The 72089-nt window shown below is 32.1% G+C and overlaps 1 protein-coding gene and 1 non-coding gene across 2 annotated transcripts; both read left to right on the top strand.

Annotated features, from left to right (window-relative positions):
- Nucleotides 1-24752: 24752 nt before the first annotated feature.
- LOC113870094 lies at nucleotides 24753-47466 on the top strand. The gene is made up of 15 exons (XM_027506693.1): nucleotides 24753-24843; nucleotides 25252-25654; nucleotides 25811-25988; nucleotides 26073-26212; nucleotides 27075-27813; nucleotides 27894-27994; nucleotides 28894-29032; nucleotides 29124-29192; nucleotides 29323-29368; nucleotides 36144-36547; nucleotides 37726-37805; nucleotides 45028-45163; nucleotides 46130-46328; nucleotides 47119-47201; nucleotides 47341-47466. Exons 1-15 carry the CDS (start codon nucleotides 24753-24755, stop codon nucleotides 47464-47466), a joined length of 2934 nt encoding a protein of 977 aa, XP_027362494.1.
- Nucleotides 47467-62667: 15201 nt separating this feature from the next.
- Nucleotides 62668-62774, top strand: LOC113870577. The gene has a single exon (XR_003505598.1). It is a non-coding gene; the product is annotated as a small nucleolar RNA R71 (small nucleolar RNA).
- The last annotated feature ends 9315 nt before the right edge of the window (nucleotides 62775-72089 follow it).

The raw sequence follows: 72089 nt of genomic DNA, 5'->3' as shown, positions 1-72089 counted from the left end.
GCCAACATAGGTAATCTAATGGCAATGTAGGTATAGGCAAAATGAACATCGTAAGTTTTTCTTAAGAGAGTTAGAGAAAAAGACTCTAAATTATTCTTTGTAAGTTTTTCTTTTTTTCTGAATAAAATTCTCTTTTTTCAGTCTTTTGTTTTCTTCTTTTGGCTGGTCCGTGTAAATTACTAATTTTTTCTTCTTCTTTATTTTCTTTACTTTCTCCATGTCATTCTTCAATTTTAATTTTATGCTTGCTATTCGCATTTGTATATCATTCTGCTTTTACATTTACCAGTCTGCTTGAATTCCTGTTTTCCTTTTATTTATTTTGAGTACCTTCCGTTGGGAATTCTAATATCAGAGCCTTATATTATATATATTATCAATATTCAGTGGAAACATGAGGAAGGGATTGTGCCAAATGACAAAACGAGTGTGAATGGTAGTCAAAGTTAAAAAAGTTAGTGAGGTTTGAATTTGATTGTTGACCTTAAGTTTGATTGCCTACGATGTGCTTAAACAATGAGGTATTAGAAAAATTATAATTTCGCTTAAATATATTTTTTATTTTTATATTTAATATTTTTTTTGTTTTAGTTCTTTTAAATAATTTTTTATTTTAATCTTTAATACTGATATAGTTAAATAAAAAAATTGACACACAGTAATATCTGATCATATCAATATTAATAACTAAAAGTAAAAATTTTAAACTGAAAATGTGAAAACAAAATCATTTCTAAGCCTTATAATTTTATATGGTTATTTTTTACTCTTTGTCATGATCTAAGTGGCTGGTTATGTCGTCCTTAAATGGAAACTGTGCCGTAGCAATGATTGCAAAGTTAGGCCTAAAACGAAAAGAGGAAAAATAAGAAAAAAAATGGTTATGGTTGTGAAAATGATACGGCGTGTTGAAAAGCAACACGCCTCAAGCTATAAAGAAAAGGGATAAATTTAAACAAGCGTGAATGAGTGTCTTAAGCAATGTTAATTAAGTCTAAACAATGGTTTGTTTAGCTATTAGAGCCATTAAGCCCCTATATTGTTCTCTGAAAGGTAAGTAAATTCTTTACTAAGTTTCTCTCTCGAAGGAAATAATTATTAATTAATTTAACTTTATTTCATGTAAGTTGTTTACGGATTTCGACATGATAACCGTTCCATTTTATCAATTTCGTAAAAGGAACACCTTTTTGTGGGAAGCTCCAGAACTTGGTTAAGTTTTTAATGATTTTTCTTTTTACATTTAAACTTTTATATGCGAATGTACAGTATCTAATTCAACATTTCTGAAAGTATGTTTAGAAAAAAAAAATTCGGAGAAAAAAAAAAGAAGACTTATTTTTTAATTTTAAAATAAAAAATTATATATTATAAATTAAATTTTTGTTAATATATTAATTTATATATTTTATTTTAAATATATTTATTTAAAATATAAATTTATGTCCTTCTTTTCTTTCTCTTCCAAAATTCTTCTTACTAAATAATTTTAAAATATGTTTGGAAGGAAATGTTTGAAAGAGAAGGAAGAAGATAACTTATTTCTTAATTTTAAATTAAAAAATTAAATATTATTTATGATAATAAATACATTATTAATATATTAAATTTTTGTTAATAAATTAATTTATATTTTTTATTTTTAAAAAATAATAATTTAAAATATATTTATTTAAAATATAAATTTATAGCCTCCCTCTAAAATTTCTCTTTCTAAACAACTGCTAAGATTATTATTTTTTTTTTTAAGAAAGTATTAGCGTCACTTTATAGCTAGCATTTGAGATTAATTTTGTATGGCCTAAGAGGAGGGTGGTTTAAACTATAGAAGTGTTATGCAAAAATATCATATTTTAAAAGTAATTTATAACTGCTCTTAAAAAGCATTTTTGAAAGTTATTTTATTTTAGAATAATTACTATTAAAAATGTTCTCAAGAGAGCTTCAAAGAAAATTAAATTAAATTTTATATTTTAAATAAATATATTTTAAATTAATATATTTTTTAAAATAAAAAAAATATATTAACATAAGCTTAGTATATTATTCATAAATTTATTATTATAAATGATATATAATTTTTAATATAAAATTAAAAAATATACCCTTATTAAGAAAAAAAAGGTATACCCTTCGTTCCTTTTTCTTTAAAAAAAAAAAAAACTCTTCCATACATATTCTAAAGGTTTGTCACTTCTTTTAAATCAGCAACAATTTTATTTTAGTTTTCTTAATTTATTTATTGTAATAAATTTTATTTAATATTTATCACATATTAATATTATTATTATTATTATTATATCTTTGTGAATATCATAGTAATTATATAATATTATATACATTATGTAGAAAATCATATAATTAATATTTTAAAAAAAATATTAGTAGAATTTTCTCTTTATTCAACTTTCTAAAATTATCATATACATATTTAGATATTGAATTATTACTATAAACAATAAAAAGTAACTTTTAGAAATATCTAAACAAAATTTTCCTGTAACTATTATCTTCTTAAAATTTTCAAACAACAATACAAATACAAATGAAAGATAACATAAGCAATGTATTTGGAGAAGTAATATTAATTATAAATGAACTCTATAAAATGATAAAATACAATTGTTAGGGGTTGTTGAAAAATAACTAAAATACTAGTCAAAATATTAGGATTGTAATTACAAATTTAGATACATAGTTAAAGGATAGATATGCTAATATAAAGTCTACAATGTTGAGACATTGTTCCAAGATGAGATTAATAGGTGACATGATATCTATCAAATCACTTCTTGGAATGAATAGTTAACCAAACCCTTGGAATCATATGCAAAGATTTTGCAACCCTCACCACATTATTGGTCTTATTGATTCCTCTGACACGCCTAAGGCTGGAAGTGATAAATAGAAAGGGAATTGGAGAAGATCATGTCAAACGGTCACATGTGATAATTGTTACTTTTATATATGAACCTATATTCACACAAATGAGACATTGATGAAGATTTTGACTCTTGAGAAGAAGAGAGAATGCAACAAAAGTAGCCTTACCTGTATGTTCGACATCAATCCAGTAACATAACAGGTCACGCAGCTAACCTTGAGGCATACCTTTATGACGATGAAATGGTTAAGTTGGTAAAAGAACCTAGAATTAGAAATTGTTGCAAGGTAGAGTAGCTTCACATTCACATATAAATTGGCTAAGTTCATCTTCAACTAGTTCAACCAAAAGCAAATGTCAAAGACCAATAGGTGATTGAATAAATGCCTTAGAAGAAACATGGATAAGACAACTTTATTATTAGAACTACCAAGACAAACAAATTTATGCTCATTATCAAAGTTGGCTAATCTTACTATTTGACCAACATTTCGACCAATGTCAAAGGTACATCCAAGTTGTTGAATAAATCGTTTCTTCTAGAAGTACCAGCTAGAGCATTTTGACCAAATACAAATGTTAAAGACCAGCAAATGGTTGAATAAACCATTTCTTATAGAGCTAATGGTTACTCTTAGAACAAACTAACAACAATTTCCATATCACTCACATCCTAAAAGTGGTTTTATTGGGTTTTAGTGACAATTTCCTAGTATAGAAAATAGGTCATCAAAATAACCCACGTTTTAGGATGCGTTAGCATTTTCAACCATTACCTTTGTACTTATTTTCTCATTTTATAATTTATAAATATGACTTCAAATTCTTGTTAAGGAGATTCTTTTAATTGGAGAAAATTATTAGGCAGAATAGAGGAAAAGAACTTTAGAAGCATCCAAAAAAAAAAATAGAAACTTAAGAAAATACTATAAAGACAAAGTAAGGAAAGGTACAAAGACAAAGATATGTTAGACAACACTTACGAACACAATTGCTCGTACACTCCCTAGCAGACACCATCCAAGATCCTTAACAAGATTGTTTTCAGTAGCATTATGAGAAACATAAAATATGTGTGGTTCTATACTTGTGATTTCAGTTTATGTCTCTTGTACTTTTACTTTTGAATTTATTTAATACAACTTGAATCTTCTCCCACATCTTCTTTTACATTTATATGGTTATTATTTCTTCCCTATGACCATTAAACTCATCTAGAACTTCACGAATTATAATTAATCAAATTAATTTCAAATAGGTAATTTTGACCCTAAAACTGTATTAGATAAATAGATAATTTCAAGTATAAAAATCTACTGAAATAATAATATATTTACAAGTTTAATAAAAAAAATATACATTTATATCAAAATAAATTAATCTAAGCCTTGAAATTTTCCCTTAAACCTCTCTCTATCTCTCTAAGAGTGTGGGAAAAAAAAATGAGAAAAACTCCCTTTAATTTTAAGTTTCTGACTATTTATAAGTTTCTTACGCTTTTGACATGATCACTTTTTGTACCCAGAGTGTTAACACACAACCTATCCTTCATGATAGCTTCTGAAATTGTCACTTTTTGTGATGAGGTGCTTATGCTCAGGCCTTCAGTAACTATTGCACTCTAAAGTGATTACTTTTACTGGTGAAAGTGATAACGCATTAGGGGTGTGCAAAAAATCCAGACTTAATAATCTAATCCCTAACTAACATAAATTGGATTTAAAAACCTATTTTTTTTAAAAAAAAATAAGACATCCAATCCATTTTTTTTAGATTAAGATAAATTTTAGATTTCATATAATAAAGCCGATTTTCATGCTCAACGATTAATTCCTACAAGTGCCCTATGCAAGCTTTACTGCACCTAAATACTCCAACTCCTTTACTCAAGCCTTACTATGCCCAAATATATGCTTTTCATTTTTAGCGGTTTGCTCTAGCGCAGGATACAAGTCTTATTGCGCTCAAATATATGCTTTTCATTTTGTTAAATTTTACTACTTGCGGTCACTATCGTATTATATATATATATATATATATATATATAATATTTTTATTAAATATATTTGAAAAATTATGCTTTTAGTTATTTTAAGATAAATAAATTTTATATCTTATAATAATATTTTAATATATTAATTTGGAATAATATTTTATAATGTTAATTTATATTAAATAAAATAAAAGAATAAATATTATATATATATATATATATTTATAAATTTTGCTATGCTAAAAAAATATATTATAAAAACCATTTTAAACTGGATTTAAATTTTAAAACTAGTTTTAATCTAAATTTTAAAAAAGTAATATAGATTGGTTTAAAATTCAATCTACATAATTAGATTTAAAATGGATTTAGATTGGATTTATACAAATCTAATCCATGCTCACCCTTATCACGTGTAACCTCTTCTCTGTATCTCAAGCTTTGGATGACTCGCTTTTGATACCAAGAGTGATTACATGCAGGGTCTTTCTCAATATTGTTCTCTTGAAAGCTCACTCTTAGCACCAAGAGTGATTATGTGCACCATATACCCTCTATAAAGCTCTTAGAATTATCACTTTCTATTTTCAAAATGATTATGCATAGGATACGCCTCCTCAATGCCTCTACAATGCTTAATTTTGGTAGTGAAAGTGATTACGCTCAGCATACTTCACTCTCCAAGTCTCTAGAATGTTCACTTTCTCCCTTAAAAGTGATTAGCTCAGCCCATTTGACCTCTTAAAGCTTCTAACTCATATGCTTCTTAAAATTTCTTGCAAAACTAATTCAACAACAAAATTTGTATAAAAACTCTATTAAATAAAAAAATGATTTATTAGAAACAAAATTGAAATTCATGCACGAATATCAAAACACACCAAAGGGGTTATTCAATCGACTATCAAAACAACAATGAAATTTTTTTTTACCAAACAATATATTTTTAGTTTGCAGAATTCCTTCATTCCATATCATTCCTTCCAATTATCTTTTCAACAAATTCATTCATGCATTATTTCACTATAAAAGTCACACAAACAAATCTTTTAATGCAACATCTTACTAATCTGAGCTAATAATTACAAAGCTTCATGTGAGACATAAATGAATAATATTACCACTACTTATAGTATAGTGTTTCGCTCTCATTCCCAAGTGTTTCAGTTGGTGTTTATTCTAAAAAATCATCAACTTCACCTCACACTACCATATGTTTGCTTATATTCTTAATCTCCTTTACTTATGTACAGTCAACACATATCTAGAAGACTTTTACAAGTTATAATGGGACTGATGTTAAGGTAAGGATTACACAAATAGGAAACAAATTAGATAATTCTAAAGAAAAAAGAGACATTTGAGTGGATGAGCTTAAGACTAGTATGAAAATGCATTTACTTTCACTCACGCAAGGTAAATCCAATACATTCTTTTTCATTCCTTTCATTATTTTTCTTTTGTACACACAATTTTTATTTTCAAAGAATTTTATTATTCATTTTTCTTTTGAACCATAGCTTTGCTATTTATTTGATTCTTTTAAACCTATAGCTCATATAAATTTGCTACTTCTACCCCAAACTTAGAACTTTGTTTGTTCTCAAGCAATTGAAATCTAGACACCACCCCAAATTTAGATTTGAACTCATCATTTATGAAACTTAACTTGCCTCTATTCCCTTGGATGGGTGTAATGATTTTTCAACAAGGCTTGTAATGAAGGAATTTAAGAAAGGGAAATTAAGCTTAAAGGGTCAACTAGGACATTAAAGTGTAATGGGAAGCTTATTTAGGCTAGCTAGGTGTTCAAAGGTTCAAATTTCTTGTGCTCCTCCGAAAAATTTTTAATGCATGGCTCCACACATAAACATAGAATAAGCAAAATATGTATCTCAAAGGCTGAAGTAGAAGTCCCTAAAAGCAGTAAAGTTTTACAATGAGAACAAGATTAAAATTAAACTAATTCAAAAGCTAAAGTAAAATCCTAAGAAATATAAATTGTCTAAAGTAAATATAGGCTCCAAAAATTACAAAGAACAGAAACAAAATTAAAAGTCTTAAACTACTAATCATCAGCCTTTGAAATGTCATCATTATCATCTTTTGATTCTTCATCCTCCTCTTCTTCTTGATTAGCTACACTAGAATTCATCATATTAAATGAAGGAAGCTCTTGAAAGGCGACGAATCTAAGACACTGCGCTTAGATCACCGACATGTGGCTAATCTGCTCTAGAGTCATCCCTCTGTGTTTTCTAATGTTGTTCAGCATATTCTCTAAGAGTTGGACTCTCGATTTGTGGCTCTTATGCAAGGCATCTTATTTATCAGCAAGACTTTGCAACTGATCCTTGAGTTTCGGTGGAGGAAGCTTCCTAAACTATGCATGAACAACCGGGTCAACAGAAATATTATGTAGCAAAAATAAGTCATTAATCATAGTTGTTGTAATGGATGGTTTGACCCAAATATGTTAAGGATACTCTCCAAAATGCACTCTAGCATCTTGACAAAGTAGAGCAATCAGAGAAGAAAAAGTTAATAAGTCCCTTTTTCCTTTTTCTAGGTATACTTCAACATCATTCCTTCTATAAAAACTAAGAATCTTTATTTTAACTTTACCAATTCTCTCATTTTCTCTCACTCTTCCATCTTCTTCTCTCCTTCTCATTTCATTCTTCCTCTCTATTATCTCTCTTCCTATCATACCTCCTTTCTTCATCATCCTCCTATTTCTTCTTTTTTCTCTTGAAAAACTATTAGAATCTCCATAGGCATGTGGAGGACGATCACGTGGCCTTCTTGCATTATTTGCCAACATCTCTTGAATATTCTTTATTGTTTCATTTTGCCTCTCAAACATTTTTTTAATTCTTTGTGCAAGTCCTTCAATTTGTGAGGGAGGAGTGCTCTCCCTACTTGACCCTCCTTCAGAAGATATTATGCAAAACAATAAAAATTAATGCAATAAAAGATTTTTTCCACTCGTTAAGTGTTTTTACTCAAAATTAGTTTGTGTGTAAGGATTTCTCTCTTGCCTTTTTTTCCCTTCAAGTGTTCTAAAGAGTTCTTAAGAAAGTCAACTTCCAATTCACACAATTAACCACGATCGAAAGATGATCAATCAACAAGATATAAGTGAAGCCAACAAAAAAGAAAACTCTAAAACAAAATTAAAGAAGCCAACAAGACAAAAGAAAAAAGGCTAAACAATAAATAAGCACACTAAAAAACAGAAATCAAATAAGATAAGATTGGAAAAATTAGAGAAGATTATATAATGTTAAATAAAAGTCAACTTGTTCATAATTTTATTTTATTTTTGTATTGAATCAATCATAAACCAAGCAAAAGCAAGCTAAAAATTGCAAGTAATGGGTGTTAATGACTCACTTTTGTGTGCTACAAATTTTTTGTTTTTTTGCAGTTTCTTTCATATTCTTCTTTCTTTTTATTTTTCCTTAAATAACAAGACAATAAAAAATATTTCTAAGCAGTGACATGTGAACAGTATCTGTGAACAGTCCCCCCTGTGAATAGTGCTTTTCAATCCAATTTTAATCAAAGCTATGATACCAATTGATGACAACCACGATCCGTGTTATCGAATTAAACGATCTTGAATTGGATTACACACAATAAAAACATAATTATTAGGATAAAAATCAGAATTGAGATAAGAAGAAAAATTATAAAAGTGAAAATAGAATAAAGATAGAAGATGGTGCTACAATCATAAGATTGATAAGTTAAAGGAACGATTTCCACAAGAGTCTTAACCTCTTGATAAAATCAAGAAAAATTGGCTCACTCAAGAACATAGAGTCACACACTCTCACAAGAGTGTTGAATCTCACATTTTATTCAAAACTAATTAAAAGTGTGTTTAGGAGCTTATATATGTCCAACACTCATAAATCAACGCAAACACAAACCTAATGGGCTTCTTGTGTTAATAAGCTCAAATCTAAATAAACTGAATAAAACAACAAATTTTTTTATCCTAAATAAAAGCTCAAAGTAAGTAATGACTAATATTAAAATAACTAAATTAAATTAAATATAGTAATTAAACTCTAATGGAACCCGTTGGAGTTCAAGTTCTCTAAGTATATACAATTGATTGACTATCTTGGGTTCTCCTAACTCTGAATTAGGTTTACTTTCAAATAGGACAACAACCATCTTCTCTAGGTTTCTCTTTATCCTCTTTGCCTTTACCCTTGTCATTAATTCTTGAAGTCCTTCTAATGTCTTCAACACTTTATTTGTAATTGGCCTTCTTTAATTCTCATCACCTCTTGCTGGTACTTGGGTACCTTGCTATCCCTTTGGTAAATACTTTAACTAATCACGTTTTGACCCACGCTTGTACCTTAGCATCTTCAACCACGCTCATTGTGAAATTAATTCATAATCATAATGTAAATCATAAACAAGTCATAACCATCATTTTAGTCCATTTCGTATAAATAAATACTTCCCTTATTCCATAGAACAATTCATTATTATGGACATAGCTATTTTTAGATTTTGAAAATTTCATGCATCAACTTGTAAAATTCATAACTTATTCACTACAAGTCCAAAATCATGAAATCAATAAAGTTATCTTTCTTTAAATGTTTATTTTCACATAAAAATGAAACACTCATATAGTGTAACACATCACACAATTTTGCTCTTTTGTTCATGAAGTCTCATTCTTAGAACCCAATTTATTGAAAAATTCATAACTAATTTATTTTAACTCCAAAATTTATAAAACCAACAAGGTTATAATATACTAAGTGTCTATACAGAAATACTAATACAAAATAGACACTCACAAATTTTAATTCGAGTCATAGTTTCTATCTACAGATTACAGAGTCATGTTTCAATATCATATTATTAGGAAAATCATAACTTATTCATTTTAAATTCAAAAGTTATGAAATCAGTGAGATTATTCTCTTTTGTATATCAATTTTTAACAAAAAGAATATATGTACAAACATGAGTCTTACAAAATACTCTACAAAGAGTAAACTTTCCTTGCAGGTCATGGTGAATCACTTTCACAAATCAATTTATTAGAAAACTCATATCTAACTTGTCTTAGATTCAAAAATTATGAGACTAGTGGAAACATTTTATTCTTTATGGTTATTTTTATATATAAAAATAATACAAATGCAGTTTAAATACTTACATGAGTCATTTTGTCACTACATATCACAAAACTTTCTTTTTCAACAATAGTTTATTATAAAATCATAATTAATTTATTTAAATCCAAATTTAATAAAACCTAATGCAAATTTACTCTGAATATAGTTTTTTATCTAAATAAAATATCTCTATAATTTATTTTAAAATAATTCTTGATATTTTTAGAGATTGAAGTTTAGCCCCTAAACTTTTTTTATTTTTAAAAAGGTTCTTTTCCCCAAACTTGATAGATTTCAGTTTGTATAGCATGTTTCCTCCATTTTTATAAGTCATTTTCATGTGTAAACATAGTCAAAATAGTCCTTTTGGTTCTGCCACTCTTATAAAGAAAGTCTTTAAAAATTTTAAGTTAATTTTAGTCTATTTCTCCTTAATTTTATGTTCCTTTCACCGTTCAGGTTATTCAAAGTTGTCCAAAGTTCTAAAGATTTATCTCATGGTGATTTTCTAGTTTTGGTTTTGGTTTATTTTCTATTAATGTTTTTTTTCCCAAAATACTTAAAACAGCATATGAATTCAAAATAATTCAATCAACTCCAGAATAATAAAAATACATTTTCTTACTTTTTAGAATAATTTTGATGATTTTAGAAAATTTTAAAAACAAAGACATCCTAAAAACAATTCTATATATCTCAAAATTGTAAAATTTCCTAAAAAATTTTCAAAGAAATCTCTTTTTGTATCTAACCAAAGATAAAATCATAATTCATGTTATTACTATAATTATGTCATACAAGTATCAAAGCGAGATTTATAACTCAGTTCATACATTTTAAAAAAAAATATTTATACAGAGCATCACTTATAAGACAAAAAAACACCCAAAATTTGTAGAAAATTTCAAGAAATTATTCAAATAATTCCAAAGCATGGAATAATGTATATTCATCATAATACTATGAATATAACATATAATAAGTAAATTCATTAATAAAATTATCATAAAATATCCATTTATAGTTAATTAGGATGTTTCTACATAAATTTCTATTTTTGTTGTTTTTAATTATTATTTTAGTTTTTCTTTTTTCAATCAACTTTATTTTCGTGCAACCACTAGAGACAAAAAAAAAATTATCAAATAAAATGGTTAAGATTCCTCTGGACTCAAAATTTATTAGCATAACATTCCCTTAATTTATGAAATAAAATTTTCCCCTTATTTTGTTTAGTCTCCTTTTGTTGAAGTATACCTTGAGTGATTCATCCTCCTTTCTCCTTACAATATTTAGTAATTTTTGGAGCTCTCTTTGCTCCTTTAAATCAACTTTCCAACATGTTAATGTTTCTAAAAGATTGAAGTTTTCTACTTAATTATTTTGGTGGAGTAGTTTTGTGTTTGTCTGTTTTTTCTTGAATTTTTCATGGTTCTGGTCATGGAATATGACATGTTTGATGGTGTGGGGTTTGGATATTAAGTGTTGGTTACTATCAAGTGGTTTAGGAAGGTTTCACTTTTCTAAAATTAGAATTTGGTTAAGTGTTTGCCTCTTAGTTCCTAAAATTCACGTGAATTTAGCTTGGTTTTTGCATGGAGTTCTCGAAAAAAAATAAAATCTTGGCTTATTTGGTGCTGAACCTTACGATTAAATAGAAGGGCCATAGACAAGCAATTTTCACGCTGAAAGCTAGTCCCCACGAGGCCTCCATCCATGTAAAGTTTCCCACAAAAGTCATGCACACTTTTGAAAATTTTGCTACTATGATGTCACTTAATCATCTTATTGTACTTGCTTGGTTTGCTCCCAATTTTCTAGTTATCTGAGTCTGATTTCTTCCCTTTTTATTTGCATCTATCATCGGTTAAATTTGGAGTGGTTTAGTTGTGATTTAGTTGGGCTAATTGGCCAAAAATAGTTGTAAAATCCTCAAATTTTTATTTAAAGATAAATAAATATTTATAGCCAAAAGGAAAAATAGAAGAATTTTATTGTATTTTATAAATTTAAGAATTTAATAAAGACAAAACTTACATTTCTCTTATTTAATTTTATAAAATTCAAAAGTATTTAAAACTTGCAAAGAAATAGTTTCGGGTTTTAAAGTGATGAATTAAATTTAAATTTATACTTAATAAATTATTTTTTTCACATTACATATATATAGGTCTAAAATACCATTAATAACACTTCAAAACTATTAATTACAACAAAATTTATCAAATTATTGTAAATTCTAAAATTTGACATTTAAAATATTATAGAACTGGGTCAACATAAAATGTAAATATAATAAAATTTTACAATTCTTCAAATTATTCTAGATTCTACAAAGTAGTATTTTCCTTCCAATATCACTAAACTATGATCCTATGATGGACCAATATTCCTCATATCCTCTTCAATTTCATCTCTTGAAATAATTAGTAAGGGTAAATGTTTCTCACCGCACTAAATCTCTTATTAGATAGAATAATTTAAATGAAACTGAAAATATTATGTGATACATTTTAATATATACTCATTACTAATTATACACACATCACACCAAGAATTATCATAGCGAAGTACATATAATAAGTCAATCATATTTCTACACTGATCTATATGTCATAATATATGTATTATATCACATCAATTAATATTATAATACATGTGTCCTAATCGCACCAATCGATGTATTATAACACATATATCATAACAATACCAATCAATATATTACAACATATATATTATAATTACACAATTTCTATACTACTTCATATTTATCACACTTTCATATTCATTGCCTCGGTGACTATCTGTACTTATTCTCAAGATTTCTCATATCATCCTCATTTCATTCCCACATACTTTTTATAGATCAGCATGTCATATTATCTCCTTTGTACATAATATTCTTTCTACTTCTAAGATTAGTCAAACACTTCCATCGCTAATATGAATTCATCAATTTCAACATACATTGACTATTAAACAACATTCACATTTATCATATCATACCAATCTAATATAGAAAATCATCAATCAATATTACACCACACAATCAATACAAAGTGCCGAAGGTTGGACACCTTCAAACTCAACCACTACAAGAAAATTTAATTTTGCGGCAGTTTTTGACCTCATCAAAATGGATTGCGACTTTTCTGAAAAATTGTCACAGATAAGTTCGCCACAAACATTATGAGACGGTTTTGATTAACCCCCATAACTTGTTGCATATTGTGATGGTTTTTTTCCAGCAATTTTTAGCCTCTCATAATTGTGGCGATTGCTATTTATTTGTGGGGGGTTTTCACTTAGGCAATTTAGTGGCAATTTATTTGTGGCGGTTTTTAACCTCCTCTATTTTATATGCCTATTTTTAATTTTGCAGCAAATTAATGTTCTTATAATTTTAATAACAAATTTGTTTAAAAAGTATACAACATATTTAATGTTGTATCTAAATTATATTGAACTTGTATACGGAAATAACTTTACAAATATACTCGTAATATAAACCAAATTCTATTGATAAGATGGTAAATAGTTTAAACACCCATAGTGATTACAATACCATTGAAAGGTCCAAATCCATAAAAACCTAGAGTAGTACATGAGAAGATGAGATAAAAAAAAACACTAAATATTTATCATGGTTATTCAAGTTGCTACCATGAGATGACCCTCTAGCATTTAATGATGAATCGGGTTCACTTCCAACAACATTTGGCTGAAATATTAAAAATAAAATAATATTAGTAATGTAGAAATAAATATAACTATATTATTGCATCTATCATATCAATGACCAAAATTAAACCATGTACAATGAATAAAGGTGAAACGTATTCTAAAATCCAAAAGCACTATTAGATCATAATCAAAAGCTAAAGATTGAAAGGAATAATCTATTAAAAGAAAAAGCATAAAAATTTGATTTCATTTATTAATCCTAAAAATTTACAATGGATGCAATAGCCTTCAATTCTTTTTGGCCCAATGTATCATAATGCTAATCTCGTAAGAACATGAAAAGGAGATCACAAAGTTAAAGAAACACTTGTTTCATACCAGTGGCTTGTTGCTTGTGGAGCCTAAATGCATCATTTAACCATGAATTTCATTGGATTTATAGAGTGTGATGCCTTATGGACAACATCTTCATTTCTAGAAGACTCTAATATATGTTTCTCACCATGAAGATCCCATGTTACATAATCTAAAAATTTACTCAAACTAATTAAGTATTCAATTGTGTTTTGTGGCTTATCAATCCAAGACTTATCCATTGTTCAATATTAACTCAATGCACAACTTGAGATAAAGAACAAATATAATGGCTGCAAAATAAGACAAATTTTACATAAACATGCTGACACAAGTATTAAAAATTATTCTAAACTTTTTACTTTAACTAAAATTACATTCACAGAACCACAACATTGACAAAGAGACTAAGCTCCATATAAGGCAAGTTATAACATATGCAATAAAGTAAACAAGAATAGGGAGTTTTGATGAGAGAACATTATCAGTAACTTTTAAAAAAATTAAAGCAAAAAATAGATGAAATATAACTGACCTTAAAGTAATTAAGAATATTTACAACTTTGTGTAGTGATGCAACCTTAAGATCCAATACTTTGAAGGAGCTTAGATTTTTATCCTGCAATTTAACTTCAATAAGTCACAAACATAATCAACATTTAATTTAAAATATATTTAAATTTAAATGTTCAAGTGCTACAAATAATAAATATAATCAACATTTAATTTAAATTTATTTTATGTTCTTATTGAACTTTGAGACTTCAAAGCAAAGAATCATTCTCTCTTGTGAATAATCTTTTGTCCTTTTAACTCAAAATACATAATAAATGAATTCTACAATATTAATTTGAAGCATCTAATCCATCTAACTAATGCTTAAGTTTCAATAGGACAAAACAGATCATGCATTTTATAGTTACCATCAAACACCTTCTTAGCAAACTAATCCCTTGATTTTCCAACTCCTATTTGAGTTGAATCAACTGGTTTTTATGTTCTAAAACTTTAAGAGCTCTATCACAATAATTGCAAAAGACAATAAAACTTGAGGAGTGACGTTGCCTTTCTTCACGTCTTAAACACATACTGCAAATGTTAAAGTTTTGCTCAAAATTTTTCTCATACAATTAGAGTGCAATCAAAATAGAGTAAAACTAACAAGCAAAACTAATCTTTATCTTTCTCTTTAAAAGAAGGTGGACCAAAGTTATTAAAACATAATGGAACAAGACCGTGGAGTGGACCAAACTCCATAGACTGCTCTCCCAAATGGAACACATATGGAACAAGTTGAAAAATTAATTTGAGGATTAGAGGTGAAAAACTCGCATATATTTGAAGAGAAGAAAAGTAAATACCGAGAGAGGGAGACGTAGAAGATTCTTTGATTGACAATGCCAAAAGCCCCACAACCACAACGTCAATGCCAAAGCCAAATTCTTTACCTATTATGCATGACCCAGAGAGCAAAATGCATGCTTCTAACTATTATGTATGTCAATGAAGCACGTAGGGAATTGTAAATATAATGGAAGCCATGACCATGAATCAGGTGCTTCCGAAGAATGAAGGAAAAACAAGGGCATGAAATCGGGCCTTTAGGGTTCACGAAATAAAAGTTAGAGGGAAGAAGATGAATTTTTAGACTTCATAAAATTTTAAGGGAAAAAATTGTCATAATTTAATAATTTTAGGCAACCTAAAAAATCCCTGCAATTTACCTTGTAATAAAATCGTCTATCCTAAAGTTTGGCACCTTCTAATACATATATCATGCATAATAATATTTCAATATTAATCATACATATATAATGGTGGTAAGATCTTAAAACTCTTTAGAAACTTAGTTACTCATAGTCTTTACTATAAAATTTTGTCTAGAAAGTTTCTAAAATAAGTTATACTACATAAAGAAGAAGACTTAGAGTTTGGGATCAACTCTCTTTACTTTGAAATAGATTCTTTAAACTGAGTTTTCTAGAGATCCAAAGGAGAGGTACAACGGTCTCAATGTAACACTTATTTATTTCAATGTATTTCAAATAAAATACTTTTTGCAATTTAAAGGAGATAATAAAAATTTCATTTCAAATGACTTATACTGTTCCAATAAGGTATTTCAAAATATGAGATGGATTACAAATTTAAATTAAAATAAATGTTACAGGACTCATTCAACAAGTTACAATTTTCAAAATAAATTCTAAGTCCTATAGCAATATCATTCATCCCATTCATTGAGCTTAGTGCTGATCGTCTTGATCACCTGAAAAATGAAATATAAGGGTGAGTTCTTTACACTGTCACAAACACAACATGAAGACTCATCTTACACCTTCAAACATTTCCTAATAGATTTAAATCATACATTTGAGCAAGTATTAATAGATTCATTTCAGCAACGTACACATCATGTTCACATGTCAATTGTTCACACCAATTCATACACGGGTGCATTTACTGCACCTCAAATCAATCCACAGACATACGTGCACTCACTACACGTTAGCCACGTTCACTGTGGTACTGTGACCACAATTTTCTTCATGCTCTCAACATTAGGGACTTACTCAGTTTTGCACCATAGATGGTCACCGTTTAGCCCCTGCCTCATGGATACAATATGTGCGATCACGGGCCTCTTAGCAAAGGTATTGGTCAGAGACCGAGTCAGGAGAGGAGTGTGTGGCATGCACCCACCCTCATTGTTAGTGTCACTACCACCCTCTTTTTTCCAAGATATTTCTATCGCTCTCATCTTCTATGCCTCAATGTATCACTGTAACTATTCATAGTTTCTAACCATTTCAAACATAAACACAATCACAATCAACATACTATTCTCATACATTTACCCATATTCTCAATCATGGCAAGTATACACACACTTAGTCACTTTCATCGCACACATTACTCAATATCAATCACACTAAGTTTCAAACAAAATTTCTATCACAATCCCACTACAATCAAATCATTTTCTTCAGAAAACACATCTTCCTACATTTTATATCAATCATATTTCAATACATAACAATATAAAAGAATTTAAGCACAAAGAGATAGAGTAGAGTCCCTCTTTATCTCGAAATGAAGACCCACTACGAAATTAATAGTTGAACATTTCCCCTACATGGATATTTGTCCTAAATACATGCCATGAGAAACTAAGAAGAACGAAGAGAGGGTGAAAACAAAAACTCTAACTCATAAAACTTACCTCCAAAGGTCCAAAATGTGATCCCAACCTTCAATCTAGTGCACAAATGACATTGGAGGCAATTTAATCGATGAAATAGGGTGAGAGGTCGAGAGAATCGAAGGAGAAATGATGAGAAAATGTGAGAAATGTGTTTTCTGAATCCTAAACTCCTCAAATACCCTACACATTGCGCTATTCTTGTTACAGTGAGACATCTCTCACTGCAGCAAGGCATCTTTTGCTACAGCGAAAATATCAGACAAATTTGCACCTTATTTTTTGCATAATCTCGCTACAGCGAGACTAAGTAAGAAAACTATCCCTCTCTGTTGCCTTTTTGCTACAACAAAACTCCTCTCACTACAGTGAGAATGTAACAGATGCCTCCTCATCACCTGCACCTTTCTCACTATAGTGAGAGACACACAAGTTTGCTCAAGACCTTCTCACTACAGCAAGAATATCCCTACAGTTCAACCTCAACCCATATTTCCAATCAATCCAGCCTAACTACAATTCATCATTCCATTTGAAGTCACCACACATAGATACTTATTCACACTATTGATCATAAATCAAAATGCACATCCAAATAATAATACACATGTTTACAATCAAAATATTACTACAAAATTTGGAGTCTTACAATCGACAAGGGATATCGTCCAAAAGATGAAGTTTTCCTGGAATCTGAATGGTACAAACGTTTGACCTTGGATTTGGAAAAGATTTAGGGTTCAAAAGAGTTTCTCCTAAGAAGAAAAGGTGAGAGAATAGAAAGAAACGAAGAGAGAAGGCTATTTGACGAGAATAATAAAAGTTTCAGTGCAGAGGTCCCTTAAATATCCATCCAGATCCGCACATTCTCACTTGAGCGAGTTCTACTCTCGTTTGGGCAAGGACACCCTTTCCTGGGCAAGAGACATTCTCGCCTGAGCAAGTAGCATCTCACTTAGGCAAGAGGCATTCTTGCTTGAGCGAGAATAGGTCCAAAGACCTCCTTATTTTTCCTACAACTTCTCACCTAAGCGAGATGCTTCTCGCCTGAGTGAGACCCCCTTCTCATTTGGATGAGAGAACAGTTGGGGTAACTTTATCCTATCTCACTTGAGCGAGAATGCTTCAGAATGTCTTCTTTTAGAAAAGGTTATCTTATTTGAGCGAGAACCCTGCACCAAAAATTCCTTATTTTCCCATACAAAGGCAACAAAATTGAGGGTGTTACAATAGTCATTGACTTAAATCTTCTTTTCTAGTGTTTTGGTAGACCCATCTTTTTTTCTCATTTCTTTTTCTTTTTTTCAGCTTGTTCTATACTATAATTGGATGCATTTAGCTTCTTTTTGAAGCACTAGGAACTGTGCCATATATTTCCAATTGAAAGGATTGGAAGCTTTGAAAATTTTGTCCAACTTAGCCATTTTATGTCAATTTGAAGTTCTTTTTGGAAGATTTTTGTTGAATTTTATACTTAGTTTTTGAGTTTGTTTCTTTAATTTTCACAACACTTTTTGGTCCAATGAATTGTCATAAAAATTTCAAAATTTTCTCAGATCATAATCTTCTCAAAATGGGCCAACATCTTATGCCTATCTTAGGGCTATTTTGGTCATTTTGGTCAATTTTGCAACTTGTATTTAAAGTTTCATTTTGTTTCCTCTCAAATAAATATATTTATATGTAATATCTTTATTTATTTAATACAATAAGAAAATAATTTCAGAGTTAAGGAGGAAAAAATTAAATTAAATTTGTTCGCAAGCCGAATACAACATGTGAAAATTATAAAACATTTCATTTACTTAACTTATAAAAATTTAAATTACAAAGTAACGAGAATTAAAATCAAATTAAAAAGGGAACATGAAATAACATTAATATACATTGTTCATATAAATTTAGAAGACGGTGACATTAGCAAAATATACATCAAAATACATTAGGACTCATCTATATTATTTACAAATACAAAATATAAAAAGTCTTAATGAGCAGTCTATCCACCAAAGGGACGAAAGACAATGCTAGTCATCATCCTTAAACCATCTCTCAATCTCTGCTATCTCTTTCGAGGATAAGTCTTTTGTCTTCCTTGAGGTCACCTTCATCAGCTATCAGTTCAGGGTTGGTGATTCTCTCTGTAGTGCAATGGCATGGTTGCCCATGCTGATTGTGATCCAGAAAAGTATACACATAGTGCCATGGATTTGGTGGCCTAGTCAAACCTCTATATATAACTACACATACAGTATGGTGAATTCTACCACTATATAGGTAATCAAAGGGTACATCATATTCTATAGTCATCTTTAAAGCAAATATGATACCAGAACCATTATTACTACATACAATAAAACTACAATGGTATAACTGTTGTCATTCCCTAGCTACTGAATCTACTTTATTGATAATAAGTAACTTGGATAGGCTAACAAGTTTTTGTGGGTCCGTCATCTATATTCCCTGAAAGGTTATGTAAGGATGAGCCTTTATTCCCATTACCAGGCTTATATTCACAATTAGGTCAAACAACACAAGCAAAGATGATACAATATTCAATCATGCCACACAATTCATATTCCTATACATGCAACTATCATTACTTATTCAGCTTATTGCATTTTCTCTCTATTAATACTTGGCGTTCTCGTTCCACACTTTCACTACCCTAGGATCTCTTTAGGTCTTCTTTAGCATAGTTTATTGTTGGATAGCCATAGCTACACAGATACAATGTGTGCTGACCCAACCCCTTTTAGCAAAAGCGTGGTCCGGAGTTTAGTTTAGGAAATAAGTGTGAAGCATGTGGTACTCTTATTCTTAGTTATTATGCATAATTCAAGAAGAGCAACCACTACCCTTATTTCCTTGAGATTTCTCAAATCACCTCCATCTTCCATACTCCAGTGTATCTCTGAACTATCAACACCTGTCCTTGTCATTTTCCTTTCTCATTCCATTTCTCTTTTCATATTTTTTTTTATCTCATTTCCATGTTTTTCATTATGACTCTACTCCTCTCATTAGTCAATAATGCATGAACTTAATATTTTTTTTACTAACATATTATTCATCTCTCTATTTTGTTCAAGTTCATTATTATATCATATATCAATTAATTATTGCCAAAGGTTGGTTACCATCGAACTCAATCCACAACATACATATATATATGCTCAAAATAAAGATCATACATATCATCAAACATAACAAACATTTTTCAATCCAACGTACATCCACAATCATACATCACACCACAACATTTTCATGAGCATAAATATATCATGTTTTTAGTAATAAGGTAGAGCTCTCTTTACCTTGAAATAAAAGTTTAGGAAGGGTTTGTGAGAGATCTTACTTAAAAGGCTGAGTTCTTCCTAAATATTACAAAAAATCCTTTTTAGAGGTGAGAAACAAGAAAATAACTAAGGAAATGGAGAATCAAGCTTCAAGAACTTATCAAAAAGCAATAAGAGTGAACTCCCAAGCTTGGATCGAAGAATGATTGGGATTTGTCAAGGATTTTCTGAGAAAAAGAGAAATTTTAAGTTTTCTTAACTTGAATACTCTTAAATACCCTTCAACTTGCAACATTCTCACTATAACGAGCTGTCTCTCACTACAGCGAGCCCTTATCTCGCAGCAGTAACAAATTCAGACATTTTTTTTCCTTGTTGTCTGTCATTTTAGCTACAACAAGAGTCAATTTTTGCTACAGCGAGCATGCAGTTGGGTCATCCTTATCCACTTCTGGCTACAACGAGACTCCTTTACTACAACGAGAGGGCTTTAGAGAGTTTGATTTTGAATGACTTTTCTCGCTACAACAAGACACATCTCACTATAGCGAAAAATGCTGCAACTCATTCACCTAAAACTCTCCTAATTTTAAGCAACATGCATTAACAGTTATCATATAATACAAAATTAATACATAACAAAAATAAGGGTGTTATATTGTATATCTTAATTTAGATAGTTAAAAATCATTTTAGGTAATTTACAAAAGTAATCTCTACTTAAAATTAGATCATAACGTTTACATTTCCCAATTCTTCTTTAATTTGGCATATTTTTGGATCAATTTCTAACTTTTTTCCTCTAATATTTAATTCTAATTTGATTAGTTTAATATGATTTTTAATTAATTATAAATAATAAATTTTTGAAATATTATAATATGCTACATTTAGATAATTTATTTGCATTTCTAATTCTGCTATATTTTCATTTAGTCCTTATCCATCATTAAAAAAAAAAAAAATTCGATATTTGTCTTTGATATCTTGATTTGAAACCAATATTTTTTCTGCTTCATCCTTCATATATTTTTCATCTTAATCCAAATCTCTAGATTTTATTTCTCTATTTTTGGTAAACTTATTAGTCTTTCTTTCACCATACTTGAACATGCTTTTTGTCTGATTTCTTATATTCTGATACGTTATTCAATTTTTAGAATTATTATATGTATACAAAGTTTTAAAACACATTATCTTATCTCTATTATTTTTTTAAATAATTGCATTCCACCACTATCATTTCTTATCTTTTGGTTTAAGATCTCTAAATTCAACTTAAATTTTCCTTGACAATTTTCCTATCTTTTGTAACTATTCTGTACCAGATTTATATTTTAACGCATATATGAAACTTCAAATATAAGTAAATAACAAATCTTATATCATATGCCTACAAAAATTTAAATTATATAAATATATTTATATATATAACCATCATTAATCAACGGTTTATTAGAGGTGACATTTTACTAAATTTTTGGGAAGTCATATAAAAGTAAATAGATATAAAAAATAAAAAATCATTTAAAAATAAATAAAACTAAGAAAATATTCAAGTGGAATTGTAAAATATCAATTTGATTATATTTAATTTTATATTATAAACAAACCAAATTTAATTATATCACATGTTTGATTCGGATAACTTAAAAAAATCCAAATTAAACTGAACAAGTTGATCTAATGGATTAGCATAACTAATGTCAAGAATACTTTTATAATAAAATTTATTTTATTTTGTTTTCTTAAGGAATTTTTAAAAGATAAATTAGTATTACGTTTGAATCTCTTTTGATGTAAATTAGTTTTTAGATAGTTTTTCTCTCACTGCCGCTCTTGACATGTTTATAAGTTAATTAGAAATACTTATTATAAAATATAAATTTAAAAAATAAAAAATAATTTAGATGACCTTTAAAAATCATTAACTAAACTCTATTTTACCTTTAAAGATATTTTAAAATCAATAATAAGACAACGTTAATTATTGATGATACTAAACTACAAATAAGTTATCTAAAAGGATAAGTTCCACTATAAATTATGTCACAGATGAAAACATTTTGTTTTCTAGCTCTTGCTCATAATTCATAATAGTAATCTAAAATAATTAATTTTCTATTAAATATAAATCGAAACTATAACTCCAGGACCAGGAGCTATGCCTCACCATTGTCCATTATATTTAGGTCCATTATCTCTTGAATGCAAAAGGGTCCGATCTAATAGTGTATATTTATTCAATGTTCATATAGGTCATTAGATCACTTATTAACAATGAATGGTGTTCTAAAAATAAAACCCATCATAAATTTATAAAAAGTAATATTTCATCTAATTAAAATATGACCATTTAATAAAATAAAATAAAATATTTATTTTCAAGTTATCTGAACCATATTCTAACTCTAACAAGTGTCTTTAAGGAAGTTAATTTGTAAAATATATAACTTACAATAATGTCAAAATTTAAATATAATTTGTCATTGAATTGAGGCTAGGTTAACCGATTTAGTAACCTAAGTTAATTGAATCGAGTTTAAATTAATTTAGATCAAATTATAAATTTGCAATTTTGAATATTCTCTTGTTATTTAACTTCAATATGGAATAATCAAATAAATGAGATATTGGTAAGGAATTGACTCAACTTTTTTTTTTAAAAAAAAGTAGTAATTTAATAGCTTATGAAAACAAGGTAAGGAAAAGGATATTACATATTTCAAGAAAAATATAGTACAATAAGAATAGTTCTCAGTTAAGAAAGCGAGGATTATATTTTGTTTTATAAAGGTAAATGGGTAGATTATAGATTAAATTGACAGAAAATTATATTTTAAAGAAATTGGTTAAGCAACAAAGAATAAAATTTGTTATATAGTTAATTAATGCTTGCAAGATTTAAAATTTAAAATTTTAAGTATATATGCACTAAAGATATCTCTATTCTCTAAACCTTTGCTAAGCGACTAATCACTTATATAATTTCACTATAACATTTTAAATCTTTTGAAATAATCATTAATAACCCTAAACCCTAAATCGATATTAATCGATACTAAAATTACATTTGAAAAACGATTAGATACGTACAATAGTCTAAAGTTATTTTTGAAGAATAATTATATATTTTTAACAAATTAAACTTTTAAGCTAAACTCACCCTTACTTGAATCTCTTTTCCTGTTTATTAGTGTTTTGTTCATTTGAATATAGACAATTTAGATAATACATTCAAATTTAAACACGACAAAAGGATTAAAAAGAAAGAAATTTTGAATTTTAGATATTTATAATAAAAATTACAGAACAAAATTTAAAATTTAAAATTGTGATCTTTAAGAATTATTTTGGAACTAATTTTTATAATTATTTTTAAGTGTATCTACTTTACATAATAATTTAGATAATACGGAACCACTCTTTGACATTTTTTTTGTTGTAATCTCTTTTTTATTGTAACGTTGAGAAATTATCAAAATGAATAAAATATTTCTTAAAAATTAATGCTAATTTGAGTATAATGCAAAATAGGTTGGAGTGAAGAATTTTATATTGTATCGTCGATGCTTACTTCATGTAAACAGTAACTACTTATATCCCAGAAGTATGATACTAGCACAGTGATAGAAAAAATGGAAAGGAGAGTGAGAAATGGGAATAATAGTTAGTGAATTTGTAAAAAAGATTTGGTATAAATGACATTATTTATTTTTCTTTTTCAATTCTTTTTGGGCCAGCCTTATATTATTTGCACGTTTTTTCCCCCACTGCTACATACATAGGGTGAACTGAAAAAGAAAAAGAGAAAAAATAAACAAATAAATCGTAAAATTTCAAGGAAGACTAGAGTGAAATTTGCAAGAATAGTTATGAAAGTAATTTAAATATTTAGTACACAAGTATAGTTTCCTGGGAGGACCTTCAAGTTAAAGCAAAGATTAGAAGATGGAAACAAGTGTTACTACAAATTTTAAGAGACTTTATATTAACACCAATTTCCAAAATTTAGGAGTAAGAGAATGGCTTAGGTGGACAACACTAAACGAATTGAAACCAAACAAAGATAGCGAGGATGTCGCTGTGACATTGTCATGCTATATTTGAAGGTGGCAAAGAGTTCGCTTTTAGTTACAGAGGGAGCAAGATGGGTCCTCTAACACCCACACCAACAATGGATATCATCTATGATCTCATTGAAGAGGCCAAGCTCCGTTTTCTTTGGTGGGCACTTTGTATATTCGCCATTTCCTATTTCTTCACTCGTAAGTTATCGTTATTCCCATTCATGTTGTTTTCTATTCATTCTCACGTTTTCACAATGAGTCTTTGTCGTTGCATTTGTGTTTTTCTATCTGGGTTTTGCGTGAAGATTGCAAATTTAGAGTCTTTGATTGATTCTTGCTATTTTCCCATCTGGGTTTTGCTTTAAGAATGCAAATTTTGAATCTTAGATTGATAATAGCTCTCGGTTTTGCTTCAAGACTGCAAATTTAGAGTCTTTGATTGATCCTTGCCATTTTTGTATCTGGGTTTTCGTTGAGACTGCAAAGTTTGAATCTTTGATTGATATTTGCTGTTTTGCTACCTGGATTTTATTGAGACTGCAAATTTTTACTTATTTGTTTGTTTGTTTATTTATCGTTGTTGATGATCTTTTTTGTTCATCACAGATACAAGTAAATCAATGTGGATGAATCTTCCTGTATCCATTCTGTTTGTTGCTGCTCTGCGCATTCTTCTGAAAAAGGTGGAATTTCGTTGGAAGGTTCAGCCACCAAGATTACAGACTTATCTATCCCATTTGGAGAAAAATCAGCTGTCACTTCATGATGAACGCCTCTCTTCTTCACCTCCCCCTCCCAAGTGGAAGAAGAAGATTGATTCTCCTGTCATAGAGGCTGCTTTGAATGATTTCATTGATTTGATATTGAAGGATTTTGTGATAAATATGTGGTATGCAGACATTACTCCTGATATGGAGTTTCCTGAGCTGATACGAGGTTTAATCATGGATGCTCTTGCTGAGGTGTCAGTGAGGGTTAAAGAGATAAACCTAGTTGACTTGCTCACAAGGTATACCATTTCTACCTCTCTTCTAATTTGCTTCTAGAAGAAAAGCATTTGGCAAGTTCTTGAATCTTGATTAGCTGCTGTACTGATAAAATGATTGGTACTAGATAATAATAAACTAAATCACTAGTTATGTTATGGTTCACTTCACTTATGCAGGGACATAGTTGATTTAATAGGTGATCACATAGACCTTTTCCGAAGAAATCAAGCTGCCATAGGTGTTGATGTTATGTTAACATTATCTTCTGAGGAGAGGGACGAAAGATTGAAATTTCATCTATTGAATTCTAAGGAGCTTCATCCAGCACTAATATCTCCAGAGAGTGAGTACAAGGTGTGAGTGGAGTGTTTGTATCGTCTATGTTTTGCTTTTGCAAAATACATCTCACACCTTATCTAATGATTTCTCTTTCTTTAGGTTCTTCAGCAGCTAATAAGTGGAGTGTTAGCTACAGTACTAAGAAAACGAGAAGTTCAATGTCCTGTTATTCGATCTATAGCGCGGGAAATTTTAACTTGCTTGATATTGCAACCTGTCATGAATTTAGCAAGCCCTGCGTATGTTGAATATTTTATCTTAAATTTCATTACTTCAAGCCTTTGTTATTGGGGAGGAGGGCCTTAACAATGTGTAACCTGTTGAAGGTGGGACTTTGGATCATACTTGGTATAAATGAACCTAGAAAATGTTCCTATTTCCTACCATGGGATATAGGGTGTTATAACTTAGTAGGGTTCATGAATCAGTCTTTGATTATGCATAAGGATACAGTATGCTGTGCCCATGAATTGAGTCCTTTATGAAACAACAGGTTTGGGTGTTTCCCATCTGTCATATTACATATCATTGTTTTATCAAAAAGAAATTCCTAAACTTATAGATATATTAAAACAAGATTCTATAGAAATAACTAAAGAAGTAACCTGCATAGGAAGCATTTGATAAGATAATTAAACGTTGTGTAAAGATCCTAGGTCTGGTGATCATTGTCCTGATTGTCAAATTTGTAAGTTTAAGAATACCATCGCATACAACCCTAGTGCTAAGTTATTGGACTAATAAATTATTAACTATTTTGAAGACTTTTTTCCCCTTAAAAAGTTAAAATGTATTTTTGTTTGTTTGGGAGACCGGAGATTCAGAGAAAATATGAGTTACCTATGACAACTCTCAAATGGGCTTATTTGATATCTAATTAAAGCTTAAAATATAGTCTATTGATACAAGAAAAAATGTTTTGCATGTTGTCTAATCAATACAGTTGGAAACATTTTAATGCACTAACATTGTAGAAAATGGATTTTGATCCTGATTTTTTAAAGAAACCTATGTTGGTTATCTAAGACTGGAAATGTTGAAGAGTCTTAACAAATTTATTCTGATTTCCTTTCATAAAATTATATTTGTCTTTGTGATCAGGTATATCAATGAGCTGGTTGAATCCCTTTTACTTCTCCTCAATGAAGAGGGTGTAAATTGGATGGGGGGCGGCGATCATTCAACTAGTGCAGCAACTCATAATCATGGTCATTCTGTTCCTGGGGGTGGACATGATAGTCATACGGCCTCTGCTGATTGGGCACAAATGCTGGATGCTGCAACTCAGAGAAGAACTGAAGTTCTTATGCCCGAGAATCTTGAGAACATGTGGACAAGAGGAAGGAATTACAGAAGTAAAGAGAATAAAAATATCAAAGCTGGCTTGCAGGACCCTTCTGCAAAAAATCATGCAACAGAGAGTTCACTGCCTGATAGACATTTGGCTCAGGAAATATCAGTGAGTAAACACGGAACATATGCTGTTCCAGAAGGAAAGTCTCCGCTGCATACTGTGGTTTCAGATCCCCTTCTAAATGTTGGAAGCACAAATAGGTCCGAGTCTTCACCAGATCCTGATAAGGAATTCTCTTTTGAAGCAGATCATCAAGTTGATGAAATGAAGGATATCAGTGATTTTGCTTGTAACAAGCATAAAGAATCACTCAAGAGATCCAGCAGTGCTTCTGTTTTGAGATTGCAACTTCATAAGGGAGGGTCCCCGAGGTCAGAATTCCACATCCCTGAATTTGAGAAACACAGTGAAGGATTTTGGGGAAAGGGTGGTTCAGACTCAGTTGTTAAGAGAGAGGGACAATTTGTTCCCAAGCTTCGGTGCCGGGTATGCACTCTTGACAATTTGTTTCCATGCTTCATTTCATTCAATTTGATTTTTGTTTATTTTCTACTTGTATGCTGCAGGTGATAGGAGCATATTTTGAGAAACTAGGATCCACATCTTTTGCTGTCTATTCTATTGCAGTCACTGATGGACAAGAGAAAACTTGGTTTGTAAGAAGAAGGTAGAAGGTTTGCTTTAATTCAATTCTAGTAGGCACAATTAATATTTTGGTCCAGTTTGGTTCTCTAACTTTTTTAGTTTCATTTTGGTCCTCTATCTTTTTATTTAATTTCATTTGATCCTATTTGTCAGTTGTGGTAATATTTTACAGAGACAAATTGTGATTTTTTAAAATTGTGGCAGTGATAAATAGGACTAAATTGAAATCAAACAAAGAAATACAGGACTGAAATGAAGCAAAAAATAAAGTAAGAGGACCAAAGTATTAACTTTTTCATTCTATAATGGTTGGAGTGCACATTATTCGTTTGTGTTAATATGTCCAACATTGGCTAGGAATAAAAGTAGAATACTCCTTATAAGGACTTGAGTAATCTCCTCTTATGAGTCAGCTTTTGGGTTAAATTAGGCCCAAATTTTTTAACATGATATTAGAGTCTATCTAGTTCTATTTGGTCACCTACAGATGTCCAGTATTGTAAACTTCATGCACTAGATGTCCAGCCCTGGTGTGAGGGGTGTTTGTTAAGATGTCCCACATTGATTAGGAATAGAGACATAATACTCCTTTATAAGGGCTTGAGTAATCCTATTATGAGCTAGTTTTTGAGAGTGAGTTAGGCTCAAGTTTCTTAACAATTTAGATTTTGATATTCTATAATAGGTTAATAAGAATTGGGTTTATACTGGTTGTAATGTGTTTGAAGTCTTAAGTTTCAACCATACAACAAATGTCAGTATCACTGAATTGTTTTTTTTTTTTTTTTTGAATCATTCTCTTGTCCCCCATTTTTTCTTGATAGGGAATAAATATGATGGGATTTCTGAATTGTTTTGTTCCATATTTATAGTGGTGCTTTTGACATAACTGACCTTCCTTTTGATGATATTCAGGTACAGGAATTTTGAGCGATTGCATCGACATCTAAAAGATATTCCCAATTACTCATTGCATTTGCCTCCCAAAAGGATATTTTCCTCAAGCACAGAGGATGCCTTTGTCCATCAGCGTTGCATTCAACTTGATAAATATCTCCAGGTATTTTTTGTCATTGTCTACAACTCTTAATATTTCCTGTTGTATATTTTAATAACTATATCATTGCATCAAATATGCTGTCTTTCTTTAGGACCTCCTGTCAATAGCTAATGTTGCTGAACAACATGAAGTATGGGACTTTTTTAGTGTTTCCTCAAAGGTTTGTATTTGCTTGGTATTTCTTATCATAACATCAGATGAGTGACCATAAATCATTTTTCTTGATATTTAAAGATGGAGAAAATGATAAACTAATGAATTATATTTTTTTTCATATTTTTCCTCTGAAGAACTACTCTTTTGGGAAATCTTCTTCAATGATGAGGACCCTGGCAGGTATATGTTTAAAACATGTTGGATTTTTGTCATACTTGCAGTATAAGTGCTTAGGATATGGCTATTCTATCATTCTATGCATGGTTAATTGAAACTGCTTTTGGTCAAAATATAATGCAAAAATTAATGTGGTACTAGGTAAGTTAGCTTTGGTCGTGTGTTTGGGGACAACGATTGCTAAACTAAGTATCATGCACACACTAAATCTGAATTAACAATAACTAAAAAGAGAGGTTGAAGGTTGATTGGTTATTATTAATTAAAAACGCAGCGCAAAATAAACAAATTAACAGTGATGACTAATGGATCAATTCTCCATTCAATTCAATAACAAGACTATCATAAGTTATTAATTTTTAAATTTGAATTTTATTTTTACTCTTACTTTGATCTAAGTGATTAATGAAGCACTAATCAAATTAGAGGAAATTTCTACTGTGAATAACACACATAGTGTTCATTGAATTCAGGTTAGTCTATCAAGTGTTTCCTAATAATCCTAGTTCAATTATTATTAATCGAATTTCATTCAAACTCACAAGAAGTTAAAGCAACCTGAATATAATTCTTGATCTTAAATTTAATCTGCAAAATTAAGTATTACTGTGATTATAAATTCCCCTTAATTATATATTAAGGGTAGTAATAGAATTTGAATATCATAAAGCATAGACATTCAAAAATCATACAAAACCTAAGAACAAAATTGAGAATAAGAGATAAAACAAATTCAAATTCAATTAAGAACAAGAAGAGCAAAAATGGGAACTAATGCCAAAAATTGAAATGCCCAATCCAAAAATAACGAAGAAAATTGAAGGTAATTCAAAATGTAATTTAAACATATTAAAGGAGAGGGAAACTAAGCTATTTATTCTCCTATGGTAAATATAAATTCAAAACATAATGGATCCTTAGTAGACTATAAATTAGGCCCAATAAAATTGTAATATACGATTTTCATGTGCAGCTGCAGTGGTCAACTTGTGCAAGAAATATTTCTTAACTCTAAAATCATCTTTCTGTAAAATTACCCATCAAATTGAAGACCTGGAAAATATTTTTCCAATGAAACAAGAATTACCTTAAAATTTAACCTATAGCTCAAGATGTTGTCAAAATAGTAAATATAGGTCAGAGATGTTAAAAATCCGAAATTATAATATTTTTATCTTTCAACCCTAATCGAGATCTTCTTAATAAATGCAATCAATTCAAAGTAATTAAACATTGGTATGATGTAATTAGACTACATTACAACTTAATAAGTGTGATTAAAATATAATTTATTAATGATGACCCACAAGTTAGGATTATATTGTCTCATGTAAGTGTTCTGGAGTTGTTTTCTAAGGTTTTGAAATCAATATTATTGGTAGGGATCTCATGGTAAATAATATCTTGAAGAATTTAGTTTATTACCAAACTCAGTGGCGTTATGTGATCTATATAGCTAACCTCATCTAGTGGGATAAGACTTTGGTGTTGTTTTTGTAATTTGAATATGTTATTTGACCCATCCCAACTACTGTTAGAGGTAATAAAAAGACAATATTAAGTGAGTTAGAATCACAGAAAACTTTTCCATTGCAATGCTAGTATGCATTTTATGTTTTATTATAGGGTTCAAACCAATAAGATAGAAAGTAGGAAACTTTCTGTCATGGAACAACCATCCCAAAACCTTTTGCTTTTAGGTGAAGATGCATAAATGTTTTTATTTTACATCTTTAACATATCCCCTCGCACAAGGGCCTATTGGGCTCGAAGCATGAACAATGCACAACGCCCACCTATTCTAAAACTCAACTTTTACCATGTCATGAACAAACTTTTATCCCAAAAGTTAATGTTGAAGTCTTACATCAACTATATTTGTAGCTAAATAAGAGCTTATAAAGTCTAAAAGTAAGCCTCACCTTATGAACTAAGTTTTAGGGTTGAGTTAGAACATAACCCAAATTTAAGATTGTGTTAGAGTCTATTGTAGATTTGATATTGAGAAACCCTTGACTTAAAAGAAACTTGGTCCTGTGGATATCTCAACGCAACCTACCTGGTTCCGGCGCCTGTCCCAATGTTACCTCCCTAGCCTTACCGCTTTCCCATTCCAATATTAAAAATACAATCAATCTTATGATATCCACACTCCAGATGACGAATTTTGAGTGTGAGGGGTGAGTTGAAATCTCATATTGACTATAAATAAATAAGAGCTTATAAAGGTTATAGCAATTCTCACCTTACGAGTTAGCTTTTGGGATTGAATTAGACTTAGCCTAAATTTAAGAGTTCAGTTGTTAGGTGAAGACACATGAATAGTTTTATATTACACTTTTAACATTTCTATCATTGTTGTGGGCTGGTTGGGCACGATAAACCAGGGGCATTGGATGAGATAGGGGATAGGAAGTCATCAACACATGTGGGTAAGGACTATCAAGATGAGAGAAAACAAAAGGCATGAAAGGAATTCCGTGTGTCTCTACTACACCACGGGATATATATTTATATTGATAACGAGAATCGTAATCATAGATACAAAATTAAGAACAAATATACAGTTACCTATTACTATGATTACATGGATACTATTTCCCTAAATAATATATTTAAATATATTTAATAGATACTATTTTCCTAAATAATATATTTACATATATTTAACACTCCCCTCAAGTTAGAGCATATAAATCATATGCACCGGGCTTGTCACATATTTACTGAATACGAGGGCCCCTTAAAGACTTTGTGAATACGTTTGTCAGTTGATCATTTGAATTGACAAAACTTGTGGTGATAACTTTGGATAAGATCTTTTCATGAAGGAAGTGACAATCAATTTCAATATGCTTTGTTCGTTTGTGAAAGACTTGATTTGAGGCAATGTGTAAGGTTGCTTGGTTATCACAAATGAGTGTCATTTTTGTATTTTCATGAAGGAAGTGACAATCAATTTCAATATGCTTTGTTCGTTTGTGAAAGACTGGATTTGAGGCAATGTGTAAGGTTGCTTGGTTATCACAAATGAGTGTCATTTGTGTATCTTCTCCAAATCTCAATTCTTTAAGTAGTTTCAAGCATATAAGTTCACATGTGTCTAAAGTCATGGCTCAATATTCTGCTTCTGCACTAGAAAGAGAAATCACATTTTACTTCTTCCTCTTCTAGGAAATTAGATTACCTCTAATTAAAACACAATAGCTAGAGATGAACTTCCTATCATGAGAGCTTACATAATCTGCATTAGAATATCCAACAATCTTATCATGACCCTTGTCCTCGTAAAGGAGATCTTTTCCTAGAACACTTTTGATATACTTCAAGATGTGAATCAATGCATCCCAATGTCTTTCACAAGAAGCGTTGAAGAACTAACTTACCACACTAACAGCAAAAGAGATGTTGAGTCGAGTAACTGAGATAATTTAGTTTACCAACCAATCTTCTATACTTTTCTTGGACAACAAGAAGCTCCCCCTGACTTTGTAGAAGTTTAGAATTAGGATTCATAGGAGTATCTGCAGATTTGGCCCCCATTAAACTTGTTTCCTCCAATATATATAATGCATACTTCCTTTGAAAAATTACAATACCATGCTTAGATTGTCTATTCCCAAGAAATATCAAAGTTTTCCAAAGTCTTTTGTCTGAAAATGGTGACATAAGTGGTTCTTCAACTATGTAATGCCATGATGGTCACTGCCAGTGATAACAACATTCACATACACAACCAAGTAAATGTATCCTATGGCTGAGTGGTGATAAAAACTGAGTGATTAGCTTTACTTCGAATCATCCTAAACTATTGGACAATAATGTTGAATCTACCAAACCAAGCTCTTGGAAACTATTTAAGATGATACAAGAATTTTCGAAGATGACAAACTAATCCTAAAGACTCCACCTGAGCAATAAAACTAGGAGGTTACTCCATATAAACTTCCTCAACAAGGTCACCATGAAGGAATGCATTCTTAATGTCAAGTTGATGAAGGTTCTAGTGGCGGATGGTAGCCATGGACAAGATCAAGCGCAGAAAGGTCATTTTAGCGACTAGAGAGAATGTGTCACCATAATCCAAGCCAAAGATTTGAGTATGGCCTTTTGGCACAAAACGAGCTTTAAACAACTTTGACAGTGTATATCTACTTGTAATCAACAACAGATTTACCTGAAGGAATAGGAACAAGGCCTCAAGTGCCACTACTGTAAAACGCACACATTTCATCAAGCATTGCTTAACGCCAAGCAGGATGTGAGAGAGCTTTTGCTGTATTTGTAGGAATATAAACAAAGGACAAAGAATTAAAACACATATTGGGATGAAGATAAACGATGATATGATATAGCATAATGAGGAGAGAGGTTACCAGTGGAACATATATCTTTTCGAAGTGTAATAGGAAGATCAATGTCAGGTGATAGGGCCAAAGGAGGAACATGTGTTCGGAACTGGCGGAGGGTCACATGGTATGTCAACAATGGGCAAAGGTGGCTGATGATGATATACTTATAACAGACATAGAGGAGGCTCATCAAGAGGAAGTGTGACCTTTGGTGGGTGAAAAACAATCGGAATTAGTAGTGAAGGTATGACAGACTCTGATTCTAATTTAGAGACTGCAGGAGAACTAAAAAAAGGAACAAACTTAAAGAAAGTAACATCAGCAAATATAAAATAACGTTTAAGAGTTGGAGAGTAACACTTATAACCTTTTTGAGAACGACTATAACCAAGAAAAATACATTTATGGGGGAACGAGGACAGAGTTTGTCATTACTTGGACTAAAATTATGGGCAAAACATGTGGATTCAAACACACGGGGAGATATAAGATGTAAAGGCTGTTTAGGAAACAAGATAGAGTGTGGTACTTGGTTATGAAAAACAGAAGAAGGCAATCGATTGATAAAGTAACAAGCTATCAAAACAACATCTCCCCAAATATGATGTGGGACACAACTATGTAAGAGTAGAGTGCGAGTAATTTTAACAAGGTGCCTGTTTTTCCTTTCAGCAACTCCATTTTGTTGAGGAGTATAAGTACAAGAAGTTTGATGAAGTATGTCATTAGACGCCATGAAATTTTGAAAAGAATGTAACAAGTACTCCTTAACATTATCACTATGTAAAGTACGAATTGGAAGACCAAATTGAACTTTAGTTTCATTTAAAAAACTTTGAAAAATAGAAAATAATTCAAAACGATATTTCATTAAAAATAATCACGTGCAACGAGAATAATCATCAATAAAAGTAACAAAATATCTAAAACATAAAGTAGAAATAGTACGACTAAGACCCCAAACATCAAAATGAACCAAACTAAAAGGAGATGTGGTTTGCTTATTTTCACGCCTCGAAAAGGAACTACAAACATGCTTTCCTAGTTGACACGACTCATAAGAAAGTGTAGATAACTGAGAGAGACTTGGTACCAATAGTTTTAGTTTCTAAAGACTTGGATGTCCCAACCTAGCATGCAAAAGAAGAGGAGAATCCATTGCCAAACCATTATGTGTGAGGGGTTGAAGTTGATAAAATCTATGTGACCCACAGCCGGTGCCAATCATTTGCCTCGTTGTTCGGTCCTGGAGAAAAACAAAATCTTTAGTAAAGGAGACAACACAATTAAGTGTGTGAGTGAGCTGATTTATAGATAAGAGATTAAAAGGAGACTCAGGAACATATAAGACATTGTCAATAGATAATGATGGAAGAAGAGGGACAGTGCCAATACTCTGAGATTGTATTTGAGACCTATTGGCTATAGTAACAGAAGGTAAGTACTCAAATATAGAGAGAGAGGAAAAGAGGGATTTGTTACCGGTAATATGATTAGTGATACCTGAATCAAACACCCATGGACCAAGTGATGGGGAATGAAAAATACTAACAAAAGAATTACCCGTGTACACAACAGAAGCAATGGAACTAGAGGCCTAGCGATCTCCATACCAACAAAGGAAATCGCCAAAGAGTGTGAACAGAGTGGCTGGAAAAAGTCGCCACATAGTGAACAGTGCGGCCGGGAAAAATCAAATGCAGCATACTGGAATGCCAATTCAGTGACAAATGAGGAAAGAGGGAAGGAATTTGATTCAGGGGAGTAAGATATATTTTAAGAACAGAGAGAGTAGAAGTTAGGCAACAAATTGTGTGAAGCTTTTTGGCCCTTTATTAAGGAATGCAGGCAGGCCCTCAAAGACCTGCAGGTGTTTCTATCTTTATATTCTATTTTTTAGTGTAATTAGAGGGGATTTTACCTAGTGTTTTAAATTGCAGTTATAGTTGTGGAGGTGGTTGCAGTTGCGGCTATTGCAATTGCAGATCTTGCGGTCACTGCGACTTATGTTGCAGCCATTGCACTGTGAATTTATTTTGTTTTCACGCATTATAATTTATTATTATCCATATTCAAAATCTCACACTTCTGTCTACTTCCTTCCAAATCTTTCATTTCTTCATTACAAATTAACTACCATCCTAAAATTCCCTTAATCCCTCATAATTGCTCCTAAATCTTCTAACTAATAAAAGAAAAAGAATGAATAATAATTTGTGTGAGGATTTCATTGTCTACCTTGGTCCAATACGTTCCGTTGTGGTCTTGCAGCATTATTTTGCAGTTTTTTGGTCAATGTGGTTGCATCACATGATGCAGTCTGCAATTTGAAACACTGATTTTACTCATTATTAGGAAGTGTACTCCATTTTTTTACAATTAAAAATCGGCTCCTGTCATAATGCTAAATTTTTTTATTTTGGCAGTCAATGTGGATGATGCTGTGGATGATATTGTGCGCCAGTTTAAAGGTGTTTCAGATGGTTTAATGCGCAAAGTTGTTGGTTCATCATCCCCACCAACTGAAAGTTCACCAACCAATTGGAACATGTCCTGGAATGTGGATGAAATGGATAGAAGTATTTCAAGTCAAAATGTAGCAGAGAGTGTGTTAAGCTCTGATAATGATGAAGGTGAAAAGGAAATTAATTGTGGCCATGAGAATAAAGAAGTTGCAGAAGATAATGGGTGGCATTCTGACAATGAATTGAGCTCCAAGGATTATACACAACATGATGCAGGGATGGAAGCTAAGGTTGGCAAGGATGTTCCAGCAACAATTTCCACTCTTCTTGATAATTTGGAGGATCCAGATGGAGTTCCACCTGAGGTCTGTAGTCAACTGGGATTTGTAGCATTTTTGTTCTGTTAATCACACTTCTTGATTGAGATATTTGGTTCTCTGTTACTTATTGATGCATGCTTAAGTAGTCCATTAGCTGCTTTTTCTCTTTGGAACCGGGCTGCTGACTTGTATGCTGCCTACCTGGTAAATTTGGGGATAGCATTTATATAAATGACACACAATGAAAACTGTGCGACATTACCATACTAGTGTTGGTCTCTTATCTTCCTTTAAGGAGAAAAAAAACAGAATGATAACTCCTTCAGATAAAATGGTAAGAAGAAAATAAATCAGTGTTTTTGTTGAGTTTGATTCCACTGGCTTGCTAAAGGCTTGTTTTAGCATGCATCTACAAATAGGGAAGCAAGGTGCATAGTTATCTGGAATCATAGTGCAGATCTGCCGAAGAGTATATAACTCGGCCTAATTATTTATAGAATCTTTTCAAAAGGATGTCATTTCCAATTGTTTTCAATTGTTAATTAAAAAACATAATCAACATGATGGTGTGATCTGATAAAGTATTTTGAAAACCCTCCTCCCTCCACTCTTAGGGAAAGAATAACTATTCATTATTTGAGAACCAGAACAAGGCAGAACTGAAGTTTTAACTTGGGACTCTGCTATGCAGAATGTTGTCAGGGTCTTGGCTTTTCTTTGTCTATTCTTTGAGATTGCTTCTTTTTTCTCTAAACAATGTAACGGTCCCTATACATATGGGGACTTTCAAACAGATTCCTATATTTATAAGCTTATAATTGATTACTCATAATTTTAAAATTCTTAATTGAGTCCTATTCCTATAATTTCAAATTTCCTAAATTTGGTCCCTATAGTTAGAGCATTCTTATGGTGCTCTAACAATATGGGAGATTGAAGAACCCAATTAGAGAAATTATAAGGATTTTGAAAATTCTAATTTAGTCCCAATAATTTCAAGTTATTTTATTAGATTTCTGAATGTTTAAAACTTTAATTTGAGTTCATTAATTGGCCCTCTACTAAAAAGGTGCTCTGACAATATAATGAACCAATTACAAAATTCAAAAATATAAGGACCAATTTGGACATTACCGAAAATAAAAGGGACTGTGGATCAATTTAAATTTTTTCTTTTCTGGTTTAGAAGACAATTAACCTTTGCAATTTTGACCATTTTGCAGTGGACCCCGCCTAATGTAACTGTCCCTATTTTGAATTTGGTTGACAACATATTTCAGCTTAAGAAAAGAGGATGGCTAAGGTATATTACTATTTCTGGTCTTCCTGTATGTCCAAGGTGATTGTTATTGTCTGTATATTGTCAAACTTTTTTAATGTGGTTTTCTACCTTGCTAGTTAATAGATAGCCCTTAGCTGGTCAGAATAATTAGTTAAGGAGTTAGTTAGTTGGGTTGGGATAGTTAGAAGAAATATGGCATCTTGCCTTTAAATAAGAGGAAGGGTCCAGAGGGAAAGGTATATTGTCAATTGGATAAACGATTGTGCCCTTCGAGAGTATGGAGAGTCTAAGTTCCCTTGTATAGCCTGGGTAATTCATTCATTCAACAAAAGTTTTTTCTTTTTCTCCTTTACTGATTCAGTTCTTATTAAATGGTATCAAAGCTCTGATCCTAGAGCTGGAGCTGTTTAGATGTCAACATGAATGAAGAAAGAAGTTCTTAACATCGTTGAAAAAATGATAAAAGAGATTGTAGATTGGAGAAGGGAGACAGGAGATCAAGGAGGATCTCCTTATTAGGGAAATAAAGAAAGATCTTGCAAGTATCAAAAGAGAGATGAAGGGGGAAAAAGAAGTGGGAGAATCAGGAATGTTGACATCCCCCTCAATTTGATGTTGATAAGTAAACAAGCATCAATTTGCCAGCTAAGACATTGTGGTGGTGGATTGTCAAGGATTTGGTAAAAATGTCAGCAATTTGAACAGATGTTGAGACATGAGGCAGAGTGATAAATTTTTCAATCATAGGCTTCCTAGATATAGTTACAATTAATGTCTACGTGCTTTGTGTGTTCATGGTAAACTGACTTTGCTGCAATTTAAATTGCATTTGTGTTGTCAGCATGCAGTGGAGTAGGTTGTGCTTGAGAATCCAAGTTCTGTGTGAAGACCACACAACCAATTTATCTCTAAGCATGCAACAGACATAGCACAATACTCAGCTTTTTGGATGACTTGGAAACTTAAACTTGTAGATAACCTTATGTTTAGACATCCAGCCTAATCAAAATTATTGTCTGCTTGGAGTTGGAGAGATTAACTGGTTGGGAAGAACAAACCACGATTGGAGGTGCCAAGGAGGTAATGAAAGAATTATGAAGTGCACTACAAAATGGTAGGTTTCAAACTATATACCAGTAGGAAATTTGATATAAACTTCCTCCTTGAGGTCACCATGGAGAATTTTTTTTATAACATCTATTTTGACTTCATGGCCAAGATTGTCATGCAGCAAGGGCATGAATTGTGCACATAATAGTCTTCTTGGTGACTGGAGGAAAACATCTTATCCTAATCAAGTTTGTATTCATGCTTATTTCCAAGCACAACCAAACAAGCCTTGTGACAATCTATGAATCCATCTGAATGGAGCTTTATAGAACACAAAATTGCTGCCAAGAGGTTAATAGATGGGGGACATGGCACAACATCCTATGTTTGATTTCCTTCTAGCACTAGCCTTCTGCCAACATTCATGCTTCATTGCCTGTTTATATGAAAAAGGAATAGGAATAGATGATAAAGCTGCTATCAAGGATAAGGGAAAGGTGAAACCATGCTTTTTTGAGGGTTTATGCATTAAGAGCTACACTGTAGAGGAGATAGTTCTGGTGTTTGTAATGGATCAGCAATCAAGGGATGATCTTGAAGAAGGGCCTTGAAGGATCTGGTGGATGATTTTGAGTGTCATTACTTTGTCCTTGTTACACCAAGAGAGGTTTAGATGAAGGTTGACCTGAGACAGAGTTAGAAAATAATGCCAAAATAGAAATATGGGAAGAGATACAGTCATTGTGAACTGCAAAAATAAGAGTAATGAAGATGCTGGAAATAAGTTGGGATAAATAGGATTCTACAATTAAGGCAGCTAGGGTTTCTCAGAGTGCACGAGTACAGACTCTTGGATCAAGAGCGCTAATATCAAGTTGGAAATAAAAAAGAAATTGAGATATTTTATTTCTTGATTTTTCTATGTACAATTCCTGTCTATATATACAAGTGTGGTCATAAAAAACAGTTCTAAAATCATGGACATTAAATCGGGCCTGATTCACAACAAATATAGCAAACCAAATCTATACAAGAAAGGAAATAAGAAATAAGCATACTAAATGTATGTTACAATAGAAGGTTTGCATCCTGTCATTCATATCTCTCTCAATAGGTCTAGTACATTCTTCCTTTGGGATTTGAAATGTCTTGTTTGGATCGAGCCAACAAGTTTTGCTCTTTTGGCAGCACTACACACTTCCATGCATCATTCTTTTTCAAAGCTTTGCGTTCTTCTTCTGCTGCTTTCTTTCATTCAGCTTGCTGGACAGCCTCTTGTACATCATGAGGAATTCCCATGCTGTCCAAGATAGAAATAAAAGCATTGTATTCCTATGACAACTTTCCATAGGACATTAAGCTTTCAGTACTTCTTCTACTGCTTTCTTTCCTTTCCACCTCCAAGAAAGCTTCATCCAAATTTTTATTCAGACCAAGAAGAAATGGATAGATTCAGTAAATTCCCCTTTCTTTCATCTCTTTAATGTTCATCTTGAATCTTGATTATAATAATCTTCATCCCTTTAGTTGTGTATGTTTTGTCAATTTACCACCTTTTGAATGTCAACAGCTTGGGGCGCAATCTGTTCTGTGTTTTTTTGGGATATACTACCACTCACAAAAGATTTCTGTTATGATGTTGTTCATCACATTTGTGTTTCTCAAAAGTAGTTTTCTTTGATCATAAGTATTTTTTTCCCCTTCTCCTTCTCCAACCCTCAGTGATTTTGTTACTCTTCACAATTATTCTGTTGTCTCTCACTTTAAATAACATTTTAAACTAGGTCACATGTATGTCAAATGTCAGCCTGACCCTCCCCTTCTTGATGCTAATTTGCTGCCTAAGCCTACACCAGTAGCTTTGCATCAATCGAGTCAGGTGACTCGTCAACCTAATAGGTATTCACCAAATATATATGATTTCTAATCTACTTCTACTACTACTTTATCAAACATTTTTATTCCCACATGTTATTTTTGTGTGTTCACTCGTCCACCTTACTACCATTCAATTTGTGACCAATGATAGTAAGAGTTGTCTTTCAAACATGTTGGTGAATGAACCTTCTGCCTTGTTTTCCCCCATGATTGGCGGTGCTAGGTTAGGGATGATTCAGATCAGGCTTTGATACCATGCAGAAATATAATGTATATTTCTCTACTCAAAAACTAGGATAAAGAGAGTTATAAATAGAATACAAGAGGAATATTGTGGTCCCCTAATCTAGCCCTGAGAATCAGGGAAATAATTCTCCCTATTAATTTGTACCTAAATAAGGAAATGACAGGGAATAAAATTGATTCTATCTACATTAAATTCTAAGTCGTAAAATCAGAATTGGATTATTCTAATTTATATGTGCATGATTCTACTCTGATCTTCAACAATCCTAAATCATGATAATAATATGATTATATCTTATAAAAAGGAAACAAATCCTAAATAAAGTAGGGAGATTTTGTAAATAATGGAAACAAATATATCCTCTGCTACGGTGCTGCATCTACTGCTACTGTCTTCTTTTTTTTACTGTTCAACCACAAATGTGTCCACATCATTACTACCCTGCCCGGCTTTGAGCTTGTCCTCAAGCTCAAATTCTGGATAAGCTTCTTGGAAGTGTGTAAGTGGTTCCCATCTTGTATCTTTAGGAGGATACCCCCAGCCCCAATGCACTAAGAGTTCACAATTGACTCGATTCAAGCTACTACGAATAATAGACTGATGGTTTGGTGAGGCTTGGCCATTGCATAGTGGTGGTAATGTACCTGCAATAGGCAACCAGGGACCTTTATACTCTATAAGGAGGGAAACATGGAATACATCATGGATACAGTGTTTAGGAAGTGCAATCTTATAAGCAACAGGTTCAACTCAGGCGATCATCTTAAAGGGACCAAAATATTTGGGCAAGAGCTTGTGATGCTTGTGTTTCATAACTGTGAGTTGACAATATGGTTGAAGTTGCAGCCATACCCAATCTCCAACCACAAAAGCCAACTCTCTATGTCAAGAATCATAAGTGATTTTTGTCTAGTATGAGCATCACAGAGCACATCATCACGTTTTTGAAGTGTTGTATTAAAATTTCAAGTCGGGTAGACCCTACAGAGTAGAACAACAGTCGAGGAGGTTCTCTGCCATAGATCAGCTGGAAAAGGGTGGTACCAAGGGTAGTATGGTATGACATGTTGTAGCAGTACTCAGCCTAAGGGACCCAATCAACCCATTGTCACAAATGATCACTAGTGAGGTAGCAATACATCTCAATGGTACCATTGACTACTTTTGTCTGACCATCAGATTGGGGGTGGAAAGCGGAAGAGAAAGCCAACTTGGAGCCACTAAGGAGGAATAATTCTTTCCAAAACAGACTGAGGAAAATGTTGTCACGATTTGAAACTATAGTTTTGGAAAACCATGTAGACAAAACACCTTGGCAAAGAAAACTGTAGCAACAAATATAGCGGTAAATAGATGAGCCAATGATAAACAAATGGGCATACTTTGAAACTCTGTCAATCACCACCATAAGGACTGTTTTACGCTAATCCTTAGGAAGTTCTTCCACAGAGTCCATTGAGATATTGGACCAAATTTAGTGAAAAACTGGGAGAGGCTGAAGTCATTTAGGGCAGTAAATTTTTCCATTTGTGATGCTGACATACATAACAGTTCAGCACAAAATTCTAATACAGTATGCTTCATCTCTTTCCAATAAAAATCCTTGCAAAGTCGTCATAGGGTCTTCAACCCACCTTCATGTGCCACATCAGGCGTAGCTGAAATACTGGTGGAGATAAGAGGGGAAGAGGATAATAAGTATACCTTTCCTACAAAGAAAATCAATCCCTCACATATAGTCCAATCTGGCCCCAGCTCCCCTACTTCCATGCGTTGCTGTAGGTGGGATAATTTAGGGGAATTTGTAGTTTCTTGACCAAGGGTTTCAAAGATTGCAACTTGAGGGAAAGAATTTGTCCTCAGTTAAAGGAAATCCTCATCTCTTCTAGATAAGGCATCAGCAACTGACCTTATTCAATTTTCTCGCCTTACACTCTACTCAGAAATCAAACACCATAAGCTTGCTAATCCACTGCTGCTATGGAGAAGTAGTTAGACATTGTTCTAAAAAGTATGAGGAAAATAATCAGTGCGAATGAGGAAGTGTCAGCCTCATAAATGGGATTGCCAATGAGTCACTGCCTTGGCCAACCCAATCAAATTGCATTCGTACGCTTTGTCATTTTACAATCTTATGGCTAATGATGGGATGCCCTTTTTGTTGCAAGACAACTCGAAAACCACTACCAGAAGCATCACATTCAACCACTAATTATTCTTCAAAGTTTGGTAATTTAAGTATCTGTCAAATGATTGAAGGCAAGGTCAATTGCAACATTCCATTGAAAACTTGTCTTTTTTCAAAAGATTTGTGAGGAAGGGGGCAGCTATTTGACATTAATCTTTGATGAATTTTCTGTAATACCCTATTTACCCAAGGAAACCATGAAGAGCCTTAGTAGATTGTGGAGAGGGCAGTCAGTAATGGGGGCAGCTAGTTGTCCATAATCTTTGATGAATTTTCTATAATACCCTACTTACCCAAGGAAACCATGAAGAGCCTTAGTAGATTGTGGAGTGGGCCAGTCAGTAATGGCCTTGATTTTTATTATGCTTCTACTCCAGGAACCATGAATGACTGTCTGAGATATGCTACCTGTGAATTGCCAAAGAGACACTTGAACTTCTTTTAAGAACATGTTAGTTTGCTACAATTCAATAATTAATCGCATATAATGTGTGTTCCACCCATGTTTTGCAATAAATTAATATGTTGTCAAAAAAAGCAAAACAAACTTATTTAAATAAGGTTCAAAAACTCCATTCATCAAACTTTGAAAAGTTGAAGGGGGGCATTGGTAAGTTCAAAGGGCATGACTAGAAATTGAAAGTGTCCGTGGTGGGTTCGAAAAGTTGTCTTTTCCACATGAGATGGCGTCATCCTAATTTGGTGGTAGAATGAGTGTAAGTCTAACTTTGTAAAGTGTTGTGCCCCATGGAACTTGTCAAGTATCTCATCCACCACTAGAATTGGAAACTTATCCTTAACAATATAGGAACCGAGTATTTTACTTCATCAACACAAGTATACTGAAAACTTGATAATTGTGACTGGTCTTCATTTTTGCTGCCCTAGTGGATATTCCTCTTGAGGTCAACTTAAAACATCATAGTGATGAGGGTGATCTTCTGCCTGATCCTTTACAATTTCATCAATTAGTTGCTAGGCTTAGTGACCTAACTATTACACACCCTGAGTCCTGACATCTCATTTGCAGTCCGGGAAGTGAGTCAGTTCATGCATTCTCCTTGCCACTTTCATTTGGTTGTTGTTCACTGCATTATCCGTTACTTGAAAGGTACCTCTCATCAAGGTCTATTCTTTCCTACCCGCTTACCTCTAACTTTGCTTGGCTATAGTGATGCAGATTTGACTGGTTGTTCTGAAACTCGGAAATCAGTCAGTGGTTTTCTCAGTTCTACCTTGATTTCTTGGAAAAGCAAAAAGCTATCATGGGTTTCTATCTCCTCCACTGAATCTGAGTATCGGGCTATGTCTATAGCTTGTTCTGAAGTTATTTGGCTTCGTGGCCTTTTGGCTAAGCTTGACTTCCTCAAACAGCTGCTACACCACACTATGCTGACAATACTAGTGTAATTCAGATTGCTTCCAATCCAGTTTTTCATGAGTTTACTAAGCATATTGAGTGAACTGCCATTATATTCCTGAGGCCTTTGAAAATCAAGTTATCTCTCTTCCTTATATCACTTCGCAACTTCAGCTTGTGGATATCTTTGCCAAGATTGTTCCACGTCCTCAACATCAGTTTCTCATAAGCAAATTGATGTGTCTTGACCAACCGCATCAATTTGATGGGGGATGTTAATAAGGGAATCAGTTATTGTCATTTTTTTTTTATATGCTGTATGTATTAGTAATATAAATCAATATCTTAATTTTACATACTTAGACTTCCTAATTTAGGTTTTTCCAATTAGAAATTAGAATCTTTTTGTAATTAAGAGCTGTAAATGACCTTGTACTATATAGAGAGGAAATCAGAATCAAAGGGGGCATCAAGCCAAAATTTCTTGACAACTAATGCTAGTTCCTTTCTGTTCATGCAGAAGACAGGTCTTTTGGATATCAAAACAGATACTACAATTGGTGATGGAAGATGCTATTGATGATTGGCTGCTGAGTGAGATTCACTGGCTCCGCAGAGAGGATACCATTGCCCAAGGGATTCGATGGGTTCAAGATGTAAGGATTGAACCAAATTTTTAAACATGTTTTTCTGGGACATTGCCTTCCAAGAGATGAATTCTTTTAATGCGGATTAACAGTATCACACACCAACATACTATTTCTCTACAGCATTGGATTGTTTTGGTGCTGTTTGTAGACACCTGGACTGGACAAAATGTGTCTCAAACTCCACAAAGAAGCCTTGAAAATAATATTGTACCATAGCAAGAGAGAAAAGACAACAATTTCCCTTAAAAGTCTGGAATTCTGATCTGGCTAAAGAAACAAAAGCACTGCATAAGCTGTGTACTCCTATCTATACCCAATTTAATCGCACTGAAGATTCTAAAAATACTCAAAGGAAACTGCTTAGAGAAAACCAAATATTTCATCAAACACCTGAAAGACCTACTCTGAACATAGGTCATTTCTGGTCATGTTTCTCTTTCTGGTAAGCATGCAGGGTTGGAGAGCTTTTTGGGATTAACATCATAGCCTGTTCTTGTTTTTGTTTTGTAATCTTTTTCCCTTTGACTTTGACGTTTAAACAGGACATCTAATCCTTCTATATAGTTCTTTCTTTCTATGGAGATTTTGATATCACTAAAAGAAAAAGAAAAATATTGCCCAACCCAATAGCTTAATATCCTTGGCTCATTATTTTGTAATAAAGTACAGATTCGTTTCATTTGTATTTATGATAAAGTTAACATACATGTCATATTTGTTCTCTAGTATCCTTAATATTTCTGAATCTTTAAATAGTTATTGATTTCTGTTTCTATAAAATCAATTTGCTGTTTTTTCTTGGTTAGTCATAGATTGCAGATAAATGCGGTGAATTCCTTCACTAAATTTCTTTACATGATTTTGCAATTACCTCTTTGTTAAGTAAGATGGATACAACTCTCACCAGCCAAAAAGAAAATTATAAAAAACTTGCCAATGGCTTGTGCTAATGTTTTGTCTCAACGCTTGTAGATCCTTTGGCCAGGTGGTACATTTTTTTTAAGAGTACAGACCCCTGAGGTGTTCATTGGTGGCAGTGCATTTGATCAAAAGCCTTTACCAACTATAAGTGAATCTGGTGGAATCAGTATCGCCAAATCAACGTCAGGGTCTTTTGAGCAACAGCTTGACGCTGCTCGTAGAGCAAGTGATGTGAAGAAACTGCTCTTTGGTTAGTTCTGTTTTCAGTAGTATTATATATTGATGCACGGAAAATGGTTAGTGGATATTCTTGTACTTTTTGACATTTTATTTAAACATCTATTGTGTATATCTTAACCTTCCTTCTAAGGCTCTTTAAATTTGACCAATTTGCAAAGACACGCCAAGGTTTATTTCTTTTAATCGCCTCACATATGGTTTAGAAAATTATGTAATTTAAGTATTACTATGAAGCAATGGAAATAAATAAATTCCCAAGATTGTATTGTTTAATAAAGGAATTTAGCAAATTTGTCATGTGCTCAAAAGGTATAAACTTCTATAAATTATGGTTCCATTATAGTTAATTTGAGAGTAACTTCATTTAGTGGGAGGGTCCATAAACAAAAATTACTAGATCACTGAATGTAGGATTGCAACTTGGATTCGGGAGGTAATTGGTCAAAGTACAGATGTGTTTATGCACTAGATTTTTGGCCTCTAATATAGATTGTGTCATTTGAAAATGCAATTGATGAATAACAGGTACTGTTTCTTTCTCCAATCATCAGAATATGTAAAAGGAAAATGTTATGGTGGAGCATTACTAATTAGTTGAAATTCATGATCTTGTGCATTATGGACGTCTTATAACCTGTTGGAAGAGAGGTTTTCTTAAGAACTTATAATGGCTTTGTTGCTGAAGAAAACGTTTGAATGCTATGTTATTTTTCCTTATATTTAAATGGTCTTTATAACCCTGTGAAATTTGAAGTAAATAGCATTTCAATTACATAAATATTTGCCTCCATTTTTGTCAGATGGAGCTCCAGCAGCCTTAGTCAGCCTAATAGGTCAGAAGCAATACAAACGCTGTGCCAGTGACATATATTACTTTAGTCAGGTTAGAGTTTCTTCCCATTGATGTATTCACTCTGTGTAAACTGTTTGACATTTTTTTTTTCCTTTGTCTTAGTTTTTATCATGTCAACTTATACAATTACTCATCTTCTAAACTATTATACTATCTTATTTCATTGTAGTCTTCTATATGCGTGAAGCAACTTGCATATGCAATACTTGAACTTCTACTTATATCTATCTTCCCTGAACTACGGAATGTTGTCCTGAGTGTTCATGAGAATATGCATGTTCACCGACCTGTATAGTGTTCCTTATCTCCCAAATGGAGTGGCCAACTTATGTTTAAGGTCAGTTCATGAAATAGGGAAGACACTGTTTTTTGTTGTATGGTTCCATGTCATGGTTTTGCTGGCTAGTAGTCATTTTATAAGCAGAAAAGAGAGCCATGATTGATGGCCTTCTCTTCCACTTGGGAGCTTACGGAATCTTTTTCTAAACATAGATTGTGTACAGAAAAATTTATTTTGTTGGACTCAATGAGTTATCAGGGATTTTGAATTGTGGCTGCCTAGTAACATGCATTAGTGAAGGATTAGGACCATCCCATGTTAGCTTATGTTATGTAATGAGAGAAAACGATACAAAACCATTTCCGTAGGATCATCATTCATTAATTTTACTTTTATGTCTCTCTCTCATTATATGACATAATCATATTACTTAATGTAATTCTTTATTCTTTCATCATTGTTTATTCTTCTCTCCTTTTGACCTTTTTATTTATTTATTTTTCTTTCTTTCTTTGGGCTTCACTAGAACTATTCTTGCTCAAGCGAGCTCGTCATAACAAGTATCATCAAGTTGAGTTATGGTAGTGTAAATCCAAACGCGATATTGTCTTTAAAAGAAAAATGGAAAAAAGACACCACAAATTGTTCTAAGTTTCTTTTTCAAAATTTCCATCAAATTTAAAAAGTAGAATCATCTCTATCTTGTTTTCTTAAAATGTTATTATCCTAATAAACTAATTTAGAACAAAAAATGAAAAATATGTACATTTATTGTTTATAAAGTGAATATTTATGAAATTATAAATCCTTATAACATATAGTTAGCTTTTATTTAATTAATATTAATGATGTTATTAGAATAAATTCTTTTAATCATGGCATTCAGATATAATTGAATTTTAGTAGATCAAGCTTTTAGTACTTTTAAAATTATTTGTTTTAGTATTCATAAAATTAACATACACTCATTTAAGGATTTATTTCTAAAAATAATTGTATTGTCTTCAAATAACTGGTACAAGTCTAGGTCTAAATTATTTAATGAAGTTTTGATTTTTAAAGTTATATGTATAAAATTATCATATTAGAAAATTTGTTTTCAAGAAATTAATTAAATTCTTGAAATAGAATACTTTTTAATGCGTGTGAGAAAATTATGAAATTAACATAAAAGTTGCTACGTACATTGATTCATTTGACCTTATCCAACTTATTATACTTATTAAACATTGAAATATATTTAAATTATAATTTCTCTTAAAAACTAAGTTATTTTCTTTTATTAGAATACTTCCTGGTAGGTAGTAGAAATCGAGCAAAAAAATCTCACTCTGGTTCTCCTCTCATAAGATAAACCCCATAAGGCATTTATATGTGTTTCTTTCTTCTTCACGAGAAGTATTCATGGATTGACACATTTTGTCTCATTGCATGTTTCGTATATTTTCTTGGTAAATAAGTGTAACATCCTATATTTTGATTTAAATAAAATGAGGTTTGTTAAAGTATAATTGGAATAAATTTGGATAGAATTTATTTAAAAAAAAAAAAAAGTGAACAGTAAAACCGCCTATGAACAGTGTCGATGAACAGTAAACCGCGTATGAACAGTGACGATGACGTCATCAATGACATCAGCATGACGTCATGGCTGACGTCACATCCGCGTACAGTACGCGTACAATCCGTGTACGGTACGTGTGCACAGTGTTTTCGGCGTAAATAGTTACCACGAACAGTGTTTCTGGCATGAACAGTAAGGCAGTGAACAGTGTTCCCGGCGGTGAACAGTAACTTCAAAAAATTTCTATAAAAAGGGGGTTGCGGACGAAATTTTCATTTCTTCACTCCTATCCAAGGTTCTCAAAGGTTCTAAGGTCATATCTCGCCATTTTCTCCCATACTAAACCTCCTAAACTTAGATTTTTCTTCAGATCTGTAATTCTACGTTCGATCTAAAGGATTACAAGTAAGTTTTTCTAAGTTTGAAGTTAGATTTACCGTTCGTTTCTCTTCTTCTTCTTCTTCTTCTTATAGATGTTCATGATGTTCTTAGGAAAACCTCTGTTCTAGAGTTAAACCTTCGGTTAAATCCTTGTAAAAGCTCTGTTTTGAGGTAAGGGGGGCTCTACTTTATCATTTTGTTATGTTTATTACTTGTATTCTCATAGATCTTGTCATGTATGTAATTATATGTGAAATTATCCCTGTTTTATGAGAAATAATCAGTGAAAAGTGAGAATAATTAGTTGTTTATGTGATTTTATGATGAGTACATGGTGAAATTGGGATATTATGTTCAAATAGGGCATGATAAGGTATATGGAGGATGGTTGATATGATTTTATGATTTTGTGATATAAAATATACGAAGAGATGGATGTTTCATGTTTGAATATATTGTGTTTTATGTAAAAATGATGTGTATTGTGAATATGCCATGGTTTGATGTATATGATGAAAAGTATGTGGAAATATAATGAAAAATATGTGTAAACATGATAAATGGCATATGTGAACATGTGAATATGTTCAAAAGAGTATGAGATGGAAAAAGATATGATGTAAATAGTTACAGAGATACACTGGAGAAGTGGAAGATGGAGACGATATGGGATATCTTGGGGAAATGCAGGGTGGTAAGTGACATTCGGGATTGTGCACGGAATATTGTGTTCGAATGCACCACATGGCCACACACTTATTTCTCGACTTGACTCTTGACCATTACCTTTGCTAAGGGGCTGTCTATTGCATGCGTTGTATCCGTATTGCATTGGGCCATCCGGCGACTATTTACATGAATGTGTAAGACCTCGAGATAGAGGCATCAGATAACTGTGGCCACAGGGCGCGGTAAGCGTGGATAAAAGTAAAAGAAATTGTGAATCTGTGTAATGTAATGCGCGTTGAGATGAGAATATGCTTTATATAACCTTGTGATATGTAATGCCATGATGTTTTCTTTAATCGTGATAAGATGTGTTTTGTGAAGAATGTATATGTTATGTATGAGTGGTAGGGTAGAGACTCACCCTTACACAACATTTTTCAGGAAACCAGGTTGAATAGTACCAGGCTCACAGTGCATGGATAGATGAGAACTGCTATAGAACTTAATTATTTTGAGTTATGTAATGAATATTTTCAGTTCCATAGCATTCTTTTGAAATAGTTGTAAAACTACTATTCCTCTTTATTGCTGATGAAAACTTTAGAATCTTTGTTTTCCTAAAGTACTTATGAATTAATGAAATTTTACTCTATGAACCTTATATCATTTCAATGTCTTTTCCTTATTAGAAAGTTTTGAAGGAAAATTTACTTTACCATATTAATTTTTATGAAAATTTATCATATATTGAGGAAAGAAATATAAGGTGTTACAATAAGTGTCATCAATTCTAACCAATAAGAATTCATAAAGAGCTTTATTTCTTCTTCATAGACTTGTGACCAACCAAAATTCATGAACAATTATAACTTCAATTCCCATGAACAGTCATTTATATCACTTTGTTTTGAATCCAAACATAAATTGAACAAATTAGGTGCATGAAATGTACCCCAACAACCTTTTCATTTTCACCAAGTCCTCCATCTCTGTGCTCCTAATTCTATTCCTTCTCCCTAACCTACATGTTCCTTTCCCTTCCCTTCCTCTACACTCGTATTCATCATCATCATCCTTCATCTTCAACCTCAAGATCACCATCTTTCATGCAGTTCATCATCACCCTTAAGATCACCATCTATAAGCTCATGTTCGTTATCACTACCCAAGGTCTTCACTTTGGTCCTTCATTTTCAACATCATCTTGCACAATCTTCTGTCCATTTTCTCTCTTGATTTATGTCCTAGTCCGTTTGATGTTTTTTACCCTTTCATTTTCTTTCTAAAGAACCCATTTTTTATACCCCTATTTCTCCTCCACACTGATGTCTGATGCCATATAATAAGTAACTTTTGGACTCCAGAAAATGTGAGCTCCAAGAAATCACTTCCCGATAGTTGACACGTCTCCAATGACTACTCATTTTGCTTGATTTCTCTCTCTTGACCCACAATACCACCTCGGTTCTTGTAACTTGAATTCTGCATGCAAAGGTGAATTCACATCCCTCATGTTGCAAGTTTCTATCGGCATGTTTTGATCATTGATTTGACATTGTCTCAGTTTTCATTTTGTAACCTATTGGTCAGTGGGCAGTGGCTCATTTTTGTTTGGTTCTCTTTTTCAAGTTTGAACACGCGTCTCTTTTCTTTCTCTAGTTCATCGATATGTAACTTGCTTGTGAAATAGATTGTTTTGTTTCTAGGACTTTGTGGATTTCACAGAGAGAAATGAGAAATGAATATCGTCTGCTTCTCATAACTCAAATTTCACATGCAAAGATGAATTAGCATCCCTTGCGTCTCAAGCTTTCCAATGACATACTGAGTGTTGATTTTGTTAGAGGCAGACTAAAAGAATTAAAACAACATAAGGATTTTTATAATTTGTTACATAAAATAGGAGTATAATTTACAGTTTATATCAATGATAAGAGCCTTAACTTACATTAATAATTGTCACATTATCTCTCTAAATATTAAGTTGTTATAAATTAAAAAATTATTATCCTTAATTAAAGAATTATGGTCCTTAGATTCTACTATCACACATTTATTTATAATTTTTCATCTTTATAATTCAAATACTATTTTATTTTTTAATTATTATTTCTAATATCCTTTCTTAATTAAAAAATTCTCAAACTTCTTATACATTTCATGTCTTTTTAAATTTAAGTGGTTTGGTAAAAATATTTATAATTGCATCTGGAGTCTTTATATAAATCAGCCACACTTTTTTCTTAGTAATACATTTTTTAATGAACTAATATTTTATATCTATATGTTTACTTCGCTCACGAAACACCGGATTCTTAGTTTTTCTTCAAAATTCAATGGTTTGTTGTTAGCAAACAAACAAAACAAATAATTTATTATTCTAATTTTATTATATCATTCTTGAAAAATTATCATTTTCCTTCACCCTTCACTTAAACCCTCTTTAGAAGATGACAAAGTTTCATGAGTTGACAAAGAGGTGGAGTAGAAAACTCATTTGGTATTTGGCTTCTTTCTTGATCTCTTTCTTCAAAGTATGGAAAAAAAGTATAAGTGTCTTATTCCTTCTAATTTCGAACTTCTTCATCAAATTCAACATCTCAACTCACTACTAATTTACCATTGAATTATACAATTTGTAACATTTTGAATTTGCACCATAGCTAATGGACATATATCTCACACTACGGCCATTCAACTTAAATTTTTCTTGGTCAGATACATTAGCCTATTGTAAGAAAGCAATTAGACAAATAAATTGCATAAGTAACAACTATAGTCCAAAATTTCTTGAGCATAATTTTAACTTTTAATATACATCTTGTTATATTAAGAATAATTCTTTTTTTTTTCCTCTCTACTTCTCCAATTTGTTAGGAAGTTTGATTGCATAACCATTCTATTTTTCTAGTAGTGTCTAAAAATTTTTAAAACTATAAATACCTTAGATTTTTGCCTTAAAAAATAAACTCAAATCCTACTAAGGGTAAATATATTTTTTTTACCAAATAAGGCAAAATTATTATCCTTAACTAAAGAATTATGGTCTTCAACTCATATTAACACACATTTGCTCATAACTTTTTATTTCTATAAGATTATAATTCATACATCACTTTATTTTTTAATTATTATTTTTAATAGATCTAACATTGCTTAAGTCTTTATTTTATCACATATTAGTAAGTAGCTCATTTTTGTTTAGTTCTCTTTTTCTTTTCTATTACATCAATTTGTAATTGAATGTGAAATATTCATGAAAAGATTATTTTGTTTGTTAAGATTTGTAGGTTTTATCTAGAGAAAAGAAAAATTCAAGTTGGACTAAAAAGGAATGAAACTTATCTTCTTCCTCACTTGACTAAGTTATTCTCTAAGGTGAAAGAAGGAGACTTTCCTATATCTTACTTCTTGTAGTAAGGATTGAAAGAATGAATAGAAATGTACTTGCTTTATTAGTCTATCCTTTGTTTAGAGTAAAAACTCTTAGAAACTCTTCACTCAGGAGAGTTTGATGTGGCTTTGTGTCTAAGGATGTTGTAAGTGTGTTACATGTGATCAAAGTTTTTTTTTTTTTTGTGCTTTAATGCGTGTATTTGATCTGTCTTTGTAGTTGAATAATTGAGTTTTGTCCATCTTTGTTAAAGTTTTTTATTTTTTAAAAAATAATATTTGATTTTTGAAAAGGTACTACGTAATTTATTTTATTTATTTGTCCTAAGTCTAATGAAGTTTGACTTTTAAATTTTATGTTTCTATAGAATTTTACTATTATACAATTTTCCTAAGATTATATGTACAAGTTTGATGTGTAATAGAAAAGTTAATATTTGGTTTCTTGAAAAAATTAAATAGTTGATAGGTTAGTTAACTTCACTTAAGAGTGTTTTCTAAAGTAATTAAGAATGCTACCATCATCATAATTGAGCAATCTAATGTAGTTTACTCCTAAAAGCTTATTGTTACTAATTTTGAAATTCCTTATAATTTGAAATAAATTATTCATTACCTGCTTCTATCGCAGTAAACAAAATTTTATCTTTATACAAGTATTATTAAATTTTGAATTTTTGGACTTGACATTAAGGTTGCTTATAGATTTTTAAAAGTTGAATAAAAGTAAGCCTTTTAATTCTTGTAATATTAAGTTTTAATAAATTGATAATATAAATTGAGTAAAATACAAATGAGGTAGTAAGTTTATACATGAACTTGTAGTAGAAATTGAAGGCAATAACTTGGTTTTGAAAATGAAAATGGATCTGTGCTTTTATTTTTATATTTAATTATTTGATATCGATGAAACATTAACTTCATATTATGTAGTTAGTCAAATGAATTATTTAAATATTTGAATGGATATATGCATACATATACATATGTTATTGGTTGACTTAACAGTCATAATGATAAAAATTTGAATGTGTACACATTTCACATGTGTACATGTATACTTGTCATGTTGAATGAAATATTGGAAGCTCAATCAACCAAAGTTAATGTGTATGTTTTTATAAAAGTAAATTTAAGTTTAGAGTTGGACTTGAGCATTTGAACTTAATGTAATTATATTTTTATAAAAGTAAGATATAGGTTGAAGTTGGATTTTAAATGAAAAATTATGTGTACATTGTTTTAGACTTGTGTGTTTTTATGAATGAAAAATAATGTTTGAACACAATTGAATATTTTGACTTAACTTAGAAATTTGTAAAATGTTTTGGTTTAACTTTTTATTGAACATGTGAATATTTAACAAGATTTACCATATGCATAACCATATGAACTTGTGGCTAGCAACATAAGACCATGGTGATATGGTTTCCATGAAAAGTGATGTTAATGAAATGAAAATTTGAGATCAACATGTATACATGTGTATATGAAAATATGTGTGCTAGGTATTAGGCTCCCTTCCTATAAGAAGAAATACCCAAAATGGAAAACATATTTTATGTCTCACTTAATAAGTGGATAGAAGTTAAGAGTTTAAGAGTAAGTTCATTTTAGCTTAATTTAGTTAAAATTCTAAAGAAATCTTTATAGAAAAAAGAATCAAATATAAAAAATAAATAAAACTTCCATCATAAGTTATAAACAAACATTCTCAAATTTTATAGAAACTCTCTCATTTAACTTTTCTAAAACTTGGATGAGGTTTTTTCCATGAAAGACATGGGAGTCGTTAAATAGATTCTTATTATAAGAATCATGCATGATAAATAAGAGAATAAACTTTAGTTATTATTAGAGCATTATATTAAAAAGGTATTACAAATATTTAAAATGGAACATGAGAATGCAGTAAGCTCTTTTATTACTCATATTAAGTTGAGTGCTAATCAAAGTTCTTCAAATGAAGATGAGACACTAGATATGAAATGGGTTCTTTATGTAATGTAATGTATGTACAAGGCCAAATATAGCACGTGATTGGTACAGTTAGAAAATTTGTGTCAAATCCAAGTAGAGAGCAAATGTGAAATAAATTTTGAGATATCTTTGTAGTATTGTTGAGACTCTTGATTCTCATCTTATAATGTTAACATATAATAAATATATTAAATGTAATTGATGAATATACATATAACATGACTACACAATAAACTTTCTTACAAACCAAAGGTCACACATCATTTGTCAATAATTATTTCATCATATCATACAATTGTGCACCAAAATTTATAAATTTAACTTTACTCAAAACTATGGTCATCACATTAATTAAGTCCAATATAAAAATACTTAACTACTACAAAACATGTCCAAAAATGAAAGTTATATACCCATGAAAAAAACATGTGACGTATGCAGGCACGCATAATCATTAGAAGCAGCATAATAATCTTAGCTTGCACTTTGTCGAGGGGTCATGTCGTGCCATCCAAACTCTTCTCGTTACCCAAACTGTATTGTGACAAGTCCATAATAACTATACTCATTCAAGGTAGGGTCGTGCATCCACACTCCATCATTAGAATGTGACATCTAGATCCTTATGAGCTCATAACTCATTTATCATATTCATAGCATTGTTAAGGAAATAGGGAGAAAAGAAAGAGGCACATGCAAATACAAAGGATGAGCTTATGGTTTTCACATTTATCTCGTAGGTTCTCTTAGTAGGAATGAAATGCATGATAGGTTTATGCCAAGCATGGCGCTAAATACGCCAATGCATCAATGCATTGCATAACTATCATTTGTAGGAAGTGATCTAAGAACTCAATTCCCTATTGGTATAAGTACTTAGCCAAAATATTATTTTGTCAACAACACAAATACCCCATGTAGAGTTCAGGAATAAACCTACTACAACCCTAGTAATGATTGTTGGCATCAAGATGACAAAGGTTTACTAGTGATTGACTCGACCAATAGGGTGCTACTCTGTGTTATTGGGGTATCACTGCTAAACCATCCCTAAGGTTCCACTAGAACCTAGAAATCCAACATCTCACAATTATACCAAATTATAGCCTCCATGACTATGTTGACATTATGCATATGATGCATGTCTCGTTAACCATATCTAGTTGATTGTGATTTAACATTATTATTTTTTATTAATCTTTTTGATATAGGTCTTGAGAACTTCAAACTATTTTCATCCAAAACATCATTGTTTGCCTCGTGCAAGACCAATACTAGATCATTTAAAAGTTCAAGGAAACAATCAAAACTCATAAGGTCATATTTTCATGCAACCAACTAGCCAAGAATATATAACATTATTGAGATGGAAATAAGCTTAAAACAGCCCCAATATCATGGTTTTGCACTTTATACAACCACTTATTAGGAGTCTTGTTCGAGGATAAGTGTATTCGTTGAAAAATTATAAAGGGTCTCACAAAGATTATTACTAATTATCAAGAATTTCTCAATTTGATTATTTGAGCTTTAAAGGATGCGATAAATAAAAACAATGATTAAAATTAAATCAATTATCAATCAAATTCAAAGCAAGTAACGTAACAAACTTTTTGGTTGAACTTATAGGAGAGGAACTTCAAACATATAGATTTACTGATTCAATCCTTTGTGTTATCAAGAATATTTAAAAAAATTTATTTTCCTTTTTTTTATTTTAATTTAATATTTTTTTTTAGTTTTACAATATATGACCATATAAGTATAAGATATAATATTTTTCCAATAGAAGAAGTTTAACCCTTCTTTATAATGTAATGTTTTAGTTTTCTTTATTTTTAGGGGCTTATATATTTCATTTTTTTAATGTGCCTCATGATTCAAACCTTGTTTCCTAAAAACATTAGTAAGGATGAGCTCTCTCCTTGCCACTAAAACATAATCAATTACACTTTTTCATAACATCAACACAGTGATATACATATCAACAAATACCATTACATAAAAACATCATTAACCATCAATTCATGCATCACAACATTGAACACAAGTCAATATGTTCGTAATTTCCACTAATTTATACTTGTCTAGCCACAAAATCATTAAACTTATTTCTTAAGTACGTGCTTCCTTGTGCAATGTTATCACATATATTCAATATCTCTATCACTTTATAAGATCTTACACAGATAGGTAAATAATCACCAGATAACCCATGCACACGGATACAACGTATACAATAATTGCCCCTTAGCAAAGGTATAGTCAGGAATCTAGTAAGGAAACGAGTATGAGACTATATGATACATTTGCTCTCACATAGATTGTGTACACACACAAATGTCATTCACCACCCTACATTTCTCTTGAATTTTCAAAATCGTCTCTGAACTCTATACCCCTAATGTATCTATGTAACTATTTACACTAATTCATTCATCACTTCTTACTCATAATACACTCTCTTTCATCTTATTTTCATCATTGTTCGAAGGGCAAGTGTACCCATCGAGAAGTAATAAAGGGTTCTTAAATTAAGTTCCTGAAATATCGTCCCACAAGGATTGATTTTCAATTACTAAGAATTTCCTAATTCAATTGTTTAAGCTTCAAAGATACGAAATTAATTAAAAATAAGAATTTAAAAAATCAATTATAAAACTAAAATCAAGAATACACTGCACGTCTTGGTTAAACTTATCAGAGAGGAACCTAGGGCGTATGAGTATTCTCATTCAATCCTTTATGTTAATTTTCTATTTAGATCTAAATCTGATTTCTTTGTGATTACCAATCATTTATACGAAAACTATTAATACCCAATGATCATGCAATATTAATATTCTTTTCTCTAAATTAACATCCTTATGGTCATGCAAGACATCAATTTAAGAAAGCTTAAGGAACTTATGAACTTGTTAATTTAATAACGATTAGAAGAGAAAGATTGGTTTAGTCTACCTAATCCTTTGTCTCGTTTTATCCTATAGATCTATTAATTAACCGAGGTACGGTCGCCTAACGATATAATTAATTATGATTAAGAAAGAAGCGCAATAGGATAAAATCTAATCACATAACGGAAATCAAATTAAGATTCAAACATCAAAATCCCATAAATTCATAAACAATAGTTCTCATAGCCCTAGCTATGGACTTAGTTACTCATGCTAAAGAAAAGAACTAAAACATTCATGAATAAAGCCATAAAAAAAAGCAAACTAGAATGAGATGTATTCCCAGTCTTCAAGTACGGTTGCTCGAAGCTCCAAGTCTCGCCAAGCATGTGCCAAGAATCCTGTGCAAGAGAGACGAGATGAGAGGTGTATTCCAAAGCCAAAGATAAGATGTCAAAAACGGTCCTTCCAAAGATCTCTTCAATGGTGCATCAGGTCTTCATTTAATAAGGTTTGAAAACCCTAAAAACTCTTCATTATTAGACTTTTCGCAGATGAGCATGGTCGTGCAAGGCCTTAAGCACGGTCGTGCATGGGCTCGAAGCACTCTCGTGCTTATTAAATGGGTCTGGGCGTGCTGACTGCTGCGAAGCTCTAATCTTCCATCAATTTGGACTCAAAATGCGCCCAAAATATAATTACAGCCTCTTTATATCAAACTGCGTAATTAACAACTAAATTAGTGTAAAACCCAATTCAAATAAATGTCAAATATGAATAAATGGGCTATAAAAGAGGGCTTAATTACAGACTTATCAACTCCCCCATACTTATCTGTTTGCTTGTCCTCAAGCAAAGTGCGAGTTAAAATAATAACATAATAACTTAAAACATAATATCACACAAGGAACCCGAAACAACGGAGATAAAGAGAGTAACAAGAGTAATATCACTGAGCATAAGCAATCAAAAGGATTCCCAATTAGAATCTTATATTTCCATACTTTTCACTCAAACATCAAACTAAGGTACTCTACTTTCCTCTCTCACTAAGGGACAATTAAGATATCACTCAATTCTCCTAAAGAAGAGTGTACTACCATAGGCTTGACTATAAACCAACTCTCCACTAGATAAATTAAATGCAAGTAAAAATCATGATGTCTTTATCAGGTTATAATGTGACCAAGAGATTATAATAATTTGAGGTGAGATAAATGAAAGAAAGAGAATATAAAGGGGTAATAAATTATAAAAATTATAAACATCCCCTAAGTTTACAAATAAAGCTCTTAGAGTAATTTTTATATTTTTGTATATGAACAGTATCTTTACTCCTCTCTCCTTTCAATCATATATAACCCTTTTTTTTCTTTTCTCTTTTTTTTTCTATTTTTTATTTTCTTTTTCATACTTTCTTCTTCTTCTTTTTTTGCATATGAGAGATATAGAGAAGAATTTATCAAACAATTCAACAACTCAATTGCTCCATTCATAAACTCAAGGTCATCAAAATAGTTGTATCTCAAACATGCTGAAGGCCAAGAATAAAAATCCTATTATGCCTCAATCACATTAAAACATGCAATTAAAAAGAGAAGTCTTAAGTCGATTACAAGTCAAGTTCTAGAATACAAATCCTAAGGAGATAATCACACAAAAAAATAAGGAAAGGGTACAATTAAATTAAAATAAAAATCCGCTTTAAGGCTCAAAACTCACATCTGTGGGTTAAAGTTTAATGTAGAGTATAACAGTAAAGAATCTAGCTAATTATTAGTTTCCTAATGAAAGTATAATGCCAATAACAATTACTCAACATGCTCTTCTATCTGGAAAAATTGGGTTCCATGAGGGAAAAAGTTTTAAATTATCATAAAAAATAGCATAGGCATTTTACTCAATAACATGCAATATCAATCATATAACTATGAACTACTCCCCCATACTTAAAGCGAAACATTGTCCTCAATGTTTGAAAGCAATCAAATTAAAAGCATGCAAAAAGGGCAATTAAATAAAAGGAAAGAGGTTCCCTGATAGTTCTTGGTGTGATGGCTTCGGGTGAGGGAGCACAACCATGCTGAAAACGTAAGCATGCCCTTGCGACTTAATGCACGACCGTGTATGGTACGAGCACGGGCGTGCTTTCAGATCAGAGCTCAAAAGTGTGTGCGAGAACAATCAACTCAGTTCTTGTAGTCTTTCAATATGCTTATTCTTTATTCTGCAAATAAAAGAACAATAGAAAAATTAAAATAAATAAAAAAATAAAATAAAATAAAATAAAAGAAATAGGTTGCCTCCTGGGAGTGCTTGTTTAACGTCACGAGCCTGACGTTCCTGTTAAATCATGGTGGGAAAAAGGTATGAGTCTCAGAGGTGTCTCCCTTGCTATGCAATTGTCTCCCCAATAGCTTTGTCTCCCCAACACCTATTACATCAGAAAATTTTTTCATAAGATGAGGATTAGAATAAAGAGAAGAAAATTTAAGCTTTAAATCAGGAGGCTTATTAATGGATGTTTTAAGCTTTTGTCTTTTCTTCTTCTTATATTGCTTCCTCCTTGGTCTTCTTCTTGTGGTTCCATGCTTCCCATAAATTGGAGGAGGAGAAGCAACATTGACAGTGCTCACAAAGTGACAAGACTCTTGGCTAGAAGGGTACTTGAAAGAATTGAAAACGTGAAATACAACTTCCTTATCATCTAGCCTTAGTGTGAGCTTCCCTTCCTGTATGTCTATGATGGCCCTAGCAGTGGCCAAGAATGGTCTCCCTAATATGATGGCGACATCATCATCTTCCTCCATGTCAAGTACCACGAAGTCAGCCGGAAATATAAACTCCTCAACTTTTACAAGTACATTCTCCATTATGCCTTTGAGGTATGTGATCGACCTATCTGCCAGCTGAAGTGACATGAAGGTTGGCTTAGGTTTATGCATTCCAAGCTTCCTGAAAACAGAATAAGGCATAAGATTAATACTTGCTCCTAAATCACATAAAGCCTTATCAATATGAGTTTTTCCAATTATGCAAGGAATAGTAAAACTCTCTGCATCCTTAAGCTTAGGTGGAAGCTTTTTAAGGACTATAGCTGAGCACTTCTGGGTGAGCTTCACAGTTTCATGTGCTTTCAGCTTTCTTTTATTGGTCAAAATCTCCTTTAAAAATTTAGTATATTTAGGCATTTTGGATATAGCATCAATGAAAGGCATATTGATGTGAACTTTGCCCAATAAGTCTAAGAACTTGTGGAACTCTTCGTCATAAGGAGGGTGACCTTGCAACCGCTGTGAGAAAGGTATCTTAGGCTCATAGGGCCTTGGTTGAACAAAAGGCTCTTCCTTCTTTTCTTTTTCAGGCTCCTCGCTTGAAGCACGGCCTTGCTCATAGTCATGCATGGCCGTGCTCTTATCATTGTCATGGACATGCTTGTAGAAGCACGGTCGTGCTTCAGTTTCAGTAGGGGCGTGCTCATCAGTAAGCACGGGCGTGCATGTAGAATCAACATTGGCGTGCTTCTCTATAAGCATGGGCGTGCATGTGCCTCTGTTCTGCGATTCTTGTAATTTCTTCCCACTTCTAAGAGTGATAGCATTGCATTGCTCCCTTGGATTAGGCTCAGGCTAAGATGGCAATGTTCCCATCACTTTTTGACTCAGAAGGTTTGTAATTTGCTCCAGTTGTAAACTCATTTTAGAAGAGTTGGCTTGTATTTCAGATTTAACTTCAGCGAACCTCTTATCAGTTCTCTCAATATGTTGGTCCAACTTGGATTCAATTTCTGTCATCCTCTTATCAGAATAATGCACATATTGCATCATTTGTTCTTGAAAGTTGGATTGAGATCTAGGAGCTTCTTTTCCTTCTGGTCTTACTCCCTGACTTTGCATATGAGGAGGGCGATAAACACTTGAATTTTGGTTTCCAAAGTCATTCCCCCAAGAGTTAGGAGGATTACTCCTCCACCCTGAACTGTGATTGCCCATGAAATTTGCCTCCTCTTGCTTAGATTCTGGGCTTGCAGGAGCTCTTATAGGTTGGTCTTGAGCCTTTATTAAAATTTCTAGTTGCTTTGCAAGGGCTGTCATTTGATTCATTAGTGAATTGCTGCTATCTGCTTGGTAGACTGAGACAGTCTCTTTCCTCTTGATGTCGTAAAAGTCAGTAGTGTGCCACTGAAAGCTAGAAGATGTCATCTCATCTATTAGTTTGTATGCATCATCTGGATCTTTTCTTAAGAGGGACCCTCCTGCTGCGGCATCAATTGTAGCCCTGGTAGTGATTGACAGGCCACTATAAAAGATTTGCACCTGTCTCCACGTCGAAAAATCATGATGAGGACATCTCCTCAAAAGCTCTCTAAATCGCTCCCATGCCTCAAATAAAGATTCAGCTTCATGTTGTTGGAAGCAACATATCTCCGTCATAAGCTTAGAGGACCTTGATGGAGGAAAGTACTTTCCCAAGAATTGTTGAGTGAGATCCTTCCAAGTTCTGATGGAATTGGCTGGGAGTGAGGAAAACCATGTATTCACCCTTTCAGAGACTGAGAAGGGGAAAAGGCGGAGTCAAATAGCATCGTTGGAAACTCCATTGTACTTGATGGTATCCGTCAATCGAAGGAACTTTGTCAGATGAAGATTGGGGTCTTCATTAGGCATGCCTCCAAACTGTATAGAGTTCTGGACCATGGTTTTTAGTGCTGGTTTCAATTCAAAATTGTTAGCCTCCACATTTGGTGCCGCGATGCTTCCTGGAGTGCCTCTGGTAGTGGGTGTCATGTAATCTTGGATCGATCTTCTTCCCTTTGCCATTCTTTGCTTTCTCACTTCTTTTCTTTGTCTACGCGCTGTTCTCTTAATTTCTGGATCAAATAAACAAGCTGTAGAGCACTTAAAACGAGTGAGCATACATTAAAAGAAACTATGAAAAAAAATTAAAATAAAATAAATACGAAAATTATAAAAAAATAAAATAATAAACAAAACAAAATAAAATAAAACACAAATTGCTTAAATCAATTAAATTTAAGATTTTCTTAAAATTGAAAAAGCAATCCCCAGCAACGACACCAAAAACTTGTTCGAAGGGCAAGTGTACCCATCGAGAAGTAATAAAAAGTTCTTAAATTAAATTCCCGAAATATCATCTCACAAGGATTAATTTTCAATTACTAAGAATTTCCTAATTCATTTGTTTAAGCTTCAAAGATACGAAATTAATTAAAAATAAGAATTTATAAAATCAATTATAAAACTAAAAGAAAGAATACACTGCACGTCTTGGTTAAACTTATCAGAGAGGAACCTAGGGCGTATAGGTGTTCTCATTCAATCCTTTATGTTAATTTTCTATTTAGCTCTAAATCTAATTTCCTTGTGATTACCAATTATTTATATGAAAACTATTAATACCCAATGATCATGCAATATTAATATTCTTTTCTGTAAATTAACATCCTTAATGGTCATGCAAGACATCAATTTAAGAAAGCTTAAGGAACTTATGAACTTGTTAATTTAATAACGATTAAAAGAGAAAGATTGGTTTGGTCTACCTATTCCTTTGTCTCATTTTACCCTATAGATCTATTAATTAACCGAGGTACGGTCGCCTAACGATATAAATAATTAGTATTAAGAAAGAAACGTAATAGGATAAAATATAATCACATAATGGAAATCAATTTAAGATTCAAACATCAAAATCCCATAAATTCATAAATAATAATTCTCATAGCCCTAGCTATGGACTTAGTTACTCATGCTAAAGAAAAGAACTAAAACATTCATGAATAAAGTCATAAAGAAAAACAAACTAGAATGAGATCTATTCTCAGTCTTCAAGTACGGTCGCTCGAAGCTTCAAGTCTCGCCAAGCATGTGCCAAGAATCCCGTGCAAGAGAGACAAGATGAGAGGTGTATTCCAAAGCCAAAGATAAGATGTCAAAAACGGTCCTTCCAAAGATCTCTTCAATGGTGCATCAGGTCTTCATTTAATAAGGTTTGAAAACCCTAAAAACTCTTCATTATTAGGCTTTTCGCAGATGAGCACGGCCGTGCAAGGCCTTAAGCACGGTCGTGCATGGGCTCGAAGCACTCTCGTGCTTATTAAATGGGTCTGGGCGTGCTGACTGCTGCGAAGCTCTAATCTTCCATCAATTTGGACTCAAAATGCGCCCAAAATATAATTACAGCCTCTTTATATCAAACTGCGTAATTAACAACTAAATTAGTGTAAAACCCAATTCAAATAAATGTCAAATATGAATAAATGGGCTATAAAAGAGGACCTAATTATAGACTTATCAATCATTCAACTAAAAAGATCATGCTTACTTAAAACACTTCCAAATTAAGTCCTTATCACATACATTACAAAAATATAGTACAATCACTCCAAACCAACTAACATACCTCATCAACTGTTCACAATAGTTAAATAACATTCAATCATATATTTTCAAGCAAGTTTTGAAAGAAAATTTGTGAAGGATATCGTCCGATGGACTAAGTTCTTTCTAGATACTACAAGAGAGAGCAATTTTGAGAAAATAGAATAGAGGTTGGAAAACTAAGCTCTAAAAAACTTACTTGGATTCGATCAGAATGAAGGTCCAAGTTTAGATTCAAAGAAGGCTTGGGATTTAAAGAAGCTTTTTTTGAGAAAGTAAGATGAGAGATTAGAGAGAAAGTGAGAGAAAAGATGACTTGAATTGTAATGCAAGTCTTAGAGTGAAAATTTCAAATACCTTTCAAAACTCATGAATTCTCTCTTGAGCGAGTAGACACTCGCTTAAGCGAGATCCATTTTCACCTGGGCGAAAACATCAAACAATGGTTACCCCCAATTTTTGTAATATTTTTGCCTGAGCGAGAATGGGTATAAAGAGCTCCTCTTTCACTTTGTGCCTTCTTGTCTGGGCGAGATGTAACGCCCTGAATTTTGTAACAATATATTGATTTATTAATATGAATGTGTGAATTGATGTTTAAATGTGTATTTGATTGTGTGATGATTTGGATGTGAATATAATCATGAAGATATATGTACAATGTGGTTGAAATGTGATGTGGACTTGTGATTGGGTTGGAATTGTTTGAGATATAGGATATGTGTGTTGCAATCAGTCATATATCTTGTGATGTGGACTTCGTGGGTGTGTCTAGGGTGCTCTGTAATGATGCATGGTAGGGAATTTGATGTGGACTTGATTTGTTTGCCTCTTTCCCAATTAGACGTGATTTTGGGGATGGATTGGCTAGCTGCCAACCATGTGCTGCTGGATTGCAGAGAGAAGACGTTGATCTTTGGTGCATCAATGTCAGAAATCCCTAGGCTTATGAGTCGAGGTGCGTGGGAGAACACAATAAATGCTAAGGCCTTTATGGCCATGTTCTCAATGGAGGCCGAGAGTAGATTGGAGTCGAAGTATATCCCCGATGGTGAGAGACTTCTTGGAAGTCTTCCCTAAAAATGTTTCTGAATTGCCGCTTGAGAGGGAGATAGAGTTCGCTATTGTCCTCATTCTGGGAGCAAGCTTGATTTCTGTGGCATCATATCAGATGTCACCAATGGAGTTGGCAGAGGTCAAGAAGCAAGTGGAAGACTTGTTACAAAAGTAGTTTGTGAGAACAAGTGTATCACCGTAGGGAGCGCCAATGCTCTTGGTGAAGAAGAAAGATGGGAGCATGAGGATGTGCGTTGATTTTAGACAGTTGAACAAGGTGACGATCAAGAACAAGTATCCCCTTCCCAGAATCAACGACTTGATGGACCAGTAGTAATCTCGAAGATTAATTTGAGATCGGGGTATCATCAGATCAGGGTGAAGGATGAGGATGTACCCAAGACGACATTCAGGACGCGTTATACTCACTATGAGTATTTGGTGATGCCATTTGGAGTGACAAATGCGCTTGTTGTGTTCATGGACTACATGAACAGAATTTTTCATGAGTTTTTGGATAAGTTTGTAGTGATGTTCATTGACGACATTCTAATTTATTCGAAGACTCAGGAATAGCATGTCAAGCACTTGAGGATCATTCTGTAGATTTTAAGGGAGAGGCAGTTGTAAGCCAAGTTCTCCAAGTGTGAGTTCTGGCTGTCCCAGATCCAGTTATTGGGGCATGTGGTGTCAAAAGATGAAATTATGGTGGATCCTGCAAAGGTGGAAGCAGTAGCCTGATGGCCGAAGCCGAAGAGTGTGACAGAGATTCACAATTTTCTAGGACTAACGGGCTATTATAGAAAGTTCATTGAAGGATTTTCAAAGATAACTTTACCCTTAACGAAGTTGATCTGCAAAGGGAAGGAATTTAAATGAACCAGAAGGTGTGAAGCTAGTTTCCTAAAGCTGAAGATGAAGTTGACTTCAACACCTGTATTGGTTTTTCTTGATCCAAATCGAAAGTTTGATATATATTGTGATACGTTTGGGCATGGACTTGGGTGTGTTCTGATGCAAGATAGGCGAGTGGTTGCCAATATCTCAAAGAAATTGTGCCCGGATGAAGTCAACTATCTGACGCATGATTTGGAGTTAGCCGCAATGGTATTTGCTCCTAAGGTATGGAGGCACTACCTTTATGGAACAAAGTTCGAGGTGTTCAGTGACCACAAGAGTTTGAAATACTTGTTTGAGCAGAGAGAGCTTAACATGAGGCAGAGAAGGTGGATGGAATTCCTCAAAGACTATGATTTCACTTTGTCTTACTATTCTAGCAAGGCAAATGTGGTGGTTGATGCTTTGAACTGAAAATCATTGCACGTGGCAACAATGATGGTAAAAGAGATGGAGCTAATTGAGGAGTTTTGGGACATGAACTTGGCTATGGAGGTAAGGCCATGGAGTTTGTATCTTGAGATGACGACAATTCATAACGACTTCTTGGTGTATGTCTGAGATGCGCAGTAGGGAGATGTTTCCTCCAAGATATGATTAGGCAGAAAAATGAGGAAAGGACTTGGAGTTCCATTGTAATGAGAATGGGGTCATCAAGCTCCAAGACCGGCTGTGTATTCCTCAAGTGGGTGAGTTAAAGCAGATGATAATTGAGGAGGCGCATAAGAGCAGAATGAGTTTTCACCCCGGTGCGACCAAGATGTATCAAAACTTCCATAAGAACTTTTGGTGGAACGAAATGAAAAAGGATATGGCCAAATATGTAGCTAGATATCTGACTTGACAAAAGGCAAAGGTGGAGTACTAGCGTCCACTTGAGTTGTTGCAACCATTAGAGATCCCTGAGTGGAAGTGGTACAGCATTTTCATGGATTTTGTTTCGAGTTTGCTGAAGACCAGAAACAACCATGATGCCATTTAGGTGATAGTGAATCGATTGACCAAGACTGTACACTTTCTCCCGATCAACATGAAGTATAAGTTGGAGAGACTCGCAGACTTATATGTGAGAGAAATAGTCAAGTTGCATAGAGTGCCGACTAGTGTGGTATCTGACAGAGATCCGAGATTTACCTCAAGGTTTTGGGAGAGCTTGCAGAGGGCGTTGGACACTAAGTTGAAACTTATTCGGCATATCATCCTTAAACTGATAGTCAGACAGAGAGAACCATTCAGTGCTTGTGTGATGGAGCAGTAGGCACTTGGGAAGAGTGTCTGCCATTGGTAGAGTTCACATATAACAACAGTTATTACGCCAGCATTGGGATGACACCGTTTGAAGCTTTGTATAGACGAAGGTGTAGAGCTCCCTTGTGTTGGTATGAGACTGGAGAGGCAACTCTGTGTGCACCAGATATGGTTTAGAAACAGAATGTGCAAATCAAGATGATTAGAGAAAAGATGAAGGCTGCACAAGATCGACAGAAGAGCTACTATAATAAGAGGAGGAAGCCTTTGGAGTTCCAGGTGAATGACCATGTATTTTTTAAGGTCTCACTTGTAACTGGAGTTAGAAGAGCTCTGAAATCTCGAAAGTTATCTCTTAAGTTCATTGGACCATTCGAAGTGCTAAATAGAATTGGTCTTACAGCGTACCAGATAGCACTACCTCCGAATCTCTCAAATCTACATTCAGTGTTTCATGTATCTCAACTCAGGAAGTATGTGTCAGATCCTTCTCACGTGATCGATCTTGACCCAGTTCAAGTAAGAGAGGACTTGTCCTATGATGTATACCCGGTGAAGATTGTGGATTACTGTGTCAAACAGTTGAGGGGCAAGGAAATCTCATTAGTGAAGGTGATGTGGAGCTAAAGTGATAAGGGAGATGTCATGTGGGAAATGGAGAGTAGAATGAAAGAACTGTATCCGGAACTGTTTGTGTGATTGGTTGAATTTTGGGAACAAAATTTCCTATAGGAGGAGAGAGTTGTAATGCCCCAAATTTTGTAACAATATATTGATATATTAATATGAATGTGTGAATTAACGTTTGAATGTGTATTTGATTGTGTGATAATTTTGATGTGAATATAATCGTAAAAATATATGTATAATGTGGTTGAAATGTGATGTGGACTTGTGATTGGGTTGGAATTGTTTAAGATATAGGATAAGTGTGTATTGCATGAGCATTTTCGCTGTAGCAAAAAGGCTCTGGGTGAGTTGGGTTGGGTGATTTTGTGTATGTTGAATTAGCGACAGAAATAGTGAGAAATTGAACCTAAAAGGACAAATAAATGATTATTATAATTTATTTTCCTTTTCTTTGTTGTAAGTGACTTCTCTATTTGCATAGACTCTAGAACTTGTTTTGCAACCTCATTAAGGCAAAATAGAACTAGTTAAAATAGGAAAATGATTAAGGCAATGGTTTTTATTTGAAAGATTTTGTTAACCTTAGTCCTTAGGGCTGAATTTAAGCATCTATAAATAGAAAATTTTTATTTAAAAAGTACATAGTTATTGTATTAAAATTATAAAATTACAATAAATATTTCTATTTCTAATAAATTTTACTATTATTAGCTGCTTATCATCAATTCTAAAGGCTAAGGCTAAGGCTTGAGGTTAACAAAACTCTTATTTGAAAGCCTCTTATTTTTGTTATAATTAGTTGTTCCTTTGAGCCTAATAATGTTAGGGATATTTTTTTAACACCTTTATATTGATTGTAATATGTTTTATAGGTACCCTTGGAAAATCAATAAAGATAGTAAGAGGAATAAAATAAAGTAAAAGAGTAGAAAGCCTTAAAAAAGAAAAGGAAAAAAATGAAAAAGAAAGTAACAAAAAAATAGAAAGAGAGAAATAAAGCCTAAGAATTAAATTAAGTAGTAAAGTTAAAAAGAAATTTTAGAAATAAAACACACTTTTTCAAAGGTTTGCTTGTATAGATTTAAAGGTTAATTGAGTCATTGTGTATCCTTCATTTCTTATACTTACCTGACTTTGTGTTTAAATCTTTAGCCAAGCTACAACCAACTAAAGACCTTTTAATTCTTGGAATAATTAGTCAAATTAGTAGAAATTTACAAGTTTATGAGTAAACTTATGGTAGAATATAAGAGAATATTGAGTGAATTTTCTTTTTACCTAATTATACGGTTAAATTAACTATCCAACAGATACTTTATAAGTAAAAAGTTAAGTTTTATTGGGTTATCAACATGAAATTTCCTATATGGTAAATATTTTTTTTTGCTACATGTGTTTATTCCTTGAGTTCCTTGATATAAGATTTAATGCATTCCTATTTTCTACTTTTGTTACTAAAGGACAAGCAATGCTTAAGTTTGACGAGTTTGATAAACTGTCATTTTGTTACTTTATCCATGACATTTTAGCCTATTTTTCTACTGAAATTGTTATTTTACCATTTAAATTGATTAAGTTTCTCTTAATTTTATTGTAGAAAGTGGTAACAATACAACTTTGATTAAAAAAAAAATCAAATCATGAAGGAAATTTGTTAAAAATGAGTGGATTCTGAAATTGAATTTTAAATTTTAAATTTGAATTTGACAACAGAAAATTATATATCACTTTATAGATAAGTCATATATTTTTAGGGATAAACATGCCTTTTTGCAAGATAAATCATATCTTTTTGGAGGTCAAACTATTATCTTTTTTATTATACATTCTATAAAAAGAGTCTTACACACTTAATACAACATGAGTGTTGGAGGTGTTTTATAGCAGAGATCATTAGTAAAAACGAAAAATATCTTTCTAGAGTCCAAACGAGTGATCAATAACACATCTTGGAGCACAAACTCTTTTCATATTTGTTTCTCTTTAGTGTTTCTCTAATTTTTATTTTTTCCTTTCAAATGAATATGAATTTTCTTACAATAGTTTTCTCTTCCTATCTCATTATGAGTAGCTAAATCCATAACTAAAGTTATGGTGAATCTTTTGCACATTTTATGTAATCTTTTTGTTTGATAACAATTGCGATTTATTTCAATGATTGGTTTTTGCCATAGTGTGTATATTTGTATGTTGGGAATTGAGCTCTCTTAACATCTCACAATTGATTGTGTTATAGCTGATCATATCACATGTAATTAATGAATTTATAGGGTAAAATAGGACAAAAATTTAAGTGAATTAAGCTTAGTTTTTTTCCCCTTTTAATCGATTATTGAATTAACAAACTCATTGAATCTTTATGTTTTTCCTTTCTTTCTACCTTGAATGACCATTAGGGGTGATAGCTTAGGGAGAAGAATATTAACATTGCATGACTATTAAGTGTTAGTAGCTTCAGTATGAGTGATTGACAATCATAAAGAAACCTGAATCAAGGTTAAAATAAAAGTGAATATAAAGAGATGAAAAGGTGAAACCATATGTATGTCCTATGTTCATCTCGAATAATTTTCTTATCAAAAGTTGTATTGTGTTCTTTTCTTTTTTTCATTGTTTTTTGTTTAAACCTATTATAATTTCACTCATTCTCTTATGCACTATTTTGGTTGAAAATAATTAAATTAAGAAATTATTGATATTTGATAACAATCTCAGCGGGACTATATTTTGAGAGCTCAATTTGACAATTTTTTTTATTACTTTTCAACTAGTACACTTGTTAACAAACTAAGAGCACCAGGCAGAGACTCATAGTGAGAGTCTTTTGTCAAGATCACTCATAAGACTATTTGAGAGGCTCAAATCTTAATTATCCCATAGGTTATTGTGGTGTCCTTCCATACCATTCATCTTGCATCATATAGTGATACAATGACTTCCTTTTCTATAGGGGAGAGACATTTATACCCATTTGCTATCTTAATAATGTAAATTTTATTCATTTTATGTTTTGATATACCATCTATGCAAGCAATTTCTTTTAGGGCTATGCCTTCTTTTCAACCATTTAGATCTTGTAAATTGAGAAAGACAAGTACCCATCTTCATGCTTTCAAGCATACCTTTTAGCAACTTCTCATTCACCATTCTTACCTTTCTCTCTTAAGGCTTATATATTTATTTTCTTTGAGTTCTAATTGCCCTTTTTCCAAGAAAAAATGGTTTTGACACAACACTTAAAAATTCATTTATTAATCTTAAGGTCTCATAGCAAAGCAGTAACTCACTTAACAGTCATAATATAGTTTATATGCTAATACTCTTTGCATTTTCACTAACACCAGTGTTCTCATAATAATCTTGGTTCATGAATAAGGAGTCTCAATTCACCTACCCATAAATTCATGTATGTTATGTATGCCATCACACACAATAGACCACTAGTACCAAAATGTCTGTTTAGAAGTTCATCATTTCAAAACCCATAATCAGCTAATTACATTTAAATCAAGCAAATACAAT

The sequence above is a fragment of the Abrus precatorius genome, unplaced genomic scaffold, assembly GCF_003935025.1.
Source record: "Abrus precatorius isolate BTA unplaced genomic scaffold, Abrus_2018 Scaffold6, whole genome shotgun sequence".
Classification (NCBI taxonomy): domain Eukaryota; kingdom Viridiplantae; phylum Streptophyta; class Magnoliopsida; order Fabales; family Fabaceae; genus Abrus; species Abrus precatorius.
This window is presented reverse-complemented; position numbering and strand designations above follow the sequence as displayed.

Bases quoted from the DNA above. Each gene is read 5' to 3' on its own strand.
- LOC113870094 (XM_027506693.1), top strand. From the start codon at position 24,753: ATGGATATCATCTATGATCTCATTGAAGAGGCCAAGCTCCGTTTTCTT. The intron at 26,213-27,074 runs GTATGTTGAATA...CTTTGTGATCAG, and splicing joins ATGAATTTAGCAAGCCCTGC to GTATATCAATGAGCTGGTTG. The intron at 45,164-46,129 runs GTAAGGATTGAA...CAACGCTTGTAG, and splicing joins GGATTCGATGGGTTCAAGAT to ATCCTTTGGCCAGGTGGTAC.